Source organism: Callithrix jacchus, chromosome 16, assembly GCF_049354715.1.
Source record: "Callithrix jacchus isolate 240 chromosome 16, calJac240_pri, whole genome shotgun sequence".
Lineage (NCBI taxonomy): Eukaryota > Metazoa > Chordata > Mammalia > Primates > Cebidae > Callithrix > Callithrix jacchus.
In genome coordinates, this window is record NC_133517.1 from 69,889,309 (window position 1) to 69,961,397 (window position 72,089).

Here is a 72,089-nt window from a genome sequence, read left to right on the forward strand (position 1 = left end):
TCTTATGGGCTTTGCTTTCTTATAGAGGAAACAGACTGTGAAGAACAGTATACTTAAATGTTAGGAATAAATATCTTAAGCTTTTTTTAAAGAAAGATTAAATTCAAATTTTTATTTTGGGTTCTGGGTTACCTGTGCAAGTTTGTTCTATTGGTATATTGCGTGATGCTGACGTCACCTAGTTACTGAGCACAGTACCTGGTAGGTAAGTTTTCAGCCATTTCCCCCCTCCCTCCCTCCATCCTAGGAATAAATCTTAAACAGAGAACTGAACTAGATGGTCCTGGAGAGCCTATTTGTGGCCAAGAGCTGAAAGCTTAGCAAGAATGAACTAAAAGAAGACTGTGAGGCTGGGGAGCCATTTTGGTAGACAGAGTTGTCAGTACAAGGGTCCTGAGGTAGGAACAAGCTAGGTATGTTTGCGAACAGCATGGCTGGAACACAGAAAGGGAGGTAAGTAGCTCAAGGGGATGTCAGGGAGGAAGCTCAAGTCGGACAGCCATTTGCAGGCCAATGTGGAGAGTCCGGATTTTGTTCCAAGTGTCATGAAAAGCCACTGAGTTATTTTAAGCAGGGGAGTGACGTGATTATCTCAATTCTGTTTCTGCAAGCTCACTCTGGCTACCAGTGGAGAATGGATGAGAGGGGGCAAGGACAGAGGCCAGCAGTGCAGGAGAGAGGTGAGGGAGGCTAGGCCCTTGAACAGCAGTAGCGAGAATAGAGATAGAGAGGCAGAACTATATTTCAAATCCTTGCTAAAAAGAATTATTGTCCTTAGAAGACTATGGCCATACATTAGGGCAAGGAGCAGAAAGTAAGCATCCAGAGAAACGATGCTCTACGTTCCATACATTGTTACTCCTGTGCTCACTGAGCTCAAAGGATGGCTGTTTTCTGTTGCAAAGTTTCTGGCTACAAAGTGCTGGAGCTAACTTATGTTAATAGACCATAACCCAGAGTGGGCCATGTGGAGCAGGAGGGCCCAGATATTCCCTTCAAAGATGAACATCCCCGGGTGGACTGAGGGGCCCTGCAGCTTTCCATCACTCAGTAAAACCTCTGCAAGCCGTACGAAATGCCTGGTCTGAACTTACCTGTATTTCTCCACTCACCCACACTCAGCCACATCTCTGTCTTCTTTGATCCCATAGAAAATGTGTTGGAGATTTCAAAAACATGCTTATTTATAAGTTGCAACAAATAGAGAAGGCTGGTGATGGAGACATAGACAAAGTGACTGCACAAGGAGCTTCTAGCTCTGTTCATTCCTTCAGATTCCAGCTTCACTTGATGAATAACCATGGCTGTGGGTTTCTGCTGCTGTGCACCTGCAAGTCTTGCCTGTCTTGCAATATGCCTGACAATGCCATTTCTCCCAGCCTGTGTTTCTTGAATAATCTGCACTAAAGAAGCATATGGGACTTTCAGCAAGTCTGCTGTGCAGCTGTAAGGTTGGAGAAGGGAAGTTCAAGTATATGAGATGGCTGTGGCATGACTCAGGGCTAAACGTCTGCTCTAATGCTGTGCAGTGGGGTGGCTCACAGCTGAGATCCCCACACCCAAGCTACTCAGACTCTGAGTGACCTCCTTATGTCAGGAGTTGGGTTTGTAATCTGAACTCTGTGAGTAGTTTAATTTTTCATTTTTTTGTGATTAATTTTTGATCACTGTGAAAATTTAAATAATTCAGAAAAAAAAACAGAGAGAAAAATGATTTACTTATTACTCTGTTATCCGGTGGCAAACCACCCTGTGTTTTGTGTATTTCCCTCTGGGCTTAAATTCTTTTTCTCTTCTATGTATTTCTTGTTTCTTTACAGAGCTAAGTTTATGCCATATGTGCAAATTTTTATCCTACATTTTCCCACCTACCTTTTTTTCTCAAAATTCCCTTTGTATTGTATTAAACATTCTTGGTGAGGCATTCCTTTATTCTCCAAATGTATGCAATCAGCAGTAACTACTTGGCATTACAGATACAGTGGTGGCCAATCCGAACATCACCCTTATTCTAAGGAAGTTTTCAGTCTGGCAACAATATGAACATTTATTCTTTCTTTCTTGTTTTTATTTTCAATTAAGCCTTTTATTAGCCATCAGATAAGTACTGTATAAATGTCCTTTGTAGTAAAGTACCTCAGTGGGTTTATGTAACCTTTTATATTGGTGTCTTAAAGTTAAACAGAAACAACTATGCCCTTGTTACAGATGAAGAAATGACCACAGAAAAGGAATGAGTTTTGATGGTGAAGTGTGAATCTGGATCTTCTCATTTGGAGCCAAGCTGTCATTTTTCTTCAAATAATATTACTTGAGCAACAATTATGTACAAAATGTTCTGTTGAGTATTTGGGCCTAGCCATCAGAATGGCAAAGAACATGGACAACTCTTTCTTGCCAAGTGTTGGCTTATAACAATGTAAGCCTTAAGGAGCTTCCAATTTCAAAAACTTCCCCACCTGCAACATCAAAACATTGGGGAGGAGCTCCTCAAGCTTCCTTTAATCTGGAGTATCTCTGATTCATACACCATCCAATTTTCTTCTTACCCCAGCCCAGAGTATTGGCTGAGAGCCTGGCCTTTGAATTTAGACCACTTGGATTCAAAGCCAGGCTCCACTACTTAACTAGCTACAGGGATTGAGCTGTATCACCTTATCTCTGAACCCGTGTTCTAGCTTCTAAAATGGGGATGATAATAATACCTCTTTCCTAGGTGTGTTGTGCAAATTAGATGCAATTAGACATGTAAAATGCTTAGCACACTTTCTAGCACATGGATAAGCATGCACAAACATTTAAACTCACAGGTTTGTGCTTATTATTCCACCATTGGAGAGCCTAACCGTCTTCACTTATTGGTTGACCCTACTGAGACTTTACATACTCAAAAGAAGCTGATCCTTCTTCTTTTTAACTTTGAAAGGAGATGAGTATTCTTATTTTAATATATGAGGGAAGTGAAATGCAGGGAGAGGATCCAACTGGCTCCAATAGAAGCCAGACCTGTTTTAGGCATTACACCATTTTGAGGGGTGGAGCCGACTGGAGAGTAGAAACATTTATGTTTTTTTTCCCTAATGCATGCACGTCTGGGTAATGCAGAGGACAGAAAGATCCTGTGGTTTACCAGATGTTCCCACCAGAAATCCTTGGCTCCAGTGGGCTGAGGAACCAGCGCTGGAAAGGTTGCTGCAGACCAATGCCATCCCAACAAAGCCAGGTGTCAGCGACAGGGATGGACTAGTGATACCCTGCATTGGATGCTGTGATCCTACCGTCACCCAGAGACGTCTGCAATCCACGCAGGGACATATTTTAGAAGAGTAACTCAAGGATGTGTTAGCAGGTTAATATCTGCTGTGATTGTGTGCTTTTATGGTTAATGAGGACCATCAGGTACCATTATGGGGAGAAAGTAAGAGTAAAATTGGCCCCTTTTCCCCATGACCAAAGTTACCTTCAGGACAGAGCAGCCTGAGGGCAAAATGGGGAGAGCCCCAAGTTGTCTGATTGGTGACGGTGGCAGGTTGGCGATGTCTCTTACCACATTTCTATCTCAAGCAGCAAGTGGTCCTGCCTGAGTTTTGCCTCTGCCACCCGTGCCAGGAAACCAGATGGTGGGAAGAGCCCATGAGTCACCTTCCTGGAATAAGCGGAACAGTATTTGTGTATTCTTGCCTTTGTGGTGCTTATTCTTTCACAGTTCCAATGATCAGGTCAGTGTCAACTGCCTACTGGAGAATGCACTTGATTCTTCTGGGTACAGTGTCAGAATATGATTTTTAGTTTTAATGGTAAGAAATAAGAATAGTCCTATATTCTCTCTTTTCCTCATTCCCACAGCTGTGACTGGACTTTCGGCCTCTGATCATCAACATCATCCCACCTCCACCCAACTGATGCTTTTTAACTTTAAGAAGCTCTTCAGCGTCACAGGAGTTTTCAGGAGTAGACTGAAAACTGATTGAGGGCCAGTTTCAGTGAATTACCCAAGAGTTTAGAGTTTTCCTTCATTTAGGTCTGTTGAGTTTAATCACTATTTACTGTCTAAGCACATCTTTGTGGACATCCCTCTGCTAAACTCAGGAAATTAGAGATGAAACACTCTTGGCCTGTGCCTTAGAGGAAGTCTCAGCTGAGCATTGGAGACAGTAGAAAATGGAGAAGGATAATGTGCTTTGCTGGACCTAGAGGAGAGGCTGGGAGAGTACGCAGCAGAGGCTCTTGACCCCTTTTAGAAACAGGGAAAACTTCCTGGAAAAGGAGACATTTTCATCTAATCATCCATCGTGTCCTATTCATTCAATAAACATTTATTGAGCCCTTGCTTTGTGCCAAGCTCTGCACTACATGCAAGGGACTCAGGAGCCAATGAATCAGACAGTGTCCTGCCTTCATGGAGCTTCTGTGTACTCTTGAGGATAATCCAAAAGGAAATCCAAGGAAAAAAAAAGTGATGGGATAGGGAGGAGGGAATGATGTTTAGATAGAGCAACAAGGACAAAATAATAAAATGCTCTGCTTCACATGTGCCTAGAACTAGAGTGACTTTCAGTCAATACTTACAGATTGAAATATCAGTAGTCTCTGACTATAGAAGGTAGGCAAAGGCAGAAGGACATTCAACCACTCTAGATGAGGTTAGAGAATTTACTGTTTAACAACAGATGTCCCTGGGTTAAAACCTACCACTTCATTAGTAAGTGATCAATAAATTCTACCACTCAGCATCTAGAAGGTGGTCAATAAATTTTTGTTGAAATATTAACTGAATTAATGTTGGGCCAAACTAAACCACTGGTCTTTGGATACATGATACTTGTTTCAACTCCCATAGAGAGCAAAGGAAATAAAATCTTTAATAATTGATGAATTTCAGAGATAAGCACTGAATTAGAGCTGATCATAGCCACATGGCTGACACTCTCTATTTCTATCTTAAGTGCTAAATGCCAGCATAGATTTGGAGAATTCTGAGTTGATTTTCGTGGCTGATGCAGCTGAATGGGGCTGTGAGTAACGTTCAGTTCAGCTGTCCCCCATTTATTTAGTGGTTTAACAAGAATTTATTGACCATGTACTAGGTGCTAAGTACTGTTCTGAGTGGTCTCTCTAGTGCAGAATATTCATAAAATGGGGAAAAAACCCTGGGTATTGATATCATTTATTCATTTATTTAGCAAACATTTTCTTTTCTTTCTTTCTTTTTCTTTTTCTTTCTTTCTCTTCTTTCTCTCTTTCTTTCTCTCTCTCTCTTTCTTTCTTTCTTTCTTTCTCTTTCTTTTCTTTCTTTTCTTTCTTTCTTTTTTTCTTTTTTTTGAAGGAGTCTTACTCTGTCACCAGGCTGGAATGTAGTGGCTGCAATCTAGGCTCACTGCAACCTCTGCCTCCCGGGTTCAGGTGATTCTCCTACCTCAGCCTCCCGAGTAGCTGGGACTACAGGTGTGCACCACCACACCCAGCTAACTTTTGTATTTTTAGTAGAGATGGGGTCTTACCGTGTTGGCCAGGATGGCCTATTTAGCAAACATCTTCAGAGCCCAGTTGTAACAGGTGCTGTAATACATGCTGGCACATGGAGATTAATAAGGTGAGGTCCTGACCCTTGAGGTGCCATCTCTTTGGGAAGCTTCCCTGGACCTCTTCTTAGTCCCGACAGAGCAAACCCCACTGTTTCATGCTACATTTGTGCTTCATGTTCATATGGAATCTCTTTTGTTACATTTTTTCTTCTGTGTCCACCCCTGAACTGAGGGCTGCTCCAGTGCAGATGCTCCATGTCATTCAACTTTGATTCTCCTGTGGTTTTGTAAAGACTCTGAAACAACAAAGTGAATTCAACTGAGAACTCACAACTTGCTGGGGAGACAGACATGGGACGCAACAATGCCTCAGCATCTTTCAGGGTCTGTGGACTGGGCATTATGGGGTCAAGAGCATGAATAACTGGGATTACCTGGGCAATGAGTGTTGCAAAAGCATCACAAAAGAGACAGCATTTGAGCTAAGCTTGAGAGATGGTAAGGATTTTGCTGGGAAGAAAAAATCCTGTGAAACAGAAGGAGGCTTTTGAAGGAGCACTGGGGTATTCATTGCCCTCCTGTGGAGTTCATGCCTCCTTTTATCCTATAGGTCTAGGGTATGTGCTCTCAGGATTGTGCTGGAAGCCACTGACCTGATGTTGACAATGTTTCTTACTCTTCGTTATTTCTGGCTTCCCATTTTACAGATGGAAACTCTGGTTCCCAGAGTTGGAAAGACTTAGTTGAAGCAGAGCTGGCTGCAGATTTTTTATTTTTGTGCTTCTACCTTTAAACCTAGCTGCCTCTGATTCCCTGTGTTCTTTTGCCAGCGCTAGTCTTGGAGTTTCCTGTAGGCTTGGAGAGGATTTCCTTTTGGATGGTGTTCAGATGGAGCAGACATGTTGCTTCCTTATCTGCTGCTGTTGTTGAAGAGTGGCCAGCTGCGTCTTTGGGTTTCCAAGATACAGATACATCTGAACAGCCAGAGAAGAACTACTCACCTCTAATAATAAAGATTAATCTCTCTTTCAGATTTATGTTAAAATGGGACAATCCTAGACTGAGTGAAACCAGAGCCTTGGTATATGGTCAAAGAGACTGGGAACTAGGAGGTTAAGAATGGCTGTCACTGGAGGAACTGTGTCTTCCAGCCAGTTGTTTACAAGGGTCATGGTTGCTCTCTTCCCAAAGTCATATCTTATGTCCCATACACACATATAATACTGCAACTGGATTTGGTCCAGGGTTGATCTTGGAAAGTGAATTAATATGCAAATAAAATGCAAATTGAATTATGTAAACAGATATGAAAATGAGACAGTAAGAAATAATAATTTGGCCTCCTTTCCCTTTATTGTATCACACACAGTAGCATGAGCAAATTTCTTGGAGTCTTATTAGACTCCAAACAAGAATCTTATTTTCCAATCATTTTTTATATTGTCATTGCCCAGTCCTCCCTGGTAGGGGCAGGGCAGTGAGGGAAAGCCCTCATTTACTGACTATTTGCCAGGCCTTATTGTAAGCAACTTGACAATTGTTAATCCAGTTCAACACTTACCAAAGCACTGTAAGGAGTATGCTATTGATCCCTATTCTATAGATGAGGAGACAAAGGCTCAGAGAAGTTAATGACCATGCCCAAGCTCACTGAGTCTTAAAAGAGCAGAGTAGACCAGGCGCGGTGGCTCAAGCCTTTAATCCCAGCACTTTGGGAAGCCGAGGCGGTGGATCACGAGGTCAAGAGATCGAGACCATCCTAGTCAACATGGTGAAACCCCGTCTCTACTAAAAATACAAAAAATTAGCTGGGCCTGGTGGCGCGTGCCTGTAATCCAAGCTACTCAGGAAGCTGAGGCAGGAGGATTGCCTGAACCCAGGAGGCGGAGGTTGTGGTGAGCTGAGATTGCACCATTGCACTCCAGCCTGGGTAACAAGAGCAACACTCCGTCTCAAAAAAAAAAAAAAAAAAAAAAAGAGCAGAGCTGAAATTTGTATGTGACTTGATTTAAGGCTAAATTGATATTAAAAAAATCATTTTTTTTTCTATTTTTAATTCTGCTTTTATAATGTGAGGATTCGTCTTCTCTCCCTCACTCAAAACTCTTAAGTCTGCTGTTGATAGCTTTAGTGGCTTTAACTATTATTGTTCAAATCCGGTGGGGAAGATTAATTTGCCCATGGAAGACAATGAGAATGTGTGTTTCACAGAAGTTCTCACAAATGTCTCGCTGACATGACTGGTTCATGTGCTCATTGGCTAAAGCCCATGTTTGAGAATGAGGATGGGAACAGTATATTTCCACTTGGAAATCAGGATCTCATTAAGAGACATGGAAGCACGCCTGCTGTGCAGGCAGCCACAGGTGTCTGCTGTACGGTGTCTGAAAGATACTGGTTGTGAAAGTAAATTTTGAGAAATAAACAAAAAAAATTAGAGGCTAACAGAGACATTAAGCTTGTACAGGAACACCATATAAATCTTCAATGATATAATTGACCTAACATAAATAAATTAAGCCTCACTTTGCTAATATATTGGGTTTCCTAGGTTACAATTAGGTTACAAAATGTGTTCTAAATGCTGTGAGTCTCACGGTATTACTTTGATGTAGGTTTTATTATTTTCATTTCTTATGATAAGGAAAAAGAGACTTTAAGATGTATAGTCAGGAAACAATGTGGTAACAACTTGAATGGAGGGTTTCATATGGATTTTTTAGTGGTCTTTTCACTATCACACTCCCAAGTTTGAATACTAGAACCTTTTTCCAATCAATCCAGAACCGTGACAACTGGCAGGCAGATTATAAAATAAGCTGGCATGAAGCAGTTTACCCTCCTGGCCCCCACCTTCCTGAGAATGTTCAGGGCATTTGGGGAGTCAGTGTTAGGCGACACCATTCTGGATTCAGAACGCCCTGGGTCCTGGTTCCAACACACATTGGCTGTGTGACTGGGGCAAGTTATTGGATCACTCAGAACTGAGTTTCTTCCCCTGATAAAGAGGAACTACCTTGTCTGTGTTTCACAATGAGTAAGTAGAATGTTGTAAATAAAGAGCTCAGAAGAGCACCTGGCCTATTGTAGACATTCAGAGAAATATGGACATGGGGGATGGCTGACTGTGACTGTTTCAGTTTATTTGGAACTGAGGATGTTCCTGGTATAAGGAACGTTCAGTGTCCAAAAGAGAAGCCCTCAGATAAATTAGAACTGGTTGGTCACTTTGGGTGACATCAATAATTGTAATTCCGAGAATGAGATGGCTCAGAAAAAGGAATAAATTATTATCTTATCATCTCTTATTTTAAACCAAATAATTTATTTGGTTTAAAATAAGAGATGATAAGCTCAAATGCATGAAAATTTCCCATCGAAATGTTAACTGCTGGACTACTGGGCAGAGTGGCTGTCCACAGGACTGAGTTTCACACCTCACGTAAACATTGCCCTGCTGAAGGGAGCATCAATAACTGGGAGGTCATGTGCAGAAGTGAAAGGGCCCTGAACTGGGAGCTGGGACTCTAGATAGTCATCAGTCTGCTGTTCTGGGTAAATTCTGCACCTATGTTTCCATTTTGGGAAAAGGGGCAGGCTAAATAGCAAATAACAACATACATTCTTCTAGTTACTGTTCACAGGTGCCTTTTCTTGTCACTATCTCATGTGACCCTCACTACAATCCAGTGAAGATGATGACACAACCCTCAGCATTTTCTGTCCCCCATTTACAGTTGTGGAATATGAGGCTCAAGTGAGACAGAGCAACTTTCTCAAGGCCACACAGCTAGGAGGTGCCCCTGACAGAGCTCAAGCCTAGAACATGTAGTTCTAGAGTGCGTCTCTTTTCATGCCACCTGTCTGCCTAGCTGAACACAGAGGTCCCTTCTTTCATGATCTCATGACACTGAAACTCAAGTCCCCTTTTAGTCTAAGGTATGAAGTCAAAGCCTTGAGCTAAAGTTCCTTTGACTAAACATCTTTTTGGAGCATTATTCATCATCTATCTAATCTTGGCAGGCACAGGAGAAAATAGGCAAGAGTTTCTTTCCCCATTAGAAGAAAAGAACTTCTGTGACCTCTGTGGAATAAGAAAACATGATGGTTTCACAGTCAGTGATTGCTGTGAGCAGAAGTTAGCAGAATAGAAACAGATCGTCTAAGTGCAGACCGTGACTTGGGAAAATTTTTAATTTAGCAGAAACATAATTACTCATGTATACATGGCACACATTCTCTCTTTTCTCCAGAACATGTGTGTGTGCACACACACCGCAAAGCTAATTATGATCCAAAGAATCCTCTGGAAGAGTACTTAATTGGTTCTAAGAATACCTCCATCAACAAAAACAGTGTCACACTTGTCCAGGCTTCTGAGGAGTCAGCAGGAAGACTTGCCTATGAATTCTCAGTTGCAAAGTAAACCTTTATTTCAGTACAACATGTTTTATGGTGCCATAAAAGAGGAGGAAAGTCAATAGCTCTATCTAATATCAACGAAACCAAGAAAATACTTTACTGATTCTCCACTGTTTAAAGGGCAAAAGAATGTGAATACTTACCCTTAACAAAGTATCTGAAAATCTTAGAGGTTTGACTTCAACTTTTGCTCAAGCAGTTGAGGCTGCCATATTGAGGTAGATAATGCATGATCACTTCCTTCATGAATGCATAAAACCGGGGAACCAAGACAAAATTTCTTTGCCGGAGAATTTCAAGGTGGCTTTAATGTCTAATTGTATTCAACTATCAAACTATTAAGACTCATTAATTGAACAAATATTTATTTGTTCAGGCTGTATTCTGAGCTCTAATGGTTTGGTCTGCAAAGGGAAAGGAATTTCCCCGAAACAAAGGAATTTCCGTTAATGGGACTCCACGCTCGACCTGTGGGAACTGCCTGGATATATCTTCGATACATTTATTTCTTACCCTTGCCACTACCATAGCCTCAAATCAAGATACCATCATTGCTTCCTGGAGCAGCTTCCTGTCTTCAGATCTGCCTTTCATTCTCCCTAAGCAGTCAGAGACACTGTTCCAAAATGAACACATGACCTTGACCCTTCTTCTGGCTTGAATCCTTTCCTGGTTCCTTATTGCCCTTAGCATAATGCACAAGCTTCTATGCAGCCCATGCAACATCATCCCCTGCTTACCTTCCCTGCCTGAAGTCTTCCCTCCCACCCTCACTTTCCTCTCCACTTGATCTCCCTTTCCTTTTGGAAACATACCCTCCCCTCTATTGCTTCCAAGTCTCTGCACGTGCTTCTTCTAAGGAAGTGTTCCAGCTATGTCAGTGCAGGCTATGTATGTATGAAGTTTAGGTGACCAAACAGAAAGATTTGGTGATTGCAACCATGAACTTGTGGCGGGGAACAGGGCAAGCGACATTCTTTGCTTCTCAATCGACTTTAAGCCAGTCTTCTCCCCCTTCCTTTATGGTATTTATTGGTTCATATAACTATGGAGGCAGCTAAAGTCATGCATAGATAAGCTTAGGACCTTCACTGGAGGGACTGTATCGTTTCCGGCTTTTGAGAGTGAAAGGAAAATTCATTAATGATCCTATCAGGACAACAGGTGAAAACTGAGATAGTCCCAGCCTGCCCCCACAAGGTGGCAACAATCTACTCCAGCCATTCCTTGATTACTGGGGGTACTCTGATGAGTCAGGCCCAAGCTCCATGTTCACCCCTGGAGTCACCCCGCCTGAATGCCAAAACCTGTGAGTCAAATTGGAAATTAGGTGCTTGTATCCCATTTGAAGGAAGGGTTGCTGGGTGGTCAACACAGTAAAAGTGTACATGCCTTTGGTAGCTATAGTTATGGATTGGCAGCGAGGAACAGAAAAGGCAGAAGAACATCACAGAAGAAAAGTGTATATTTTGATGATTTCTATAAAATGGGAGCTTATTTTGTTGCAGATTAAATGCTTCACAGTTCCATCAAAAAGCCAGCAACTGTTAATGATAAGGAAAACCTGATGTGAGGTGTATGAGAACTCTGTACTATCGTTGAGATTTTTCTGCAAATATGAAGCTGTTTTAAAAGAAGAAAAGTTAGGGTTAGGGTTTCAGGAAAACAAAATAAAGTTACGTGTTTTTCAGGAGAGAGAGACACACACACAACAGGAGAGAGCTCATCTTTGATGGTGGCAATTAGCACATAGCAAACATTTTTGCAGAGGGTAGTGAAAATGGAAAGAACTTTTAAAATTCAATTCATTTCACTTTGGGTTAAGAAATATTCTCTTCTTTTTCTGAATGTCTGGTTTGTCAGAAAAGACAAAGTGGAAACCCAGGACTTAGTCTGTATTTACTTTTATTTATCTATACATTTATTTGCCTCAGCTGTACTATATCTTGTAGTTATATCACTTAATTATTAGACAAACTGATGAAATATGAGTAAAAGGAGAGTTGATGAAATACAAGCTAAATGCTCTGCAGAGACTTGATAAAGGCAACTTGCTAACAAAATTAATGTTGAATTAGGTGTGAGGGAGATAACTGTAAAAGTTCAGGGAAAACGTCATAGGAATCTACTGGGGTCTTACTCAGATTTCACAAGTGTTTTAACTTATCACTCCCCTCCAGTGAAAAACTTGGAGTTATGGCTTATACAAGAAACATGATTTGAACTTCGATGACCAAACCCATTGTCAAAAAGAAGTTCTGAGCCTTAAAATAAAAGATTTGATAGACATTTACATATTTTCAGCTAAATAGATGTTAACCCATTTCAACACAGTTTTCAATTAAACAACCAACTTTGAATCTATTCATATTGAATAGCAGGATTTTATTGTATTGATAAATTGTAGTAAATGAGAAAAATCTAGTTGTTGACTTTTTTTTCTAACTTGCAAAAGCTGTTCTACGTGTGACATGTTTTTCCTGAACACCATTAACCTAAGAACCAGAGTTATTTCTGATAGTACAAAGCAGAGCTTTGGAGAGATGTATAATTTTGGTTTGGAGGCAATAAATCTCCACAGTTGTTTACCCTTCCTCTGTCCTTATACTGGAGAGTGTATTGTTCTTGTCAAATGAGTCAGTTGAAATGAGAAAAATAAATTATTTGAGTTCATTTATGTGTCACAAAGGTATGCAACTTCACAAAAATTCCACGCTTTTACATTTTTAGAAACTTCCTGCCATAGATGTGTTTCTAGATTTGAGCCTTGGTGACCAAAATCTGTGGATTATTCACACTGCAGATCACTCATTATGGATTCCTCTTGGGACGTTTTCTTGCCCTTATGACTAATAATTGTGCTGACTCTCTTACCACCTCTCTCTTACTATCAATGAGAGGGTCTTAGGTAATATGTAATGCTTTGAAGATAGGCCTGAATTTACTACTGTTTAAGCAGTAGGACCAGAATAAGAATACTTCTTGTGTGTGTAGCACTTGATTGGTTTTCAAGTGTTTTTACATGCATTATCTCATTTAGCCACATAATAAACCTCTTTACATACTTGTTATAATTAAGAAATCTGAAATTCAGATACTTCAAGTAATTTATTTGATATTCCTTAATTAGTGATGGGTAGACCTGGTATTCAGATCAGGATTTTCTGACTTCAGCCAAAGCAACTTTCTGAAACACCAACACGAACATAAAGTAGTTGAGGTTTATTTGTTCCTTTTGGTTTACTCATGTAAACGAAAAATCTTCTGTTACCTTCTGTGAATGCATTAACAAATAGTTTATTGAGCATTAATTATCCACAAGACAATTGGTTAAAATAGATGTACATTGCTAAAAAGGAGAAGCCTTATTCTGGGAATGTTTGGGGACTGAGATTTGCCCACAAGCAACAATTACACGCTGAAGTTCATACTTAAAACTCCCTGTGTATGGTTTTCACATGCATCCCATGTAGCAGGCTAAACTCAGGGAAGCACAAATATCCATTTTAGCGCACTTGCCATTGGTTAACTGCACAGTTATCAATAAGCAATATGACAGTGTGAATATGTACTCTTTATAATTGCCACCATTTCCCATGGAGTGGGCATGTATTTATTTACTACACTATTACTGCAAAAAAAAAAAAAAAGTGTGTGATTTTCTGGTAACTATGTAATTAACTTGTACCTCACTATGTTATTGTAGCTTAAACTGCATCTGGTGACTTCTAAGGAGCTGCTAGGAACAATGCAGACCATGCTTTGTGGTTCTGTCCGAGAGAATGCTTATGTGTTGAGCATATTTGTAGCTAATTTTGAGCCAACTGTCGGTGTCAATTTCAATTTATTGTGGGCTTGTGCCAGAGAATATGTTCTTCAGTAGAAAACATCTCTTCTTTCTCTGCGTATTTCTTGCACATTTTTTCTATGGACTATGTTACTTTCCTCATTCAAGTGTCTGCTAGATTTGTTCAACAAAGCAACAGCAATGCCTGTTCTTTGTATACTTCATAAACTGTGAAGTTTATGATGTAGTTTTATAAATGTGCAGCATAGCCATCCTGTTGATCTCTTTGCAGGTCCCATTTTTAAAAAAAAATTAAAAGCATACTTTATTTATTATTTTTATTGCATTTTAGGTTTTGGGGTACATGTGAAGAACATGCAAGATAATTGCATAGGTACACATGTGGCAGTATGATTTGCTGCCTTCCTCCCCTTCACCCATATCTGGCATTTCTCCCCATGCTATCTCTCCCCAATTCCCCACCCCCCACTGTCCCTCCCCTATTCCCCCCAACAGACCTCAGTGGGTAGTGCTCCCCTCCCTGTGTCCATGTGTTCTCATTGTTCAACACCCACCTGTGAGTGAGAACATGCGGTATTTGATTTTCTGTTCTTGTGTCAGTTTGCTGAGAATGATTGTCTCCAGGTTCATCCATGTCCCTACAAAGGACACGAACTCATCATTTTTGATTGCTGCATAATATTCCATGGTGTATATGTGCCACATTTTTCCTGTCCAGTCTATCGTCGATGGGCATTTGGGTTGATTCCAGGTCTTTGCTATTGTAAACAGCATGCAGCTCCCATTTTTAAGAGCTTTACTTGACTGAGTGACTGAATACTTTTTGTTAATCTAATTTATATGCTTAATGTAATATTGCTATCATACAGAACACTGTGAAATAGAGGAGAATTGCTTTATCTCTTTCTGCTTCACTAAGTGCACATTAACAATTGGCATATTTTCTTTCATATCTGTGATTTAAAAAATACATGCATAGTAGTAATCACAGTATGCAGATTTTTTTTTTTGAGACAGTGTCTCTGTCACCCAGGCTGGGGTGCAGTCAGTTATCTCAGCTCGCTGCAACACCCACCTCCCAGGTTCAAGTGAGTCTCATCTCACAGCCTTCTGAGTAGCTGGGATTACAGATGTGCACCACGACACCCAGCTAATTATTTGTATTTTTAGTAGGGATGGGGTTTTGCTATGTAGTATGTAGAACATTTTATATTATTTTTTTTCCCTTAATATTATGACTTTATTTTTCTGTGTTCCAACATACTCTTATAAACATCTTTAGAAATAAAATGGATGGATATTTTTCCCAAACTTTTGGAGAAAGCTAAAAATTTTGGATATTATGTATGATATAAGCATGAGATGACACCGAAAGGTGGAGAAAAGAAGGCAACTTGTTGGAGGCCTCAGGCCACACAGAATGAACTGGCAGCAGGATTCCTGGGTTTTCTTTCAGTCTCCTCTATTCCAGGCTGTCCTCTCGAGAAGCTGGCAACCTGGAAGTGTCCATGAGTGAAAATGAAAGCAGTCCCAAGACGATTGCTCACTCCAGCCAGAGGACCAGGAAAGGCAAGCCTAGCAAGAAAAATAAAATAAAAAACTTTTAGACATAAACTACCAAATGCCACCATAAAAATAGCAGCCATTCCACCTTATCAATCAGGGTTGTGCAGGAAGCTTTGACTTTCACCCTCACCAAGATGTGAGGAGGTGCCCAACCCCCTTGCCTGGTGGCATCAGGAAAAGCAAAGTAGGAACTTGAGAAGTTAATTCTTGCTGGTCAGTGGAGTCCACCTCCCCCAACCCTTCACCTCCCTCCCACCACCCACCCCACTCTCAGCCAGAGTGGTACCAGCAGAGGCCTGGCAGGGGTGCGAAAGGGGCCTGAATTTCCACTCCCAGTTATGAGGAATCCTCCCCATTTCCGAGTCTCAACGGAGGCTAAGTGGAGTATGCGGACTTCCACCTTCACCTGACAGTGGCATGCAGTGCCTTTTTTCTCTGACTTGGTATCAGAGGAAAACCTCTAAAACAGAGAATTCAAAGAAAGTCTAGAGTTTCATAATCTAAATGTCCAGGATTCCATTTAAAAAATAACTTATCACATAAGAAACCAGGAAATTTTGAATAAGAAATTATTATCAAAGAACACCATACCTTGATGACAGAGATGTTAGAATTGTCTGGCAAAGACTTTCAAGCAGCCATTACAAAAATGCTTCAGTGAGAAATTATGAACATGTTTGGAAAAAACGAAAAAAATAGTAGAAAATATTGGCAAAGAATATATAAAGAATTGAATAAAATTTTAAAGCTGAAAAAATACAATAAAGTGAAATAAACTATTAGATGGTCTCAATAACAGAATGGAAGGACACAGTAAAAAATATTAGTGAAACAGAAGTTAAGACAATGAACATTTTTCCAAGCTGAAAAACAGAAAGAAGATATACTGGAAAAGAAAAGAACTGAGCCTCAAAGACCTGTGGGACTAACACAAAAGACTGAATATTGATATTGTTGAAGTCCCAGAAGGAGAAGAGAAGGAAGGCATAGTTGAAATGTGTTTAAAGAAATAATTGCTACGTTTCTTAATTTTGACAAGACACATAAACCTACAGATTCAAGATACTGAGTGAACCTCAAACACAATACACCCAAAAAATCTCAAATGCAATAAGCCCAAAGAAATCCATAGTACAATAGTACAAGATACACCAGATAGCCAAGACACACCATAGAAAACATTTAAAAACTAAGGACAAAAGATTCTAGAAATCAGTGAATTAGAAATAACATTTTATTTATAGAGAAAAAAGCAATACAAATCACAACACATTTCTCATCAGAAACCATGGAGGCCAAAATACAGTGGCATATTTTTTAAGTGCTGGAAGGCAAGAACTATGTCTTTCCAAAATCAGTCTATATCCATAGAAAACATCCTTCTAGGATGAAGGTGAAATAAACATTCTCAGGTGAACTAAAACTAAGAGACTATGTTGCTAGTAAAGGGGGCTCTCAGAATGAATTCCTCTAAAAAGAAAGTCAATGACGGAAGAAGTCTTGGGTCTGTTCATGTCCTTCACCCACGTTTTGATGGGGTTGTTTGTTTTATTCTTGTAAATTTGTTTAAGTTCTTTGTAGATTCTGGATATTAGCCATTTGTCAAATGAGTAGATTGCAAAATTTTTTCCCATTCTGTTGGTTGCCTGTTTGCTCTAATGATTGTGTCTTTTGCTGTGCAGCTCTTTAGTTTAACTCAATCCCATTTGTCAATTTTGGCTTTTGTTGCCAATGCTTTTGGTGTTTTAGTCATGAAGTCCTTGCCTATGCCTATGTCCTGAATGGCATTGCCTAGGTTTTCTTCTAGGGTTTCTATGGTGTTAGGTCTTATGTTTAAATCTTTAATCCATCTGGAGTTAATTTTTGTATAAGGTGTAAGGAAGGGATCCAGTTTCAGCTTTCTGCATATGGCTAGCCAGTTTTCCCAACACCATTTATTAAGTAGGGAATCCTTTCCCTATTGCTTGTTTTTGTCAGGTTTGTCAAAGATTAGATACCATCTCACGTCAGTTAGAATGGTGATCATTAAAAAGTCAGGAGACAACATGCTGGAGAGGATGTGGAGAAATAGGAACTTTTTACGCTGTTGGTAGGAGTGCAAATTAGTTCAACCATTGTGGAAGACAGTGTGGGGATTCCTCAAGGACCTAGAACTAGAAATACCATTTGACACAGCAATCCCATTACTGGGTTTATACCCAAAGGCTTATAAATAATTCTATTATAAAGACACATGCACATGTATGTTTATTGCAGTACTATTCACAATAGCAAAGACTTGGAACCAACCCAAATGCCCATCAATGATAGACCGAAGAAAGAAAATGTAGCACATATACACCATGGAATACTATGCAGCCATAAAAAAGGATGAGTTAATGTCCTTTGCAGGGACATGGATGAAGCTGGAAACCACCATTCTCAGCGAACTGGCACAAGAACAGAAAACCAAACACCGCATGTTCTCACTCATAAGTGGGTATTGGACAATGAGAACACATGGACACAGGGAGGGGAACATCATACAGTGGGGTCTGTCAGGGGTTGGGGGACTTGGGGAGGGATAGCAGGAGGGTAGGGCACTAGGGGAAGGAAAACATTAGGGGAAATACCTAATGTAGATGATGGGCTGATGGATGCAGCAAACCACCATGGCACGTGTATACCTATGTAACAAACCTGCACATTCTGCACATGTACCCCAGAACTTAAAGCACACACACAAAAAAACAATAAAGTCCACAAGAAGAAAGAGTATTTCTGGAAAAAGTAAAACAAGAAGTCTTGGGTCATCAGGAAAAAAGGAGGAAAAATAGAAAGAGTAAAAATATCAGCAAATACTGTAGACTTTCTTCTCTAGAGATTTCTAAATCATTTTTTGATGATGGAAGAAAAAATATAACAGTGTCTGATAGGGTTATGAAAGCGTATGGAAGCAGGAAATGTCTAAGACAATTACATTATTGTTGGGAGAAAGAGAAAGGAAATAAACATGGGTGTGTGTGACTGTGAAGGAATAGTGTAATCTTTGTGGGAGGTAATAGCTCTGTATTTTGCCGAATCACTTACAGAAATCTACACAAGTGATAAAATGACATGGAACTACACGTGTACACACACACACACATTTGCAAACTAGTGCATGTACATGCCTGTCCCTCTAATACGCTGTACTGTATCTCTGTCAATTCCTGATTTTGATATTGTATAATACTTATATAAGGTGGAACCATGGAAGAAACTGTGGTGAAGGGTATACAAGACCTCTCAGTACAATATTTCAAATCTATAATTTAGATAATACTTATGGACTGTCAATCAATAATTATATTAAAATAAAATGAATTGTTAATAGATAAACAAATTTTGGTGCAGCCATACAGTAGACTACTACCCAGTAACAACGTGGATGAATCTTACATGCATCGTGCTAAGCGGAAAAAGGCATACACAAAAGTTTTTGTACTGTAGGATTTCATTTCTACAATGAAAATAGAAAATGCAAAACCATAGGGAAATAAATATATCAGAGGATTCCCGGGGGGTAGGAAGCAGATATTCACTAGCAGTGGGAAATTTCGAGGTGATGAAGGTTTCGTATATCTTTTCTTAAATTAAAAACTAATTTAGAGATAAAGTCTCATTATGTTGTCCAGGCTGGAGTGCAGTGGCTATTCACAGGCGTGATTACAGTGCACTGCAGCCTGGAACTCCTGGGCTCAAGTGTTCCTTCTGCCTCACTCTCCCTAGTAGCTGGGACTCCAGGCATGCCATGCTCAGCCAAAGTGTTACAAATCTTGACGACAATGGTTACATGACCGTATGCATTTAAAAAAATTTACATTTACGTTTTTAAAACGTATAAAACTGTGCAAATTTTACCTCTACACACTCAGTTTAATAAAAATGAAAAGAAAGTATCATGAAATTCTCAACTACACCCACAATAATTACGTATGTTGTTTTTCATGTTTTACCATAAAAAATCATGTGGTCATAAACACCCATGAGCAAAATAACATTGTTTCTCCAGGATCTTTGTATTACTTCTGTAGACTGCACTCCCAGAAGCTGTATTAGAGATGGATGGAGGAGAGTAGAGGAATAAATGTTAGGCACAATTTTACAGGCATATTTGCATATGCAGATATGCAAAATTACTTTCCAGAAGTATATTTTCTTTTAGCTAGTTTATAATGCCACTATGATTTTGGAAGTCCTTCTTTCCACACCCTTGTGGGCAGTAGAACTTTGATTGCTACTGTTGGTTGCTTCCACTTGGCTCAGATACCTCTTCCTGATAATTGAAGGGTTTGCATTTATTTGAGACTTTGTAATTATGGCATATAGGGTTAGCAGAGCAGAAATGAACCCACGCTATTTACAGTTTACTAAACATCACCTTGAACATTCACACACATGTATGACAAGCTACAAACACTCTTCATTAATAACTAGAGTGTGGGTCTGGTAATTATTATCAATTTTATTTTCCAGAATATTGGTGATGTCTACAGACAGGAGAATTAGTGGGGTATCTTATTTTGGTTTTGGAGTGGGTCCCCTTCTTTTAATTTTTATTCTTTGTCCTCTATCTCTCTGTTATTTTCACATTGTCTCCTTGTCCCATCCAATTTTGTCTAGCATTCCACTTTACATTTAAATGATCTCTTGATTTTGGTTTGGGTTAATTCTCACTCTGTCATAAATGTGATTTGATCTGTCACAAACTGCTCAAAATACACATTTTAAAATCTTGTGTCTTCATCTAATACTTTTCTACATTTGCAATGATATCTTTTTCTATTTTCTATTGTTGAGTACCTGTGGCACTTTACTCCAAGGAGATGTAGCGTTCTCTAACGTTTTTACTGCAAAATATGCCCGTTGTAGTAGATGCATTTTTGAGGTGCTTTGTCTTTGCTCTGCGATGATGGGCTGTGTTTTATAGCTCCTCCTGGCTTTTGCTTGAATATTAATAATTCTGGGGTAAGCATCTCCCAAAAAGAATTATTCCCTACTCAAGAGAATCCTTCTACTCCCTTTTTGTTTCCTCCCTTGCCCTAAAACATGAGTATTTTTTTCACTTGCTTTACCTCATTTAACTTTTAGATTATTCTCAGAAGGAGATTCTAACACTTCCATTTTGCATGTAAGACAGCCAGATGGGAAGGGTCCCCAGAGAAACTCCAACCAGCTTGCACACCGAGAAGAATGCACACTGGGGTGGAGCCATAGAAGCTCTCACCATTTGCAGTGGGAAGAGCCTGGCCCTTCCTCTTCCTGGGTGGTAGCTGGGATTCAATCCGTAGTAGAAAGTATATTGAGTAAGCTGCTTGTTTCCAGCAAGGCTTGGGATGATTTAGAAACTGTTAAATCAATGCAGTAAATATGAATTAAACATTTACAGTTGTATTAAATATTCGAAAGATACAAACCGAAATAGTCTATCAAGTAATTGTACATATTTGTGCATTTACAAAATGCATATTCATGAGAGCTATGTAAATATGTATTTAGTAATTTCCTCTTTGATGTGAAGCATCATGGCTGAACTACAGATGGTAAGTTTCTTGAATCTAATTATGAAAATACCACAGTAAACCATTCTGACATTGTCCTTAGAAAAAGATCATTGTATGGCCATTATAAGTTTAGCGTTCTTGGAACTGAGGAGAAAAAGTTCTAGAGCATGTCTGTTTTTGTGGCAGGCATACAGGGAAAAAGGCAGTTATTTCTAAGATAAGTGGCTCTCATACTTTTCCCACCAAGGGTCACACAGGGAGGAAGTTCATACATAGGACATTCTAGAGTCCTGTGGCCTCTGTATTCCAGCTACAGTGTTACCCTTTCTCTCCCAATCAGGAAAGGATATTGGGAGGCTAGGGAGAATAATATTTGGGTTAATATTTAATTCATTCTAATTTATTCAAAAACATGTCTAATGTCTATTAATACTACCATGACTGGCAACCCCTCACAACTGCCTATGACAATTCTTGTGGGTCCTTCTGCCACATCTAAGTACTCTCTGGATGAGGAGATGGTGAGAGAATACACATTCTGATTTTTGACTTTGCGTGAAGATCTTATGTGAAAATCTTTCTGGGAATTAGATTTTTCTAAAGGGATCTCTATTTCCTAAGGTCCTGATACTCTTACTAGCGTTTGCTAATTAATTCTGTGAGACCCAAATGTATGCAGGGCCTGGACACTTTATCTCAGACTAGGTCTCTTCCTGAACCCTCTGCTATTTCCCAAATATTGTCACAGGTGGACTGGGTAGCTAGACTCGTATTTGTGTCTGCCTTGAAAACTCAGGATGACTTTTGATGCAGACTGCACATGAACTGCCATTGCTTGGATCGCCTCTTTGGAAGACTAAGAGAACTTGACTGTGTGCAAGTCAGCAGTAAAGACTGACTACTGGATTAGGTGGGCCATGTGGTTATCAGCTTGTGGCGGCCTTTTGGCATCTTCTGGTCTCACTTAGAGTAAAAGCCAAAGCCCTCATTGTGACCTTCAAGGCTCTTTGTGATTCGTGCCCCCAGGTCTCTGACTTCACACCTCTAACTAGTCCCCCTCACTTGCTTAGCCTCCTTCCTCAATGGCCTCTCTGCTGGCTCCTTAAACCACCCCAGGCCCTTTGCACCTGCTATTCCCTCTGTCCAGCATGCTCTGCCCCAGACAGTTGCAGTGCTAACATCTTACTTCCTTCAGGTTTTACTCAGAAATTACTTTCTCAGTGGGGTCTTCCATGATCATCCTATTTAAGGTTTCAACTACTTTGCCAGCATTTCACTTTCCCTCCCTTGATCTTTTCTTCCAAGCACTCACTGACCTCTAACACACTGTATCTTTTACTTATTTATCTTGTTCAGTTTCTGGCTGCCTCACCACAGTGTACATTCCACAAGGATAGAGATTTTGTCTGTTTTGTTGATTACTGTAGCCCTGGCATCTTGAGCAGTGCCTGCCACGTGGTGGAATTAAATAAATATTTACTGAATGGATGAGTGGCTTCATGCTTAAAAGCGAGAAGAGAGACCTTCATAGAGAAGTAGGAAAATCAAACGTTGCACAGATAAAGGGCCATGGAGAGAGAGAGAGAGAGAGGTGAGATGCTGACAGATTTTTTGAAGATGTTCCAGTTCCCACTTCTCATCTTTTCTAGACCAGAATTTTACTTCCTATCCATGGTCTAACCCTAAAAATTTTATTTTCTTAAGTTACTTTAGTTGGGTTTGTCTTTATTGCTACCAAAAATCTCTAAGCAAAAAAAAAAAAAAAAAAAAAAGTCAAACTAGAAGATGATAACTCTTTTCTCAACACCCAGGGTGTCTTTGGAGAATGAAGTTCTCATGCAGCATACAGATTTGTGGGTTCTCTTCCCTGTTTCCTTTCTTGGATAACTAGGTCACAGACAGCTGGTGTTTCCCATGTGGCAAATGGAGCACACACAGAAATCCCCGCCTCCTCTCTCTTTGCTTTTCAAGCCCTGCTGAATGCCTCGTAATGATTTCATCTGGTTGGAGGTCTGCTGGCTTTTCCACTCTAGTAGAAGAAGGTGGTGGCGCCGGGGGCTGATGCATGCTCTGACTACTGACTTGAAACATGCTTTGATGAATTAGTGCAACTTGGCCAGCCATTTACTTTAAATTTTACCCTTGATTCTTCCTCTAGCAAACAATTAAGGAGCAGCAGTGGCTTCCTGCAGGGGAGACGAATGCCTTCTGTCCTCTGTGGAAACAGCCTGGCATTCTTCCAACTGATGAATGGCATGGACCAGGAGCACCAGTTATTTTCAGCTTCTGAGCATCCAAATAAATAAACATACAAATGCGTAACATAAAATAAATTCAAATTACAAATGAGAAAAGCAATCCAGGTAACTGACAGTTTCTGACTTGATGTGGAGGCTGGGAAATGCATCCTTGAACCTTGCAATGCAGTGAGCCAAGGAGCGATGAGAGGCCACATGAATAACTGGGCCAGTGACAAGACACATGTCTTCCTCCTTGCTGGGTGAGTAGCCCAGTCCAACCCCAAAAGCTCCTGAGTAAGAGGAAAATGTCTCTTTAACAGTATTAAGGGACAATTTATTATGTGTATCCTTCCAGGGAAGCACAATGTCAGTGCAGGCCTATTGCATTTGCATTATTTCCAGACAACAGCAGCAGCAGAAAGGGACACTGATTTATTTTAGAGCAAGCACAGGTGAATTTAATGTCTGTTGGGACTGAGCCAGGGAGAACTTAACCCATTCTGAGTCTTTCCAGGGCTTTAGGGGGAACCATCAGTTTTTGGAATGGTTCTATCGGCTTCTTTGGTCAAATTCAGTTTTCCTGAGCCTGTGCTTCTCAATTGCTTGGTAATAAAAGCTCTTACAGGGTGGAAGGGAGAGAAAAAATTATTTTTTATGTCCTGGCCCTGCTAATTCCTTTCTGTACAACCTGGGCAAATAATTTAATCCTTTTGAGACTCAGTTTTCTCTTTTGAAAAATGGATGTAATCCACATGTTCTCACTCATAGGCAGGGGTTGAACAATGAGAACACATGAACACAGAGAGGGGCGCATCACACACTGGGGTCTGTTGTGGGGGAGGGGACAGTGGAAAGTGGGGAGGGTAGGGAGTGATAACATGGGGAGACATGCCAGATATAGGTGACAGGGGGATGGAGGCAGTAAACCACCTTGCCATGTATGTACCTATGCAATAAACCTGCATGATCTGCACATGTACCTCAGAACCTAAAGTACAATAAAAAAAAGAAAAGAAAAATGGGTGTAATAATGATATCCTGCAGGATTTTAATGAGAATCAACCAAACAAATGTGTTATTGAGTGACTGGTGAATTGCATAAATAACATTGTTTTGGGGTGACATCAATTTGGGATTCCTGGGGCACAAACAGAAGTTTTGGTATTATCTTCAGGTATGTTGGCTTGGCTAGCTTAGCTAGCAGAGAGCTTTTTTTTTCAGAAGAATCATTCAGTGGGAGATAATAACAGTTACTCTTTGAATTCTGGAATGAGAGAGTTATGAAACTCAAAAGGTCATGGTAGACAGTGTCTTGGAGACATCTCTTCCAAACTTTGTTTTGGCAGATGGAAAAACGGAGGCTCAGGGAAGCAAAGTAGGCTGTAAACATCTTGGAGGATGAGGTCAATCTTAATTATCTTTGCTTGTTGTTTCTTATCAGTATACACAAAATGCCCTGCGCCCGGTGAATGCTCAATAGTGGAAGTGACAGAATTCCATCACTATTAAACACAACCAGTGTTGCGGTTGACAGTTGTAGGTTGGAATATTTTCTCTTCTGATTCAGATTAGATGAGAATTTGATATTATTTTAATACTAAACCTCGCAAGGAATGTGTTTACTGGTCAACTGAGGCATCTCAAAAAGGGTCATGACCTCGATAAAGCCAGAAACATCCTGGCTTTATCCTCTAGCTTCAACTTCTGACAGAAACTCCTTGAAGGCTTAAAGAACAATTTCTTTTGTTAAACCACCATACGGTTTTAGTTTACACAGTGGGACACATTTACAAAATGTTGCCCAATACATTACCTTATTTAATTCTCCTAATGATCTAGTGAAGTACGCATTATTATTTCCATTTCTCAGAATAGGAAATGGAGGCTCTGAGACTCTGAATGGTGACCCAATGATGTAGAAGCACTGTCAGCACTGGAACTTGAACCCAGAACTCTTTTTTTTTTTCAGCGTATTTCATTAATACGACATTGTAAAGTACCAAGTAGATATCCCTTTCATCTGTTTCTTCCTTCCTCCTTTTGCTCTCCCCTTCCCTCCCTTGTTCGTCACTAGGCACTGAAGCAGGTGAAAAATGAATATAGCAGTTCCTGTCTTTGAAGAGTTTGCAGCCTCCTGCAGAGGATTTACAGGTAAGAAGGTAATTCTAAAAGCAGAGGATCTTTATTACGCACTAACCCTGATTGAGCACAGCCCAAAGGGGTTAACAGACCTGCTTGGAAGATGGGAAAGAGAGATAAACCACTGTCTAAGATATAGTTGCTGCTAGAAAAAGAAATTGCTGAAATCCCTAAACACCCCTTTCAAAATATCTAGACTTTCAAAGCCATGCCTTTCCTTCTTCCCTCTCTTAGATGTGATGAATGAGAGATGTGTGTGTGACACATCCACCTGGAATCTGCAAATCACTGATCCTTTAAAACCTACTTTTGTAAATACCAATAAAACAAGTCTTGACACTTGTTCCTGAGTTCAGGGAATTCATTCAACCTGGAGCCCTGGAGGAGGGAAGCTACTCCCTAGGAACTTTTCCCCTTTCAAATATCTCACCTGGAACTGAAACTTGTCTCTCACTCTTCCCTTTTTCTGCCTTTCTTTGATTCACACTCTGTAATCCTCCCTGGTTATTCTCCTTTGTCTGCCTTCACTTTGTCTAAGCAACGGAATGGTTTAGGTGTGCCAAATGAATGATACCACAAAGTGCTGAAGTCTGGGAATAACGCCTCATGGACACTGCATAACTATTTGTTTAATGAATACATGAGTGGGTGAATAAATGAATGAATAACGGCCCAGTTCAAATACTGCCTCTGACATTTACCAGTTGCCCAACTTTAAGACAGATATTTAACATGCTCGTGCCTCAATTTCTCGTCCTTCCCTATTGTGTATAAGAGATTATAAAAATGTATATACAAGCATCCCTTGAGATATTGTGGGTTTGGCTACAGACCACTGCAATGAAGCAAATCTTGCCGTAAAGCAAGTCACATGAAGTTTTTGGTTTTCCAGTGCATATAAAAGTTATGTTTACATTACTGTAGTCTACTGTGTGTGAAATAGCATTATGTCTAAAACATGTACACATCTTATTTTATTTTTTAAATTTTTTGAGACTGAGTCTCACTCTATCACCCAGGCTGGAGTTCAGGGGCACAATCTTGGCTCATTGCAACCTCCACCTCCCAGGTTCAAGTGATTCTCTTGCTTCAGCCTCCCAAGTAGCTGAGATTACAGAGGTGCTTGCCACCATGCCCAGCTAATTTTGTGTATTTATTTATCTATTTTTATAGAGATGGGGTTTCACCATGTTGGTCAGGCTGGTCTTGAACTCCTGACCTCAGGTGATCCACCCACCTCGGCCTCCCAAAGTGCTGGGATTACAGGCTTGAGCCACTATGCCCGGCCTCCAGCTAATTTTTTAAAACATTTTTTTTTTTTTTAGTTGAGACAGGGTTTCACCATGTTGGTTGGGCTGATCTTGAACTCTTGACCTCAAGTGATCCACCTGTCTTGGCCTTCCAATGTGCTGGGATTACAGTGTGAGCCACTGCACCCATTCTTTTATATATATATATATATAATAAATGTAATATATAATATATTTTTAATTGCATTTTAGGTTCTGGGGTACATGTAAAGAACATGCAGGATTGTTGCACAGGTACATATATGGCGATGTTGTTTGCTGCCTCCATCCCCATCACATATATCTGGCATTTCTCCTCATGTTATTCCTTCCCAACTCCCTACCCCCCAATGTCCCTCCCCTAGGCCCCCCTCACAGACCTCAGTGTATGATGCTCCCCTCCCTGTGTCCATGTGTTCTCACTGTTCAACACCCGCCTATAAGTGAGAACATGTGGTGTTTGATTTTCTGTTCTTGTGTCAGTTTGCTGAGAATGATGGTTTCCAGGTTCATCCATGTCCCTACAAAGGACACGAACTCATCATTTTTTGTGGCTGCATAGTATTCCATGGTGTATATGTGCCACATTTTCCCTGTCAAGTCTATCATCAATGGGCATTTGGGTTGGTTCCAAGTCTTCGCTATTGTAAAGAGTGCTGCAATGAACATACTTGTGCATGTGTCCTTATAATAGAAAGATTTATCATCCTTTGGATATATATCCAGTAATGGGATATATACCCGATAATGGATCAAATGGAATTTCTATTTCTAGGTCCTTGAGGAATCGCCACACTGTCTTCCACAATGGTTGAACTAATTTTCTTTCCCACCAACAGTGTAAAAGTGTTCCCATTTCCCCACATCCTCTCCAGTATCTGTTGTCTTCAGATTTTTTAATGATCGCCATTCTAACTGGTGTGACATGGTATCTCAATGTGGTTTTGATTTGCATTTCTCTAATGACCAGTGATGATGAGCATTTTTTTGTATGTTTGTTGGCCTCATATATGTCTTCTTTTGAAAAGTGTCTGTTCATATCCTTTAGCCACTTTTGAATGGGTTTGTTTGTTTTTTTCTTGTAAATCTGTTTTAGTTCTTTGTAGATTTTAGATATAAGTCCTTTCATTCTGTTGGTTGCTGGTTCACTCTAATGACTGTTTCTTTTGCTGTGCAGAAGCTCTGGAGTTTAATTAGATCCCATTTGTCTATTTTGACTTTTGTTCTAATGCTTTTTGTGTTTTAGTCATGAAGTCCTTGCCTATGCCTATGTCCTGAATGGTTTTGCCTAGGTTTTCTTCTAAGGTTTTTATGGTGTTAGGTCTTATGTTTAAGTCTTTAATTCATCTGGAGTTAATTTTAGTGTAAAGTGTCAGGAAGGGGTCCAGTTTCTGCTTTCTGCACATGACTAGCCAGTTTTCCCAACACCACTTATTAAACAGGAAATCCTATCCCCATTGCTTGCTTTTTTCTGGTTTGTCAAAGATCAGATGGTTGTAGATATGTGGCGTTGCCTCTGAGACCTCTCTTCTGTTCCATTGCTCTATATGTCTGTTTTGGTACCAGTACCATGCTGTTTTGATTACTATAGCTTTATAGTATAGTTTGAAGAAAAATATGGAATGCTTCATGAATTTGTGTGTCATCCTTGCACAGGGGCCATGCTAATCTTCTTTGTATCATTCCAATTTTTAGTATATGTGCTGCAAAAGCGAGCATGGGAGGAATGTTCTTGAAGGCTGAGGAGGCTTGAGAGGATGGTCTTTTGTTAGCTGTGAGGAGTTTAGGATTTAAATACACATAGGAAAGGATTCAGGAGAGGGCATTTCAGGCAGTAATACTAGGGTAAAGGAGTGAGATCTGGAATTTTCAGAAGGTAAGAGAGACAGAATGAAAAGCGAGGAGTCAGAAAATGTAGTAGAAAGAGGTGAGGAGATGTGGGGAATGTGGATGGTCAAATGGGTTTGTCAAACTAAATTGTTGATTATGCACTGCATGGCCATTATGTGCTGCTGATACCAAATATGACACAGACTATGTACCCCAGAAGGGAGCCTGGTATTCTACATTGTAGGGGTGACAGCAGAAGGGCATTTCACATGCCATTAGCACAGAGGAAGTAGTATGCCTGAGTATCCACTTAGACGTCCAGAGACCTCACAGTGAAGGCCTGGGCTCTCCAAGGATTTATTCATTCTCTTTCACTTATTTGCGAACTAGCTTATTCACTCAGTTAACATATATTCTTGAGCACTTGTTTATTTGCTAAGTGTTGATGTGGGTGCTAGAGACAAGGAAAACACAATCCTTGGGCATAAGGTCAACAGGAGATCTCCCTGTGTTGATAGAGAGAAGCCCTGTTCCAGGCAGAGAGAATGACGTGACAGAAAACCAAACCAAACCAAACCATGGAGCACTTAAAAGCAAGAATGGGCTTTCCACTGTAGCTCAACAGGAAAGGGATGAATGGTTTGTGGTCCAAGAGTCACCTGGGGGTTGACGCCATCATCATGTGGCTGACATGTGAAGGAGATGGAAGATACTAAACAGGAGAGGAGCATGACCAGATTTATAGTTTAGTATGAGACCACTGGTAGCAGGTGGAATGGAGTGGGCTGAGTGAGCCCTCTTAGAGAAATACTGAAGGAGAGAGTGAAGAGCTCCTCATGGAGGCAAAGGAACAGTTGGAGCCAGATAATGAGATGAAAATATGTTTCTTGAGGCAGGTTACTCCCTGCAGTGAGTCAGGGGTCAAGGAGGAAGCACCAGCTACTTGTCAGAGGGTGGAGAGGGGCAATGAGACCCTAAATGCAGGAAGAGAGGGCCTGAGGGTGAGGAGGCAAACGTTTCCTTCACAATGGCAGGGACCATAATTGTGGAGGAAAGACAGATGATCAATTTCTGGCAGGTGCCAACCGCAGCAATTCCCCTCTGCAGGGACTCACTCTAGCCCTCTGGGAATAAGGAGTGGGTTTATTGGCATCAGTTCCATGCTTTTGCAGTGGGAAAACTATGATATCTGAGGATGAGTCAACCAGTCCAACCAAGACTGATTGAAAACAACTTTGATGGAAAAGGCTGGGAAAAAACAAAAATCAAATCCCTAAGAAATGCATGTGTAAAACAAAACCAATGAACCTCTTGATTCATTGCAGTTCTTGTGAAGTCTCTTCTATCCAGCTAGTGTCTTCCCATGCCAGGGGAAGCAGCATGAGGAAAAGTCAACATAACAAATTTTGCAAAGTCTCTGCTCTTATTTAAATTTCTTTTCCTCTCAGATTTTCCCATACCCCATTCTGAAGAACGTAGGCAGAAATCCCCACCCCCTCCAGCAAATTCTTTTCTATCAAGGCATTTCTGTTGCTTCTTTTTCGTAGCACCTTTTACCTACCTCCCCATGACACTTCTTCAATTGAAGTCCCATCATCATGATCATCATCATTATTATTTTTACATGGAGGCAGAACTATTATTTCCCTTTAGTCATTTCATCATCTAGTATAGTGTCTGGCTTGCAATTCAGCAAATGAATGTTTGCTGAACCAACTAAATTGTCAGGGGCAGGTAATATGTGTTCTAGAATCTTGTGCTACCTGACTTTGCAAAGGAGACTCATGAAGACCAGGAGACAAGAGGGTTTTAAGCAAAAACACTCCTGTGCACTCCTTTTATCTGCACTGCCCACTCTGCATGCTTAAAAATAATTTGTTTTAGATGAAGCTGCATGTGGTCTCTTGTGATGGCTCATAAATTCCAGTTGGCAGAAACAGCTGGGCTAGTTGCCTGAGAATCTAGAGACTGTAATTCAGTAGTTTTGGGGTGGGCTGCCAGAATGAAATATATATATATATCTTTCTCTTTTCTCTATCCTTCTCTGTCTCTTATCCATCCATCCATCCATCTGTCCATCCATCCATCTGTCCATCTGTCTATCCATCCATCCATCCATCCATCCATCCATCCATCCATCCATCCAACATTTAGGCAACACTGGTGAGAGGGAAAAGTAGTAGAACTGGAGTTTGGAGACTTGGCTTAGTAACTTATTTTGTTAAGCTTCAGAGAACCCATCTTGAAAGTGGCAACACTTATCTAACTCCCAGGGCTAATTAGGAAATAGAATTAAGTGATATTTCTAAATATGAGAGACACATGGTGGTTTCTCGGTAAATGCTAGTTGATTCTGACTATCCTGACAATAGAAAGTGCAGGAAGACTGTGGTTTCTGGGCTAGTTCATAACTAGGAGGGAAAAATAAAGGATTTGGATGTAGAAAGAATATAATGATTTATTTTTAAATTTGTCAGTGTAGCCAAGGCACAAGCCAGGGAGTCCATTTCCCAGAAGCCTGAGGAAATCCTTTGGCAGTTGTCAGTCCAACCCAGAAGGTAACAGAATTAGCTTCCAGAGAAGACAAGAGCACAGACATCCATAGATCACAGTATGAGAACCTTTCTTTGCTTGGGGAATAAGGGGGAGACCACTCCTGTAGACACTGCCAAAGGGCACATCCATGGTAGGGGTAGGGTAGGAGGCTGGAGGCCCAACTGGGGTGACTTGGTGAAAAACAGTTAATTAGACTTTTGGGTCCAGAAAGCAGACCTACCCTGGTGTGCCCCCACATGGAGTTGCAAGGCTGGGTGTGATTATACGCTTTGCAAGGAACACATATCTTGTAAGATTAAGACAAAATTCATATAAGTCTATCAGCCAAAAACATTTATTGTGTACTCTTAATGTGCAAATATGAAAGGAAACTAAAGCTTATTAATCTGGGTTGGGTGTCCCCTCTTGGCCCCTGGAGCTATTTTGGCCATAGCTCTAACTTCATTGGATAGAAATAATTTCAGATTTTCTTCTGTTATCCGATTTTTCCCCCTAGCACTTACCACTGTGCATAATAGCACATAGTAGACACTAAAGATATTGAATCAAAGTGGTGTCGACAGAATCGAACTGTGCCTATTGGCCAGCACTTTTAAATCAGCCTTGTGCCTCCTGATGGTATAGTTTTTGTTTGTTAGGAGTTATTTTATGCTACAGATTCAACATGAACAGTATCCTGAAGTCTTTAACTGTTTTGGAAAGCGTGGTTAAAAAAAAGCAAACAATTTAACTGTTGATTATAAGGAAATTATAGTAATATTAAAATGAACTTCCATATATTATAGAAGTAGGGTGTTAAATTTGCCTGAATTTTAAGATAAAGTACAGAAAGTCAAAGTCCTTCCTTTTCTTCTGTGCCTGCCTCGAATCACTGGATATGCAGCATCTCCTGGAATACATTGACAACCATGCATGGTGAGAGACATGAAGGAAAGAGCTGTGTCTTGTTCCATGTTGAATCTCTAGCATGAAGAGCACAGTGCCTGGCACATAGAAAATGCCCAATAAGAGAGTGGGTTCGGAATTATTCTCTATATTCTTCTCTTTTTTGTTCAAATAGAGTGTCAACTCCTGAAGGGCATGTCCCAGTTATCTTTAGGTCTCTGATGCCTGGTGCAGAATAAGTTCTTGCTACATCATTGTCTTGTGCTGTAGTTTCATTGGGCCTAGCACAGTATTCTGCAAATACCAGGCACTTTCTGCAGTTTTATCAATGATGCTGATTTTGATGTTATGAGTATCTGTGGGAAAATCCTTTCTCTGTTATTTGGCACTTTGAATGCCTTCTTACTGAATCTTCCTTAGCCTCAGTTTTCTGCTTTTTAAAATGAGGATGACAATTTCTGCTTCACAGAATGGATGCCCAGAACCCATGATATCTTTTATGTGAGATATTTGACACAATACATCTTGAATAAACACCAGTCCTTCTTTCCCCTTTGTTTCAGTCTCATTTCTAGACAGTTACTTCGATGGCTTAGTATGAGATTTGAAAAGCCTAAGTTTTGATGCTAGTTTTCAGCTTTGACTCTGGTTCTGCAGAATAAGGTTCTTGATATTTCTGATTCTGAGAAAATCTTTTACTGCCTTTGAGGCTTAATATTTCTAGCAGCAAAATGGGTATAATACTTGCAACTACTCTCTGCTGGTGTTCTGGGAAGAAGAATGAGATAATGTCTGCAAGGAGCCTTGAGCTTCAGAGATGAAAGTTGCCATATAAATTCAAAGACCAGAATGTCTATGCTATTATTCTTCAATGGCTTGTTGGATTCTTTTAGAGTAGGAGGCTCTTTGACCAACAAAGTCATCAGTTCTGTCTGCTTCCTAAAAACCCTTTGAAATAGTTTGTAAATGCCTCTGAGTGGTAATGCTTTGCTTTTGCCACTCCCGGTCCTCCTCTGCCTCATTTGTTTGCTCTGAGGTTAAAGGTAATTGCTTTTGAGGTGGGAGGAAAGTTGAAACAATCCCAGGGATAATTGCCCCAAGGTCAGCTAATCTGTGTTCAAGTCCTGACTCAGACTTTCAGTAACATTGGGCAAATCACTGACCCTTGCTGGGTCTGAGCTGGAAGCATCAAGATTGGACCAAATAATCTCCAAGCTTCTTCAGCCAGCCTTGAGGATGTAGACCAGGTGTCTGACAGAAGAGCACATTCCATGTAGAAGCAGAACCAAAAATTGTGGCTGAGTAAAACGAGGGGGAAATCATCTCTTCACTGAAAAGGAGGTTGTTGGTGAGCATGGCTGAATGGAGGTGGAAAATACCATGAGCAATAAGAGTAAGCAGGGCCCTGAAATCCAGGCAGAGAAGGTGAGTCTTGGGGCCACGTATCAACTTTCCTTCTACTGGGAGGCAACATGGGGCATAAAAAAGAGTTGTATTGAGATTTTGGAGCCATGCAAACCTGAACGACTTTAAAAACCTTTAAATCCTTGCTTTATCACTAATTAGTGATATTCTGGACACATTATTTCACCATCAGAATCTTATTTTTCTTTACAATGGTGATACAAATACTCACCTTTTGGGATTGCTATGTGGATTAAATGATGTGGCAAATATAAGTAGAGTGGATCTTTTTAATTCATGGATTCTATATTTGTGTCCTCACTTACTTGCTAAAACAAATGTAATTTCTAAATCAATACTCACGGTGCTTTTGTGATGATTCTCGAACACGCTTAGAGTGAGTGGCAAAACACCAAGATCAGCTGAAACACATGTTCTAAGCTGAGGGTGAACGAGGTAAGCCTCTGCCGTCTTGTTTCAGCTCTCACATTGCAACAAGTGTCCCTTTCAGTCTGCTTAGCACCACATTTTCCCGATTTTTATGCTTTTTGGTGGAGATTTTTTTTTTTTTTCTTCAGATAGGGTCTCACTCTATTGCCCAGGCTGGAGCGCAGTGGTGCAATCTTGGCTTACTGCAACCTCTGCTTCCCAGGTTCAAGCAATTCTCCGGCCTTGGTCTCCCTAGTAGCTGGGACTACAGGCATGCACCGCTACTCCCAGCTAATTTTTGTTGGTGATTTTCCTGTTTAAAACGGCCTCACTTCCGCATAGTACTGAAGTGCTGTGTAGCATTCTTGAGTGCAAGAGGACTGTGAAATGTCTCATGGAAAATATATACATGTTAGAAAAGCCTCAATTAGGCATGAGCTATAATTCTGCTAGCCATGAGTTTAATTTTAATCAATCAACAGTATATATTATATATATTGAATAGGGCGTCTTTACATAGAAACACATATAAAGGAAGATTATGTGTTGCTTGATGATGAAAATGTTTTGACCAGAGCTCACGGGAACCTAACCCTGTATTAGCTAGGAACATTAGTTCAGCGTTTGCTAATTCAGTATCCATGGAAACTTCATAAAACATAACTATTGTGAACAGTGAGAATTGACTGTATCTATAATATAATTTATAAGTCAGCCTTTGATCTGTGTATGTCAACTCTAGATCAGCTCTAGTTTTGCCTCAGGTGCCTTCTCAATACCAGGTCAAATGTAAAAGATCAACCTTGATCTTGCACATATCAATTTAACATCATAGAAAAAAAGCAGGAGATCAGTCAGAACCAGGCAATTGTTGTGTGACTTCTGTTCAGACATGCACACATCCTTATGCCCACTCTCATTCTGTTGGCCACAGCAAGGCATGTGATCGATCCATTGTGAAGATACTCCTCCCATCAAGGCACTGTAGGTTCATGCCCGTGGGTGGGGACGGATAATCCACTTACAGATACACAAGAAGGGGAGAATAAATACCTGGAAAAATGCAAATGCAATTTAGCACAGTTACCTTTTCTTGGCACTCTTGACTTCTTATTGTTGGCTTATGATTAGTCAAAGGACACGATGAGCAGTTGTCTAAAGAAAGAACATGTGACCAATTCCTCTGAGGGAGGAAGTCTTTATATAGAGTGACAGCTAACACCATTAGATAGAGCTTGTGTGCCTTTACCTGTACATGTTTCTTTGGGTGTGTATGTATGTATATATACATACACATGTATATATATACATACATACAGTTTAGTTAAAAAGAAGCATCAGACAAACTTTCAAAACATGACTTGAAAGGAACCTTCAAGACTTTTGGTCCAATACCCTTGTCTTACAGATAAGGAAATTAGTGCCTAGGAAAATGAAGTGAATATACAAAAAATCCAGATTTACTTGATTACCTGTTGCATGTCAGGGCCAGAATAAGAAACTGCGTCTCATTTGACAAGCCCTTACTAATCCTCCACAATTTTCTAAGCATTGCAGTTGCTGCTAGGATGATAGGGAGATGGTGAATGTCTAGATCCTTTTTCTGAAAGGGTGGTGCTGTCATTCATTTATATAGTGGGTGGGGAAGGTGGTTTTTAGGATGATGGGGTTAAACAGAAGTAGAGCTGAATCATGATGGAACAAAAAGACAATCTGGCTTTGATTCTAGACAGATTCTATTAAGATATTGCTATGAGACCTTGGACAAATCATGCATCCTCCTAGAGCTCCAGTTTCCTCACCTATAGATATTATCTACCTTAAATAATTTCTAGGGAGATTAGAAGTAATGTAAAAAAAGTTCTGGCACATATGAGGCATGAGGTAAGTGTCTGCTGTTACCTTGAATAATATTGTGATTTTAGACCCCATTGCTTGGCAACTGGATTCTTGCTGTGACACTAACTCTCTACAGACCCAAAAATGTTGAGAATCGTCCTAGCTCTGCCTGGACAATGTGAAGAATTCTGCACTCAGAATTCTCTCTCCCAGCAAAAGACGAACTGGTGAGCAGAAAAGGTTGACAGGTCAGTCTTCCCCCACAGTGGCAAACACAAGTTGAAAGTGGTGCATGCTCCAGGCACTGTAGCGCCTTTCCCATGGTAGAGCATGCCATCGCAAGCTGGCATCACAATCCATTTAAAACAACTGCAGGGTGGCTCAAGAGTAGTCTGACTTTAAAATCTTTATGGAGGTTTTGTTTTCCCACTTACCCTTTTATTCCTTTTCTCTCCTTTTTAATTTGATATGAAAGGAGCACAAGTGGCTTGTGTTTCCTATTTTCCGTACTTGCGAAATAGAGACATATGCACATAGGTTGTATTTACAGCTAAGAAAAAACTCCTGGCTGGATGAAGGTATCGGCTACTTTGTAAGACAGAGGACAAGGTTTCTTTTTTTTCTGTTGATGAAGTAACTATCTTTGGAATATTTTTTTTCATGAAGTGCACCTTAGGGTGTTTTATTATGTTAGTATCCAAGGTGGTTTTTACCCCAAAATAAGATGAGTAGTATAATAAGCCAGTGAATGAGTTGTAGGTGAATTGTGAATCCATCCTTTTCAGATTTCCCATCGACTGTGAACAGTTTGCTTATTGCTTATTATTATGAGATATTAGAAACAGAACCCATTAAGTGGGTTTAGCGGGAAAAAGATTTTTTTGAAGAATATTAGAGATAGCATTTCAGGTCTCCAAGATGGCTGGAGAGTCACACTGGTAGGTTGTATGGAGAAGGATCACATCCAAACTATACAATGTGAAATGCACCTGTATAGAATCCATTGATACTATTGAGGACTGAGACCACAGCTCATTCTGGGCTCAGGATGTCAGAAATCCCACTTCTGCTACTCCTGAAAGCTGGTCATCGCTGCCATCTCTAGCCAAAAAATAGTTTCTATCTAGCATTGGCTCTCTCATCTTGCTCACTTCTCATTGTGGTTGATGGGGCAGAGGTCGAGCATTGCAAAGGAAAATGGGAAAGTGAGTCTCTTGCTTCTACCTTGGGGAGGCAGAACATTTCTTAGATGAGAGAAGAGTGTTTAAAAAGTTCTGAGCAGTAGGAAAACTCCAAATGTCTACAATAGCTTTTTAATGCTGGATATTTTAATATTAAACGACATCAGGAAAAGGAAACTGCTGCTTGGATCTGTCTATTAGATCTTGACTGTAGACCAGAGCATCTCAAACTCAGTACTCATGAAATCTGGGACCAGATACTTCTTTGCTGTGAGTTGTCTTGTGCACTGTAGAATGGTTGGCAGCATTCCCCACTGGTGCTGTTAGCACAACTCCCTTCCTGTGACACCAAAAATGTCTTCAGGCATTAATAAATGTCTCCTAGGGAGAAGACAAATGGTCCCTTGTTGAGAACAACTGCTGTAGACCATGACACATAGGATGCACTGTCTATATATGAGTGGTCATGTGGGTCTGCTGCCTTATGCAAAAAGTATTTTTGGTAAATTTGATCAAATAGGATATTGATGGGTAGTAGAGAATAGGACTGGGGAAGAAGGAGAAGCTCTCATTAGTCCTCAACTTGGATATAAACATCCCAAGTATAAGGATTTATTTGTTTTGTTCACAGCTCAGTTCCTAGTGCCTAGTCCATAGCAGTGTTCCTTAAATATGTGTTGAACAAATGAACAAATAAAATAAAGCCACAATTATTTTTATGACTGTCTTAATTCAAATATTTGGTCTTATTATTATGCTAGAATTTCAGGTCTATAAGAAGTTCTATACTCTTAAACTCCACAGCTTCTGCACAGCAAAAGAGTCATTAGAGTGAATCGGCAACCAACAGAATGGGAAAAAATTTTTGCAGTTTACTCATCTGACAAAGGGCTGATATCCAGAATTTACAAAGAACTAAAACAGATTTACAAGAACGAAACAAGCCCATTCAAAAGTGGGCAAAGGATATGAACAGACACTTTACAAAAGAAGACATACATGAGGCCAACAAACATATGAAAAAATGCTCATCATCACTGATCATTAGAGAAATGCAAATCAAAACTACATTGAGATACCATCTCATGCCAGTTAGAATGGCGATCATTAAAAATCTGGAGACAACAGATGCTGGAGAGGATGTGGAGGAATAGGAACACTTTTACACTGTTGGTGGGAGTGTAAATTAGTTCAACCAATGTGGAAGACTGTGGCGATTCCTCAAGGACCTAGAAATAGAAATTCCATTTGACCCAGCAATCCCATTACTGGGTATATATCCAAAGGACTGTAAATCATTCTACTATAAGGATACATGCACATGAATGTTCATTGCAGCACTGTTTACAATAGCAAAGACCTGGAACCAACCCAAATGCCCATCGATGATAGACTGGACAGGGAAAATGTGGCACATATACACCATGGAATATTGTGCAGCCATCAAAAATGATGAGTTCGTGTCCTTTGTAGGGACATGGATGAACCTGGAGAACATCATTCTCAGCAAACTGACACAAGAACGTAAAATGAAATACCACATGTTCTCACTCATAGGCGGGTGTTGAACAATGATAATACATGGACACAGGGAGGGGAGCACTACACACTGGGGTCTTTTGGGGGGGATTAGGGGAGGGACAGCAGGGGGTGGGGAGTTGGGGAGAGATAGCATGGGGAGAAATGCCAGATACAGATGAAGGGGAGGAAGGCAGCAAATCACACTGCCATGTGTGTACCTATACAACTATCTTGCATGTTCTTCACATGTACCCCCAAACCTAAAATGCAATAAAAAAAGAAATTCTATACTCTTCCCCTCAGTTTTGCACTGGCCTGAGGTGGCTGCAGTCAGATGTAAGAACCCCAAATGTCAAAACATCCTGGATGTTACACACTTGTTACTTACAAGTTGCTTAATGATAGGCAAATACTCATTCTGTTTCCACACAAAACACATATGGCCTCCATCCCGATGCATCTCTTTGCTGAATGTGGACAAACTTGGTTAAGCAGGATATTTGGCATTCTTAGTACAGTCAAGATTCTCAAGTTGCCTTTCATTGTTCATGTGCAAGCTGAACTGAAATTTTCTGGGGATTTTTGAGGTCTCTTTTACTTGTTGATCAGATTATCTATTGAGCCAAATGCTAAGAATTCAGTCGTGAGCAAGACAGACCAAATTCCTATCTTCATGGAGCTATATTCAAATAGTAGATGGCGATGATGCTCAACTAAGCACATAAATAGCAGCAGTTTCTAAAAGCTATAAAAAAAGAACATTAAGATCAGTTTACAGAGACAGGGAATGATGATGAGAGGGCACTGAGGGAGAAAGTCTGGCTACAGAAGACCCAAGAGCAGCTACTGCAAGGAGGCAGCTCTCAACCTTTGCCTCTGTTTTCTTCCTGGAATGCTGGAGAGTAGGATAAAGGTGTGTGTGTGTGTGTGTGTGTGTGTGTGTGTGTGTGTAAAGGACGAGGAGGAAGAGGAGGAAGAATAGGAGGAAGAGGAGGAGGGTAGATCAGTACTAACTGACAGGTTTCTGTGGTGCATCAGAGGGGATATGTCTGGGGTTGCACACATGTTTCTCCCTAAAGCCTTCATGAATCTCCCATATCGTTTTGAGTTGTGGCACTTAATATTTTTGAGTTCCGGATCCCTCAAAAAATCTGAAGTAAGTTACAGAAGCTCTCGCCAGGAAAATGCATCTTAAATGTAAAATGTTAGTACAATTTCAGGATGACCATGATCCTGCCAAAGTCTTTCTATAGAAGGACTTTGTTTTACTGTTAAGAAATTCTGGGACAATACCAGTAAAACTAGCCATTTATTGAGAGTTTATGTCTGAACTACTTAAAGTGCTGACAGTAATACTTGACATATATTATCCCAGTCAAATCCTATAATGGCTCCATGAGGTAGATGTCATCACCAACCCCATTGTATAGAAGAGGAAATTGAGGCACAGAGCAAGTGACAAATTTCCCCCAAAACATAGAAATTGATGTCTGCCTGATTTATCTCTCTCACTGGGTGGCTTGATAATCTGCTACTAGAGAATGTTTTGGCTGAAGGTTTAGTTCACATAAAGACTTGGATAGCTCTTAATGCACTATTTCAGGATATTTTCATGGTAAATCTTCAGGATGAAGGTAGTGTCTTCTACCACTGTATTTGCCTCAGCACCTATCCTAGTGACTGATAGCCCCTGAGAGCCCAGAGTGTTTGTGGTCACTGATTAGCAGGACATGAGTGCGTACAATGCCACATGTGTTACCCTAAACCAGCTGTACAGTGGAAGAGGATGATGATGATGGTGGCTTCCTGCTTGATAACAAATAATTTTATTGCTGGATTGCAGATTGTGCTTGAAACTACATGTAATGAGAGGGAATATTTATAGCAATTAAGGTACTCTAGATAAGGGAGCAGCAAGCTTCTTTTGTACAGAAATGGGTTGAACATATTTTAGGTTTTGAGGGCCAAGAGGAAACATTGAAAATTTTTTGTAAAGACTTATGTAACTTATATTTAGGGGTTATGTCCTGATATGATGGGGCTATGTCCTGACTTAACTTGTGATGGGACTGTGTCCTGATAAACTAATTTAAATTCAAAATATTATTTTAAGTCAAAGATACATTGAATACACCTAACCTAGTGAACATCACAGCTTAGCCTAGTCTACCTTAAGAGCACACAAAATACTTCTATTGGCTTATAGTTAGGCAAAGTCATTTAACACAAAGCCTGTTTTATAATAAACATGACTATCTCAATTTGTTCGATGCTGTACTGAAAGTGGAAAATAGAATAGTTGTATGAGTATTTGAAGCACTGTTTCTACTAAATACATATCACTTTTGTACCATTGTAAAATCAAAGAATTGTTAGTCAACCGTTGTCAGTAAGGGATTGTCTGTATTTAATACATATTCATTTAAAAAGGTAAACACTTACATCAATGTAGTGTAGGAAAAGAGAAAAAGGGTAAAAACTATTTTGAACTCAAGTCACACAATACATGATGTATGTGTGTGTACACAATGATACACAAGTCAGTGCGTAAATAGGATCACGTTCTGATAGCTATAAAAAAAGAACACTAGGATCAGATTACAGAGAAAGGGAATGATGATGAGGGAGATTGAGGAGGGAAGACTGACTACAGAAGATGGTTCTGTACGATGTCTTATGGGCTATCTTTGGCCCACCAGCTGCACTTTCCTGACTTCTGCTCTGAGCTTCAATCCCCTGATGCTGGCCTGATGAATAATCTTGGTCAGGTTATTCAGCCTCTCTGTACCTCGATTTCCTCATGCATAAAATGAAGACAAACATGGCACCTACTTTGTAGAGTCGCTGGGAGCATAAAAAGAGATAATACAGGTAAAAAGTTTAGGTAAGTTCCTGGTATTTCATAGAGATTATATCAGAGTTGCTTATTATCATTCCTTGATTGTTTGATAAAAGGTACAACCCAAGACACACGAGTGATTTGGAATTCTTACTTGTATGTGGAGTTTGAAAACTAATGTAATATGATGCTGGATGACTTTTTAAGAAACGCCTCTAAATTTGTACAGTAATACACTAACACATTCCTTTACCTTTGCTCAAAAGGAAAAATAAATCCAGGGTTAAGTGAGGAATTTGGTGGGAAAATTATTCTATGATAAAAAAATCTCTCTAGTCAGTTTCCCTCCCTGACTCCTTCTCTGCCCCTTACCCTTGCCACCCCCACTCAGCCCTCCATACTTTGAGAACTCTGGGGCAGGGCAGGAGAGATGTGGCAGGGGGTGGGAAGTATAAGTGGGAATGGCAGTAAGGATAAAGCTTATTGGGCACCTCTTTCTTTTCAGATCCACTAGGTGGTTTAACGTATGTTATATAAACCCATCCCTCAATTATTGTGCATAGCACCCAGGTGATATGGGCTTAATTAAATCCATGTTACAGATGGAGAAGCAGAGGCACAAAAATGATTAATAAGTTGACTAAAGTCACATAGCCAGTAAGTGGCAGAACCGAGATTCAAGTCTAGGCTTGTCTAACTTCAAAGAACCCAAGTCCATGCTTTTACCAGACCATACGGCTTCTCCCCTGACAGAGGCTGCAGGAGTATATTCCGGGCAAGCAGTTATCTCTGGGGGCACTTAAATTACTGGCTCTCTGTAGATACACCTTCTAAAGTAATTTTCACATCAAATTCTGTATACAGATCTTTTGATTATATGTAAAACAGACTGTCATAACTATTTCTGTTGGGAGTTGCTGTTTTCTTGATGCAATTTGCTTAATGCCTTCTACAAAACTGCTTAGGGCAAACTGCTCTCCTGTCAACAAGGCCAAGGACATGCTAGAAGGGGTCCCATGGCTGTCCTTCTCCCACCCCCACCCCATATACTCAGAGAGCCCTTTCTCTGTGCTTTCTTTTTCTGCTTCACTATCACATATTCTTCCAGCAGAATTGAAGGGACAGACAATAGTAGGTTTATTGGAACTTTTTTTCTGAATAATATATATCAATATAAATGTATTTTTCTGGCTATATAAGTAATGCACTTTCTTATATAAGAAAGCTTGGGAAAAATTGAGAAAAATATAAAGAATAAAATATAAATTAATTCTTGTTCAGCTGTAGAGAAATAACCACTGCTAAGATTTTTCATGACTAGCTTTTTTGATGACCTCAGTGTCTCACTTTATGCTCTTAGCACAATCTAGGACTTCATGTGTTCATGGATTAGCATGAGAATCATGCTAATCAAACTCAAAGAATTGCTACTCAGTAAGCCATAGCTAATTGTTAGAAAAATAAGGGCTTTACGTCTGGTCTTCCAATACTGTTAAGTGGAATGTAACTTATTACCCTTGGCCAAACTTCCTAAATCTTTGTTTCTTTGACTCTCCTACCTTTCCACACCCCAAATGTATGCAATAGCTTTTGGATTCTCCAACCCACCCCAAACTCCCATAACCCTTTCTTACCCTCTTTTAAATATAGTTGGAAAGAGTTTCTCTGGTCTTCTTTTGTTTCCCTAATTTTATTTTAGATTCAGGGGGTACATGTGAAGTTTCATTACCTGGGTATATTGCATAATGCTGAGGTTTGGAGGTGGATAATTCCAACTTCCAGGTACTGAGCATAGTGCTCAGTCATTTTTTAACTCTGCCCTCCCTCTCTCCTTCCCTCCTGCCTCTAGTAGTCCCCAGTTTCTATTGCTGCCATCTTTACGTCTGTGAGTATCTGGCCTCCTTTTAAATTTGCTATCTTATTTGTTCATTACCTAGAGTTTCCATAATAGAGGAGAACCTGAAACCATAGCCAGCAAGAAAGAATTTTATCTGAAGTTTTACTACCTTTGCATTCCAGTCTTTCTCTACTCCTTCTCCTAATCTTGTCTTATGAAATCATGGCTGCTTAGAATGAAATTTCCTTTGGAGGGCAATGAAAAGGAAGGGAGGAAAGAAGCTACAAAGAAAGGAGAAAGGAAAAGAGAGCAAGTGGAGACAAAAATTCCTTTAGAAGGTTTAAGCACAGGGCTCCGTTTCTATGCTTCACTTTGAATGAATCTCATTTACCAAGATATCAGAAGCATTTTACTTAAGTCTTTGAAAACATGAGTTTTGTTGGCTATGTCATATTCTGTTGTAGAAATACACTGCAATGTACTTTCACAATCCTCTTTTACTGGACATTTAGATCTAAATGAATTTTGTGCTAATACAAATACTGTGTGATGAATATCTTTGATATATTTTGTGCATTTTGTTATGGGCATGTATCTTGAAAATGGCAGAGGGAAGATTTTGCTTTGTGACCCAGTTTGATAGTCCTTGCCTTTGCTAGACATGTTATTGATGTTTTGGTATTGAACTGATATATGCCTTCATTTCTTTGTTTTTCTTTATTTATATTTTGAATTTTTTATTCACTTGAACCATAGCAAAGACACAGAAAACTGAGCAAATCTTAAGTGAACAAGTCACTAAGTTATCACAAACTGACCACAACCCAGGTCAGAGACAGGACACTGCTAGCACCCCAGGAGTTCCTATATCACCCCACATCCAGCCCCTTGCCTTTCCCCAAAGGTAACCAAGTTTGCTTTTTTTTTTTATCTATGTTGTTGTATATAATAGTAGTTTATTTTCATTACTATGTAGCATTCCATTGTACAAAATATACCAAAATTGGTTTACGCATCTACTATTGTTGAACTAGAAGTACTATTGTTACTGGATTGGGGTTATCATAAGTAATTCTGTTATAAACTTTTTTGTACATGCCTTTTGGTCCCCTTGTGCACACATTTCTGAGGATATAGCCTTAGAGATGCTGGGTTATAGTATTGTACTAAACTTCAGTAGATAATACCAAATAGCTTTCTAAAATACGCATACCTGGTTTATACTTTGACCAGAAGTATGACAGTTTTTATTGTTCCACATTCTTGCCCATACTTTGGATTTTCAATCTTTCACATCTAAGTCAATTTTCATAGTGTGTAATAGTGTTTTTGTTTTTTATCCCCTGATTACCAATGAATTAGTAATGAAACACCTTTTCAAATATTAGTTGGACATTTGGATGTATGTTTTCATTTATAATCTGCATTCAATAATAAAGAAAACACAAATTCCTCATGTATTTTTCTGTGGAAAGGTGCTTAAAAATGGAATGATCTTTTATTCTCTACTTTCAGTGACAATATGGGGATATAGTTCACTCTGTTGCTTCAAGCTATGAACAAAATGGCAGTAGAAAGGAAGAAACAGAGCCTTGCAAAAGATGCATGACAAGTTTTTACGACTTGGCAATCTACTCTGAGCCTAGAACTTTCTCCTTCATTGTAAAACCACATGAATTTCAGGAGAGATTAATGTATTTTTGAATCATTGGCTCTTAACAAATAAAGATGTGGTGTTGTAAGAGTTCAATAAGCTTTACAATCTTAAATGCTCTTCACTTAGAAGGAGAGGTATGTTGAGACTAGTCGGTGGGTTGGAGAAGGGGAGAAGAGAAAGGTGGAGCCAGAGGAAGAGGATGTGGGTTTTTGCCACCCTGAAATTCAGCTGAAATCTGCAAAAAACCCAAGCAGGAAAATTGAAGTTATGGGGTGATCTCTGAAAGAAACAAACAACCCTGAGGTCCTTCAAAATTTAAATGTACCCAAGCAGACGAATGGATAAATTAGGAGAGCAAATGTGGGCCCACTGTCCTAGAGCTTTAAAGACATCATGTGGTAGAACATCTTCATCCCACCCCCACAACTCCTTTTCATTCATCATTTCTTTATTTATTCGACACGTAATTATTGAAGGGTGTTTTCTGTCAGGCTCTATTTTAGGAGCTGGGATTCTGCTATGAACATATCTGAGAAGGTTCCTCTTCTCATGGAGCTTTTATTATGACAGAGGAGACAGGCAAATCTTTTTAGCTAGTTAAAAGTGGATAAACAGGTAGGGTTTAGCTAGGGAATAAGTTCTGAGAAGGGAACGTCTGGGCCAAGAGGCTGCATGATACAGCCAAACACTGGAAAACCTGAGTGGAAATAGAATTTCTAGCTGAGAGAAAAAGAGAAAGTGTTCTCAGAGGGTGTTGCCGTTGTCTATTGTTGTGTAATTTGTTACTCCAAAATTGCATGGCTTCAAGCAATAATTATTATCTCACAGTTTCTAAGGGTCAGGAATCTGGGCCTGGCTTAACTGGGTCTTCTGTTTCAGGGTCTCTCGCAAGCTGTAATTAAGGTTTTGGCCAGGGATGTAGTCCTGTTATTGTTGGACTGGGGATAGAATAGCTTCCAAGCTCACTCACGTGATTGATGGCACAATTCAGTTTCTCCCAAGCTGTTGGACTGAGGGCTTCAGCTCCTTGTTGGCTGTTGGCTGGAGGCCACTCTTAGTTCCCAGCAAGTGAACTTTCTCATAGGGCAGCTCACAACATGGAAACTTGCTTCACGTGAGTGAGAAAGTGAGAGGGAGAGGGAGAGGGAGAGGGTGAGAGAGAGAGAGAGAGAGAGAGAGAGAGAGAGAGAGAGAGAGAGAGAGAGAGAGAGAGAGAGAGAAAGAAGGAGAGCCAACCAGATGGAACTTACAGTCTTTTGCAATGTAATAGTGGATGTGACATCCCATCACCTTTGCCATATTCTGTTCTTTAGAGGCAAATCACAAGGTCCAGCCTACACAAAGGGTGTGAATATGGAGAGGTGGGAATCACTGGGTGGGGGGCCTCTTAGAAGGCTTACTGCCAAAGAGAGGGGAAGCCTGGAATATGAAAGGCATAGGCAGAAGGTCAAAGAGGTTTGTGGATAAGAGGGTAGTGGTGCAAGAGCTGGTCAAAGAGAAAAATGAGGGCCAGATCATGTAGGGCCTGATTGGCCAAGGTAAGACATGACAGAAAGTTACTGGGAAGTTTTGGTAAAAACTTAATTATATTTGGCTCAAATTCTGAACAGATTGTTCAGGCTGCCACATGCATATAGGAAGTACAAGGGCCAGGGTAAGGAGGGGGAAGAAGCCAGTTAGAGGCTGCTCTGGATGTTCATTTCAAGATAGTGGTGGCTTGCCTCAAGGTGGTGGCCAGTCTCAAGGTGGTGGCCATTAAAAGAGGGTGACAGAGTGGGATCTATTTTGGAGGAAGACTCAGCAGAATTTGCTGGTGGCTTAGATGAGGGTAATGAAGGAAGAGAAATCAAAGATAACTCCTGAGTTTTTGGTCATTATGATTGCTTTTTATTGCATCCTGTCTTTATTGAAAATCTGAAAGCATGTAAGAGCCAGAAGAATCCTTGAGAATTATTCAATTCAGTTTCTTCATCATGCTGATGGAGAAGCTGCAAGCCACTTCACCTTTCTAGTCCTCAGCTTCCTGTTTTGTCATAGAGGAGGCTGGGTTAGATTTTTTCTGAATATTAAGGGATACTCTCTGAACAAAACCAAAGCTCTAATCTGCACTGATTTCCGGTTTGCATCTTTGTCCATTTCCTATATGGAAAAAATAAGAGGAAGGAAAGGTGGGTGGAGAGGAAGATCAGCCTGTGCAAAGGTGTTAAGTCCAGAGCACACTTGATGGGTCAAAGGGGCTTTGGGCAGCCAATGAGCTTTTAAAACCGCTTATGGTACCAAGATGGTCCAAAAGCCTCCAATGGTCCACTTGCTGGTAGAAAACAGCCTAACTCTGTGCTTTCTCAGAGTGCTTAGATGTAGGGCAAAACTCTACAGAAATATTTAGCCAGATGAGCAGATACATTATTAATAGTAATATCCACCTGTTAAGGAACACGCACTCTGTGCTGGACACTGTATAGCTGGAGAAAAGATACATTCATTGTTCAATTCTTCCTCACTCTTGCAGTGATGCTTCTTTTATACTCTCATACTTGTGAAAAGCAGTCACTCAGACCAAAAAACTTGTAATCCCATTCCTTCTCTCCCATCCACATATAACCCATTAGCAAATCCTGTTGGCTCGATTTAAAAATAAAACCCTAATTCCCACCATTTTTTCATCATTGCAGCCGAAATCACCATCCTTTTTTCCTGGAGAACAGCAGCATCTTCCTAACGGGCTTCCACACCCAATCCCTCTGGTCTAACACAGCATAGCAGCATGAGTGATTCTCGTAACACTGAAGTTAAATCATGGTACACCTTCCTCAAAAGCCTCCAATGGCTCCCAATTACTCGTAGAGAAAACAATCTAAATCCTTGTAATGGTACCATAAAACATTGCATAATTAGTGCCCCATCCTCTGCACTATCAGTTACATGTCTAACCTTCCCTCCTACTTCTTTGTCCCTCACTCCAGTGCAGCCATGTGGCCTCCCTGTTCCTAGAACACAGAGGCACTTCCCTCCCAGTCTCTTGCCTCTGGGCCTTTAAATTTGCTCTTTTCGTTTGTCTAGAAAGCTCTTCTTCCAGATACCCACAAAGCTTGTTCCCTTACCGCCCACTCCTCCCTTTATTTTTTGAGACAGGGTCTTACTCTGTTGCCCAAGCTGGAGTGCAGTGGCACAATCTTGGCTCACAGCAACCTTGACCTCCTGGACTCAAGTGTTTCTCCCACCCTCACCTTCTGAGTAGCTGGAACTACAAGAACACATCATCACGCCTAGCTATTTTTTTTTGTATTTGTAGAGATGGGGTTTCGCCATGTTGCCCAGGCTGGTCTCCTACACCTGAACTCAAGTGATCCACCTGCCTTGGCCTCTCAAAGTGCGAGAATTACAGGCATGTATCACTGCACCTGGCCCCTCGCTCCTTTTTGAAGTCTCCACTGAATGTTGTTTCCTCAGTTGAGGTCTTCCCTGGCCATTTTGTCTTGAACTGAACCCCTCTTGCCCTGTTTTATATTTCTTAGTATTTATCACCTTCAAATGCAATATATTTCCTTTTCTGTCTCTCCCCCGTAGAACATAACTCCGCAAGGACTAGATTTTTATTTTGTTCATTACTGTATCTTCAGAGCTTAGAGCATAGCAAATGCTGAATAAATATCTGTAGAATGAATGAAGAATCTGCCTTATGAGGCAAGTACTCTTTCCCTCTAGTTATTGCATGTGAAAACTGAGATGCAGAGAAAATTTGCATCTTGCCTGAGGTCACAAAGTTGGAGAGTGACAGAGTTAGGACTTAAATCAGAGTTTGTTAGCTCCCAGAACAGCCACCAGATTTTGTGTGTTCTTGGAGACATAATTGCTGCCCAGGATGTGAGCCTCAATTTCTTTATTCATAAACATGGAAAGAAATATTTACCCATGTAGTTGTTGTAAGGGTGAAGTGGGAAGCTAAATGTGAAAGTGGATTGTAAGATATTACGTTTTCCTTATATGGAGAATGTCATTATTCCTATTATGAATAGTATATGGGGGGACTCTATGGGGACCTTGAACTCTGTATGTCCCCAATCAGAAAGCAGCACTGAGTCATAAAAAGCATTAGCTGTAGAGGCCTGTTTTAGAAGACTTGGATAGAATAAAATAAGAAAATCTGGCTTGCAATCAGTATTGAGCTTACTAACTTGAGTTGCTCAAACTAGGGCTACTGAGCCCCAGTTTCCTCAACCTTAGAATGAGGCTAACTCTATTCTGCCACGTGATTGCAAAGCTCATTTGGGATCATGTCGGGGAGGGCTGCACCACGTCTGTTTCTCTGTCATAACAATTTGCACTGTCATGTCTGGAGGCACATTCAGAAATCATTTCACGTTTCTCAGCTTTCACCGGGGACCTCAAGCATTTTAAGGAGCAGGCAAGCTGGTGACTTGTGGCAATCTTCTTTACATCCATGTCATAATTCTCAGGGCTTTCCCAGCCTGAAAGTCCAGGGTGGTAACATTTCCCACATCCAAGCGAGTTTTCTCATTTGTAATCATTTCCCCAACAAATCTTCCGGGAATACACTGTATTTTTTTTTTTCTGGAATTTAAGCCCATATTGGAATAGACCCTTTCCGCCTTAGAGAATCTTTGAAATTCTGAATCTTCTGCAATTTTCTACTAACTTTTAAGCCAGAAAATATACCTGATTCAAAGTGCATAAATAAAGGCTTTTTAAAAGCCTAAATAAAATGCAGTACAAGGAGAGAATTTGCAGCAATAATAAAAATGAACTAATCAAGGTTAATTTTCGAGTATAAGGCAGAGTTGCTTCTGTTGAAAATAGAAATATTTTCCTGAACACCAGAAGATATGAAAAACCCTTGGTAATGAGTGAAGCAGAAAGCTAGTAATGGGATCTGAGTAATTGGCATTCAGTCTAGGTCCTGGGAATGAGGACCTCGTTATGAAGCAGGCTACTCCAAGCCATCTGCCTGACTGCTCCTTTAGATGCACAAGACCACGCTGCAGGCCAAGGACACACTTGAGATCCCTGCCTAGTGCATCTCAAGACAGGACAGGCAGAAACAGAGATAAATCTGTTCCATGGCCCAAGGTGCCAGATTATGCTCAGATTAGGCAAGAAAGGAAAAAACAGCTGGCTCCTGACTCCACACTGCTAGGGAGCATCTTTTCTAGGAGTTTCAGAAATGCTAATGGAAAAGGGATCAAGAAGTGAGGGAGGTAGAAGATGCTTCTCTTAGCCAAGGACTCACCTGTGGGTTTACATGCCAGGATTTTTTCATTTTCCCAATTTCTAAAGCCTCACATGGAAGTATTTATTGTGGCAATTAATTTTTAACTTGGCCTTATAAATAAGTTCCTTCCCTTCCTCCCTTTCTTCCTTCCCCCTCTCTTTTCCCCCTTCCCCTGCTTTTCCTCCTCCTTCTTTTCTCCTCCCCCCTTCTTTTCCCACACTCCTTTTCTCTTTCTTTCTCCTTTCTCTTATTACATTTTTATTCTTCAAAACCTAGGCTATAATGATAAAATATTAAATTGTGAGGGCCACCAGAGATTATCTTGGGCAGCATCTCACTTTGCAAGGGAAGAAACACATCCAGAGAGGGGAATTGATTTGTATCTCCTAAATTTTGTCTGATCCTTGAGTGCACAATGTGTCCAGCTAGGAGAAAATTATATTCCAGTGGAAAAGCCTAGGGAACCCCAGAAGCTGAGTACAAGGTATTCCTTAGAAAGAACCAACAGGATATTAGTTGTTAAGGTACAGAGGGTATCTGAGAATGGGTGGGGCATGTAAAGACAAGGATCTGATCTTGGCAGAGCTAGAATAAATCAAGGAGTGGGAGCCAGGACAAAGGAAAAAGGACTCTTAAGAAGCTCCTGGTCTCAAATCTGATAAGACTTCTGTGTCTCTACTGCCACCCTTCTGGACCTTGTCACCAGGATCTTTTTCCTGGACCTGCAGTTATCTGCCTGCTTCTCCTCTATTACCACACTCTATTCTTCTTTACTGCAGCCATTTATTTATGTAGTGTATGATTTCTGTCTCTCTCTCCTATTAGAATGTGAGCTTCAGTATGACAGAAACTTTGTCTTTTTCGCTGACAGAACCCCAATGCCTCATCTCATGCTTGACACTTTTTAGAAATTCAATAACATTTGTTAAAGAGATGAATGAATTTAATGAATTCCCCTGGTTTAAAGGCCTGGGCTTAGGATGTGCATCTTGAGGAGAAGGCTTTTGTATTAGTCTGTTTTCACACTATTAATAAAGACAAAGCTGAGACTGGGTAGTTTATAACAAAAAAGAGGTTTAATGGACTCACAGTTCCACATGGGGGCTGGGGAGGCCTCATGGTTATGGTGGAAGGTGAAAGGCATATCTTACATGGTGGCAGGCAAGAGAGAATGAGAGTCAAATGAAAGAGGAAACCCCTTATAAAATCATCAGATCTCATGAGACTTACTCACTACCACAAGAATAGTATAGGGAAAACTACCCCCACGATTCAATTGTCTCCCACTGGGTCCCTCCCACAACATGTGGGAGTTATGGGAACTAAAATTCAAGATGAGAGTTGGGTGGGGACACAGCCAAACCATGTCAGCTTCTCAGTACACCAAAGTCACATAGCACACCCTGGCAATTGCAATGGCCTTAACTGCAGCTCTGTATTGTCTACCAGCTCCTTCTCTCTCATCCACAAGTGTGTAGGTGGTAGGCTAAGAGGACCAAGCCAGAGAGTTAGTGAAATAGGACATTTGAGCTAGAAAGTCAAGGCAGCAGAGGGGTAAGAAGCCAGTGAGCCTGACATTGATGGTCACAGATGTCACAGGGCTGGGCAAATTTCTAGTCATTTAAGAGCAGTGACCAAGACTTCCATAGCAAATTGAGAAGTGGATTAACAGTCAAAAATATTAACAATAACTAATAATGATAGCAAACAATTTTATGTTGTCTTACACTCCTAAAAACTACAAAGCCTTTTAACATCAGGTACACATTTGGGCCACAGATTACCTCATCCAATTCAAAAGTCATCACGGGCAATGCTTCTGCTCACTGCTTAGGCACAGGAATAGACCTTGCCTTCCAAAACCTCAACCAAAGGTGGGAGATACACACAGTAAAAGATCATTATTCTAAGAGAGGAAATCACAATTTTAGAGGAATGTTCAGTTGCTATAGGGTCATAGAAGAGATGAGCCTAACCGACTCTGGAGGAAAGAAAGGATCTGGAGAGGGTTTCTGGAGGAGGCAACAAATGAAATGAAGGAAAATAAGCTTGTAGGGCTGTGTGGACCAGTATGGTAGCCACTGGTCTGTGTGGCTGTCTGTGTGGAAAGGAATTAATATTAACGAAAATTAAAAGTCCATTTCTCAGTCATGTTAGCCACATTTCAAATGTTCAATAGCCCATGCAGGTAGTGGCTACTGTACTGGACAACACAGATATAGAACAGTTCCATCATTGCAGAAAGTTCTGTGGGGCATTGGAGCTGCAGAGCTCGGCTTTTCCAAAATCTTTGTCCAGTTAGGAACCTCTTTTCTGAAAGTAACAGAATATTCTAATTCAAACTGGATTAAATATTAATCTGAATTTATTGTTGCATGTAACAGGATAGTACAGAGGTAGGTCCTTTAGATGAGAGTTGATGAAAAATCTGGCTTCCCTTTATGAGTCTCTCACCTTTTCCCTGCTACATATGATTGCTTTGATTCTCATTCTAGCTTTTCTCATGGTAATAAAATAATTGCAGCAGTTCTATGCTTTCTATTTGTATTCCACACCCTCCAAAAGAAAGAGAAATTATTTTCTCTCTCCATGAATCAAAAGTCATGAGCTTCTCTCTGCCCCATGTATATATCCTGGAGGTAACTACTGTGGCCAGGGAATGGCCACAGTAAAAATCTATTTACTGGCTTACGCCTGAGTTAAGTGCTCAATCACTGAGATCAGGGATACAAAATCATACTGACTTACTTAACCCATTCGAGACAGGGTCTGGTCCCAGGGCTGGAAGGCAGTGCAAACCTCAAGCCCCCGGCTGAAAACCAGTGGGTACGTGTTGGCAGATGCAGATGATGCTGCAGTAGCAACCACTAGGTCCACTAGTTACTAAGCGAATTGAATCTTGGCTGGTCCACATCTTTTTGGGCCTCAGATTCCCATAAACCATGTAAAGAGGCCAGATTAGCTTTGGCGTCTGTTGATAGCTTCATGTGAGTTTTCTTAGTAGGGTCAATACTAGAGTGTGGCAAGTGATTCTCCCAGAGTGCAAGCCTTTTTTTTTTGAGATGGAGTCTCACTCTTGTTGCCCAGGCTGGAGTGCAGTGGCGCAATCTTGGCTCACTGCAACCTCCTCCTCCCAGGTTCAAGCGATTCTCCTGCCTCAGCCTCTTGAATCGCTGAAATAACAAGCGCCTTTAGGACCATGACTGGCTAATTTTTGTACTTTTAGTAGAGATGGGGTTTCGCCATATTGGTCAGGCTAGTCTCTTGAACTCCTGACCTTGTGATCTGCCCGCCTCAGCTTCCCAAAGTGCTAGCATTACAGGCGAGAGCCACCATGCCTGGCCAGGGTACAAGATTTAAGGCAGCACTCATTTTCACATTCTCCAAGTGCAGGGTCGCACCTAAAATAAACAGCCTCCTTACATTGGGTACCCTGTGCACATTTACCTTGCCCTAGTTCCTGCCCAGCTTCTCAGGAAACCAATTTGTCAGAAAAGGTGGATTGTACCTTTCTCTTTGAATTCAAAGAAGAGTTTCCTCTTATCTGAAACAGCAGTGATTTCCAGCTTTAAAAATGTGCAAAGCTTGTTACTAGGCACTGCTATTTGCACTAAGCCAATCCATCTCCCCAATGGTTGTTCCGATGGGTTGGATGATGTTATAACACAATAGAAAAACATATTACACATTACAAATGGCATTGCATTATAAACTATAAATAATTGATAGGCAATGATATAGAATAATAACTTTCCCTCAGAGCTATTTATCTGAGACCTTAACAATTTCACTCTGTTGAGTCATAGACTAACCCCAGAATAGCAGGTATAATGATACCACTGTAATGGAGAAGACAGGAAAAAGGGCTTTGGGGATGCAGGGGCTGAGTGGGAGTGGGGAGCTGGTTAAGGCTACCAGCTGTAGCAAATGAAAATACAGGACACACAAATATTGCATGGAGCATACTTATACTAGAAAATTATTTGATGTTTATCTGAAATTCAAGTTGGACTATGTGTTCTATACTTTATGTAGCAGTCCTCATATATTAGTTTCCTATGGCTTCCATAAGAAATCACTGCACACTTGGAGGTTGAAAACAACACAAATTTGTGATCATTATAGTCCTGGAGGTCTGAAGCTGGAAATCAGCTTCACTGGGCCAAGATAAAGGTGTTCACAGGACTGCACTCCTTATGAGACTCTGGGAGATAATCCATTTTGCTTCTCCAGCTTCTACAGGACATCTGCATTCTTTGGCTTCTCGCCCATACCCTACAAATTCTGCATCCATCCTCACGTCACCTCTGACTCAGACTCTCCTGCCTCCCTCTTATAAGGACTCTTATGATTCTATTTGGCCCTCCTGATTAATCCAGGAAAATCTCCCCAGCTCAGGGCACTTAATTCAATCACATCTGCAAAGTCTCTTTTGCTGTGTAAGGTAACAGTCACAGGTTTCAGGGGTTAAGAAGTGGACATCTGGCCGGGCACAGTGGCTCACGCCTGTAATCCCAGCACTTTGGGAAGCCGAGGTGGGTGGATCACGAGGTCAAGAGATCGAGACCATCCTGGTCAACATGGTGAAACCCCATCTCTACTAAAAATACAAAAAATTAGCTGGGCATGGTGGCGCGTGCCTGTAATCCCAGCTACTCAGGAGGCTGAGGCAGGAGAATTGCCTGAACCCAGGAGGTGGAGGTTGCGGTGAGTCGAGATTGCGCCATTGCACTCCAGCCTGGGTAACAAGAGCGAAACTCCATTTCAACAACAACAACAACAACAACAACAACAACAAAAAAAAAAAAAAAAAAAGAAGTGGACATCTTTGGGGGAGCCATTATTGCACCTATCATACCCAGCCTAGGAAGAAATGCCTCGCCCTGCGATTTGCCTCGGAATACCTGCTCTCCACAAACCGCATTGGATGACACCTGTGCTGTTGCTCCACCCCTGGATATTTCTTAAAATAGTCAGTGTTGCATAATCTGTACTTCTGTCTGAAGTGTAACAGTGTGGAGAGCTTAGTTTTTGGAGCTAGAATCAATCTGGATTAGAATTCTGACCCTTTCTCTTTCTCCCTGTGAAAATCTGGTAAATTGCCTCCTTCTTTGTTTTCTCATATGTGGGGTATGAGTAATAATACGCTCTCCTTTCCCTGAATTATTGTGAAGTTGAGAGGTACATAGTGAATGTGTGCAGCAGGCACTGTGCAAACACACAGGGGCCAGGATGCTAAGGGTGCCAGCTGATGGGAGGCTGAGGCTGGTCGTAAGCATGGTTTGGTTGTACCCTTCCTTTTTTGGAAAAAAGGCAATGGTACAATGTTATGGAGATGGCAGATTGCTCTCAAGGTGCTCACCTGATGATTCATGCTAGGAATTTATGCAACTTTCTGTAACCCAGAGCAGGATATCTCAACCTCTACACTACGGACATTTGGGGCTGGGTAATTCTTTGTCGTGGGAACAGCTTTTCTTTTCAGACTCCATGTCTTCTCTCTGGCTCTGATTACCCCAATGTGATAGGTCAATAATCACAATGTCATCACGTCTCCAAATGTCCCTGAATGTGGCCATTTTGCTGTCAGTCATTTACACCTTAGTGTAAATGAAGAATCTGGGACTAGGATTTAATAGAATAGAAGAGAGCAAGGAGGGGTTTTGTAGGTAAAGATTGGGAAAACAGCAACGTCACATTCCATCTTTACAATTTTCCTAACTCCTGACCCTGTTTTTGCTCTTGTTCATAGAAAACTGGGCTGTTCAATTTTCAAATTATAGAGGTTTATGAACACTTTAGATCCAATAAAGCGCTTTCTCTGAATCAAGCAGTAGAATTTGTCTCCACTTTCCCTTTTATAAGCATTTATTTCACCTCTAATGAATTTATTATCAGATTGCCCAGGTACCGATCCCTTTTGAAGGGCAGCATTGGGTCGTCACCATGAAGTTGATCGTGAAGCTCTCAGACAGTGTGGACCTGCAGAGCCCACTGGCATGATGGTTGGGACACACGAGTATTGTCTCTTGTTCTCCATTAACTAGTTGTGTGGTCTTGGGCAAGTCCTGTTCCTTTCTTGGGCCTCCTTTCCCACATGTCTACAGTGAAGGAGTTCAGTTAGATTGTGTCTGATGTCCAATGTAGGCCTAAAGTTTGATGAATCTGGAACTCATCCATGATGATGTTGAGGTTCCATTCTGCATTGGAAATAAAATAGTTATTAAAGGCCAGGTGCGGTGGCTCATGCTTGTGATTCCAGCACTTTGGGAGGCCAAGGTGGGTGGATCACTTGAGACCAGGAGTTCGAGACCAGCCTGGCCAACATGGCAAAACCTCATATCTTCTAAAAATACAACAATTAGCTGGGCGTGGTGGTGTATGCCTATAATCCCAGCTATTATGGAGGTTGAGACAGGAGGATCGCCTGAACCCAGGAAATGGAGGTTGCAGTAAGGCGAGATCACCACTGCACCCCAGCCTGGGTGACAGAGTGTGACTCTGTCTCTAAATAAATAAATAAATAAATAAGGAAAAGAGCACTGTAAAATAGTTCTTAAGTTCTCCTCGACAGTGTGGGTGAGTTAGAGACAACTGCTATTAGCTAAAGTGAGAATCAGCATTTTCCTTTCCTCTATGGGAAAACCTCACAGATTCAAACATTTATCAGCCATTCATGATATATGACAATTACATAAGGTGCAAAGCTGAACAGTGGCTTCCTAATTGTTTCAGGTAAGACAATGATCATAAAACAGTCAACTTCCCTTTTCCCCCATTTGGCTTTAATTTTATGTTCAGTTATGTAGATGATGTGCAAACTCTAAGATAGGTATATCTTGCCTTAGGTACCCTAATCTAGCAGCAGGAGAATAAAATCTAGCAGCAAGTGTGTGTGTGTGAACACTAATGAGCACTAAGTTAGAAGTTTTAGCACAGTAACTTGATAGAAGCGGTTAGAGAGTGAATCCAACAGATAGTTATGGTTACATTTATGGACATATAGATATCTGTATCTTGCCAAATTTCATAGACTCTGCTGGAAGAGAATTCCCCCATATCTGATTTAGATGATACTTAGAAGAGACTCTCGATTAAAGCTGATGCTAGATGAATTAAGACTTTGGAGCTATTGGGATAGAATGAATACGTCTTGTTATGTGCTTCAAATGCAATTGCAGGACAGGCATAGTATAGACATTTCCATTCCCAAAGGGAAAAATTAGGAAAGAGAGAGGAGTAATAGGACCCATGCCCATTCAAAACCCAACAAGGCAAATAACACTCAGATCTTGAGGACTGAAAATGATTTTATTTGACTCCATTCCGGACTTCTTGACACACTGGGATATGGGTTGGTCCCTGCAAGACTCTGGGCAGCCTCATCCCGATGACTTTGTTAGGCACGGCTTAATGCTGCCGCCTTCACAGATTGGAGTCACAGACCTGTCATTCTTCCAGGCTGGTATTACATGCCGGCTCTATAGGTTGGGGGTCTCAGGAGTGGCCCTGCCCCCATGGCTCCACTAAACATTACCCTAGTAGGGGCTCTCTGTGGTAGCCCTGCCCCTGTGACAGTTCTCTGCCTATGCCCCGAGGCTCTTCTAAGCATCATTTTAAGCAGAGGTGGAGATAGCCATGCATGCTTAGTTCATGTGGTCTGAGCATTTGCTGAGTTAGCACCACATGGATGCTGCCACGGTGTGCCTCATGCTCTCTGGACTAGCGGTTTGAACCACGCCTGGGTGCACTTGGGAAGCTACAGCTGGGACAGATAGAGATTGTTGGGCCAGAATGAGTGGAGCAGAAGCTGGAGGCAGTCCTGAGTAGTGAAGCCTGATGGTGCCACCTATGAAGTTGTTCTGCCTTCAGGGCTCTGGCACTCTGGGCCTGTGGTGAGAGTGGCTGCCTCCAAGGTCTTTGAAATGACTTTGGGATCATTCTTCCATTGTCTTGCTGGAACAGCACTTGGCTTCCTTCTATGTATACTCATTTATTTGTCAAAGAGTCACTTGGCCACACCCTTAGGATTCTCTCCAGAACAGTGGCTTTCCATGTTTTACATGGTCAGGCTGAGAATTTTCCAACTCTTTAAGATCTGCTTCCCTTTTGATTATAAATTCTGTCTTTAAGTTGTTCCTCTCTTTTCACCTTTTCCTATAAGCAGTCATGCAGCACTCTCAGCACTTTGTTCAGAGATGTCTTCTGCCAAATACCCTAGTATATCACTTATAAGTTTTCCTTTCACAAAACATTAGAAGATGGGCACTATTCAGCCAAGTTCTTTGCCAACTTATAACGAGGATGACCTTTTCTACAGTTTCCAATGCCTTTTCTACATTTCCACCTAAGGCCTCATCAGGATTGCCTTCACTGTCTGTATGTATCTTTATGAACATTCTGTTTACAACCTCTTAGTCTCTAAGAAGATTTAAGTTCTCTCTGCAGCTCTTTTCATTTGAGGTCTTACCAGAGTTACTTATTCTCTATTAATGAAAATACAGGCTAATTTTCTAGACTGATTCTCCAAACTCTTCCAGTCTCTACACATTACCCAATTTCAAGTCACTTTCACATTTTTCAGGTATTTGTTATAGGAACACCACACTTCCTGGTACCAATTTCTGTCTTATTCATTTGTGCTGCTATAATAAAGTATCAGAGACTGAATAATTTGTAAACTGTATGCATTTATTATTCACAGTTATATGGTCTGGAAATTCCAAGATTAAGGTACCATTAGATTCTGTGTCTGGTGAAAGCTACTCTCTCCTTCCAAGACAGAGCTTTCTTATTATGCCCTCACTGCAGTGGAAGGGGACAAAAAAGGATGAACTCTGTGTCCTTTAGAGAAGAGGTAGAAGGACAGAAGGGACTTGCTAGTTCCCTCTGGTCTTTTTATAAGGTTGCTAATCTCATCTATGAGGGCAGAGTCCTCATGGCCTAATCAAACCCAAAAGGCCTCACCTTTTACTAGTGTTGTATTGGAGATTAAGTTTCAAAATGAGTTTTGGAGGGGCACATACATTCAAACCATAGCATCTTATATCAGGTACTACATTACATACTAAAGATAAGATTGTATATGAGGCTTAGACTCTTTTGTCAAGGAGCTCACAACCTTCCATAGGCTATAAATAAATAAACTAACAATCTTAATCTTAATAACATGATAAGCATTATATTGAGGAAGCATCAGAAACTGTTGAAATGAACTCGTTGGCATCTTATGAAGCTCTTTGTTTCATGGTTACTTCACAAAAGAAGATTTTACTGTTCAAAAGGTGAGCAGTAAAGTCTTCTCTTGTGAAGTAACCATGAAGAAGAGAGCTGAAGGATGATTAGAGTTACGTAAACGGTAAATAGATGAGGGGTTATCAGTTAATCTAGGTCATGGTATGCTGTGTAACAAACAGCTCTCAGAACTTGAGATAATAATATTTATTTCTTCCATATTCCATGTCTGTTATGGGTAATTTGGGAGTGTTACTTTATGTTTCTTTACTCCAGGACCCAGGCTGGTAGGGCCTCTACCATCTGGAAAGTGACAAGAGGAAGAGAGAGAATGAAACAAAAGTAGGCATTGGCTCTCACCTTTTGCCAGAAGAGACAAACATTGTTTTCAGTTATTTTCATTGGCTCAATCAAGCCATGGCAACAATTGAGTTCAAAAGCATAGCGAGGTGTCTGGAAGGAAGACAATCAGAAAATTTCTGATGAGCTGCACTGACTACCTTCTGGACAAAAAGGAAGAGAGGCATTCCAGATGAGAGATCTGCATTAGAAACCCCTTGAAGACCGGAAAGGTATGCTATATTTTTGAAACTGTGAGGAGCTCAGGAAGACTAAAGCCCAAAAAAACTTCACTTATTCAATATTAATTAAGTTGTTAATTATTAATAAATTTAACTTAATTTTTCCAAGCATTCAGTTATATAGTCTGTCATCTCCATCTCACCAATACCTAGCACTATGCTTGCCATGTAATTGTTGCAACCAAATTACTGAAACTAAACATGGTTGATTACATCTGAGCCCCAAAATTGAGGTCTTGCCTTTTTACAGTAAGGCCAAAATTTTTACACAGGCCCTTTTACCATCCCAGTGCTCACCCAAGTCAGGAAAAAGGCATTTACTTTCTTGGCCAGTCAGGGTGGTGGAACATTATTATTTATTTAAAACCCATTACCTGCAAACCTTTTGCATGGAACCAATTAACAAATCTCTTAAAGAAAAAGATAATATTATACTTGGTGTAACACAGTTTTTGAGGGCCTTTTTAATGTGTTAGAAAGCCCCATAGGTCTTGACAATTTTTTTTTCACGTCTCCCTTTAGAAAGCAAGGCTGCTGCCAGGGAATTTGGACTCCGGTGGTAAGTGCTGGTTGTGGTTTTCCGCAGAATAAAATTATGGGAATGTTGAAGGTGGGGTGAGGCAGGGAGTGGGAACTTGGAGGGAATGTAGGCACTTATGTCGGTTAAGGTGTCAAATTTTACATGTCTGGGATTTGTTTCCACCAGGCCCTAGTCTCTGAAATCACCATTCTGTTATATATGCTTACTGGAAGGGCTGGCTCTGTTTCAAAGAAATGTCTCTGAAATGGGACATCAGAATGTAAAAGTCTATGAGATGGTGGTAAAGCCAGTTTTTAGATGGAGGCAGCAAAGGCGCTATAATTTGAAAGGGCAGTGTGAAAAACAACCATTCCTGAGATTCAGCAGCCTGGAGTTAGAGCCACAGAAAACAAGGGTGAACATTTGGTGGACCACTGTGTCATCTTGGGGTGTCTCCAGCTTTTGCTTTCCCAGCAGTAGGCTGGATCCTATACCCTTTAAGGCTATAAACTCTCTTTTGCATATAACCTGTCCTGAGTCTAAGATCCCTCTCCTAGGTGTATCAAAGTGTCCCCATTCTTACACTGGAGAATAATTCCTGTGGGTGATGATGATGATGACTATTATTATTATTATTTTGGGACGGAGTCTTGCTGTTGTCATCCAGGCTGGAGTGCAATGGTGTGATCTCTGCTCACTGCAACTTCTGCCTCCCGGGTTCCAGCAATTCTTCTGCCTCAGCCTCCCAAGTAACTGAGATTATAGGTGCCTGCCACCACGCTTGGCTAATTTGTGTATTTTTAGTTCTTGCTTTTAGAGAGAGTAGAATGTATTTCTAGCCTTTCCACAGCAGAGCTCCATGAAAAGATGTTTAAGCTCTGACTGGAGAGGAATAGAGGGTGTGGTCAAGCACATGTGTACACAGGCTGTGACTGGCCAACTGCTTCTTGGGTTTCCAGAATTTTAAGAACATCTGCCAGAATGCAGGTGTCATCCCATTCCTCTCTGTCTTTCTAGCTCTTTTGAGCATGTTTTCTATCATGAGCAGGACTCTGTACCAAAGGCAGGAGATGCAATGCAACTCATTTCCACCCATTCAGAAGCCTACAGCCAGAAGAGATGAGAATATGCAATGACTATCACAACATAGTGAAATTGTGATAGCATTTTTCAGTTCTGCATAATACTATGAAATATTGTATAACACTATGTAATCATACTATTATTTAAGTTCTGCAACTACTAGGCAATATTGCATAGCATTTTTAAGTTCTGGAGCCTGGCTGTGTTCAGAATCCAGCTCTCCTGTTTGCTAGCCATAAGACCTGGGGCAAGACACTGTGACTGATTTTTGTCATCTGTAAAATGAGGAAACTAATATTACCTGACTCAGAGGCACTGGAGGAAATTATCTATCTATCTATCTATCATCTATCTATCTATCTATCTATCTATCTATCTATCTATCTAATCTATCTATTTATATTTGTGTATATATATATATATATATATATATATATATATATAGCCTGACACAGGGCCCCTAATAAATAATAAATAGTTTCCTCATCTGTAAAATGAAGAAACCAATATTACCTGACTCAGAGGCATTGGGGGAAATATATATAGTCTGACACAGGGCCCTTAATAAATATGGGTATACCCTCAATAAATAAAACAGTGTGCTTTCAATAAATATTAGTTAACATTTATTTTTAATTTCAACTTTTATTTTAGATGCAGGGATACACATACAGGTTTGCTACATGGGAATATTGCATGATGCTGATGTTTGGGGTACAGATTCCATCAGCCAACTAGTGATCATGGTATCCAATAGGTAGTTTTTCAACCCATTTTCCCTCCTTTCTACCCCTTCTCATGTCTATATTGTCTATTATTCTGATATTTATGTCTATGTGTGTTCAGTGTTTACCTCCCACTTACGAGTAAGAACATGTGGTGTTTGGTTTTCTGTTCCTGCATTAATTTGCTTAGAATTATGGCCTCCAACTGCATCCATGTTGCTGCAAAGGACATGATTGCATGTTTCTTATGACTGCATAGTATTCCATTGTGTGTGTGTGTATATATATATATATAAACATTTTCTTCACCCAATCTACCATTGATGGCCAATTGGGTGTATTCCATGTCTTTGCTATTGTGAGTAGCACAGTGATAAACATATAGTGCATGAATCTTTTTGGTAGAATAGTTTATTTTCCTTTGGGTGTATACCCAGTAATAAAATTGTGGGGTCAAATGACAGCTGTTTTAAATTCTTTGAGAAATCTCCAGACTGCTTTCCACAGTGGCTGGACTAATTTACATTCCCACCAAAAGTGTATAAGCATTTAATTTTCTCCACAGACTCACCAGCATCCATTATTTTTTCACTTTTTAGTAATAGCCATTCTGCCTGGTGAGAGATGGTATTTCATTGTGGTTTTGATTTGCTTTTCTTCAATTAATGATATTGAGAATTTTTTAATGTTTGTTGGCTGCTTGTATGTCTTCTTTTGAGAACTGCTGTGCATGTCCTTTGCCTATGTTTTAATGGGGTTATTTGTTTTTTGATTGTTGATTTGTTTAAGTTCCCTATAGATTCTGGATATTAGTTCTTGGTTGCTGAATACCTTCTCCTATTCCATAGGTTGTGTATTTACTATTAATAATTTCTTTTGCTGTGCAGAAACTCTTTAGTTAGGTTCCACTTGTCTATTTTTGTTTTTGTGGCAATTGCTTTTGGGAACTTAGGCAAAAATTCTTTGTCAAGGCTGATGTCAAGAAGAGTATTTTCCAAGTTGTCTTCTAGAATTTCTAGAGTTTGAGGTCTTACATTTAAATCGTTGATCAATTTTGAGTTAATTTTTGTATATGGTGAAAGGTGGAGTTCCAGCTTCAATCTTCTCCATCTGGCTGGGCTAGTTATCCCAGCACCATTTATTAGATAGTGAGTGCTTCCCGAATTGCTTGTTTTTGTCAGCTTTGTCAAACATCAGATAGTTGTAGGTGTGCGGCCTTATTTCTGGGCTCTCCATTCTGTTCCGTAGGTCTATGTGTCCATTTTTGTACCAGGAGCACGCTCTTTGGGTTACGATAGCCCTGTAGTATAGTTTAAACATTGGGTAATGTGCCTCTGGCTTTGTTCTTTTTGCTTAGGATCGCCTTGGCTAGGGTCTTTTTTGGTTTCATATAGAAACCAGATTTTAAAATAGGTTTTTCTAATTCTGTAAAAAATGATATTGATAGTTTGATATGAATAGCTCTAAATCTGTAAATTGCTTTGGGAAGTATGGCCATGTTTACAGTATTGATTCTTCTAATTCATGATCATGATCATGGAATGGTTTTCCATTTATTTGTGTCATCTCTGATTTCCTTGAGCAGCGTTTTGCAGTTGTCCTTGTGGAGATTCTTTCACCTCCTTCGTTAGCTGTATTTCCATATATCTCATCCTTTTTGTGGCTATTTTAAGTGGGATTGTGTTCTTGATTTTACCTGCAGTCTGGACATTATTGGTGTATAGAAATGCTACTGATTTTTGTACATTGATTTTGTAACCTGAAACATTATTAAAGTTGTCTATCAGTTTTAGGAGCCTTTTGGCTGAATCTTTAGAAGTTTTTAGGCATAGAATCATATCAGTAAAAAGAGATAGTTTAATTTTTGTTTGTACTTTAAGTTCTGGAGTACACGTGCAGAACATGCAGGTATGTTACGTATGCTGCATCCATCACCCTGTCATCTATTAGATATTTCTCCTAATGCTATCTCTCCCCTCATCCCCCACCCCCTGACAGTCCCTGGTGTGTGATGTCCCCCTCCCTTTGTCCATGTGTTCTTATTGTTCAACTCCCACTTATGAGTAAGAACATGTGGCATTTGGTTTTCTGTTCTTGTATTAGTTTGCTGAGAATGATGGTTTTAGCTTCACTCATGTCCCTGCAAACTATGTAAACGCTTCCCTTTTTTATAGTATTCCATGGTGCATAGTAGTCCATGGTGTATATGTGCCACATTTTCTTTATTCATTCAATCATTGATGGGCATTTGGGTTGGTTCAAAGTCTTTGGTATTGTGAATAGTGCTACAATAAACATATGTGTTCATGTGTCTTTATAGTAGAATGATTCATAATTCTTTGGGTATATACACAGTAATGAGATTGCAGGGTCAAATGGTATTTCTAGTTCTAGATTCTTGAGGAATTGTCACATTGTCATTCACAATGGTTGAACTAATTTACATTCCCACCAACAGTGTAAAAGCATTCCTATTTCTCCACATCCTCTCCAGCATCCGTTTCCTGACTTTTCAATGATCGCCATTCTAACTGGTATGAGATGGTATCTCAACCGTGGTTTTAATTTGCATTTTACTAATGATGCCTTTTATTTTTTTCTCTTGCTTGATTGCTCTGGCTAGGACTTTCAGTACTATGTTGAATAGGAGTGGTGAGACGCTTGTCATTCTTGTCTTGTTTCTGTTCTCAAGGGGAATCCTTCCAGCTTTTGCCCATTTAATATGATGCTGCCTGTAGATTTGTTATAATAGATTTGTTATAGATGGCTCTTATTATTTTGAGATATAGTTTTTGATGCCTAGTCTGTTGAGAGCTTTTATCATGAAGTCTGTTAAATTTTATTGAAAGCTTTTTCTGTGTCAATTGAGGTGACTATATGTTTTTTGCTTTTTAATTCTATTTATGTGGTGAATTACATTTATTGGTTTGTATATGTTGAACCAGCCTTCCATCCCAGGAATGAAGGCTAATTGATTATGATGTATTAACTTTTTGATGTGTTGCTGAATTTGGTTTGCTAATATTTTGTTGAAAATTTTTGCATTTATGTTCATCAGGAATCTTGCACTGAAGTAATTTTGCCAGATTTTTGTATCAGGCTGATGCTGGCTTCACACAATGAATTAGGGAGTAGTCCCTCCTCCTCAATTTTATGGAATACTTTCAGTAGAATCACTATTAGTTCTTCTTTATATGCATGGCAGAATTCAGCTGTGACTATCTGATCCAGAGCTTTTTTTTTTTTTCTTAGTTAGTATGTTCTTTATTACTGATTCAATTTCAGAAGTTGACATTAGTATACCAGGGTTTTAATCTCTTCCTGATTCAATCTTGGGAGATGTGTGCTTCTATGAATTTATTTGTTTCTTCTAGATTTTCTAATGTGTGTGCATTGAGTTGTTCATAAGTTCTTAAGTCTCTAAGGATATTTTGCATATCTGTGGGATCAGCTGTGATATCGTTTGTTATTTCTAATTGTGCTCATTCATTTTTTTTCTTTTGTTGTTGTTAATTTAGCTAGCAGTCCATTTTTTCAAAGAATAAACTCTTGCTTTCATTGATTTTTTTGTATGGATTTTTGCATTTCAATCTCCTTAAGATCTCTAATTTTAGTTATTTATTTTCTCCTATTTCAATTATTTATTTTCTTTGGAATTCTTTTTTTTTCTTCTAATTCTTCTGGGTGCAAAAGTTAGATTTTTAATTTGAGATCTTTCTTTTTGATGAAGACATTCAGGCTTATAAACTTTCTCTTACCACTGCTTTGGATGAACAAAGTAATAGTGGAAGGCTTCAACATACCACTTATAGTATAAAACATGTTATCAGGTCATTCTACTACATTGCTATTATTTACCTGTACAACTTGGGATCTTGTCCATTTAAGAAAGTTTGCCGATTGGAGCCCGCGTTGAATTCGCAAACGGTGAGTCAGTGCTGCATTTCCAGACTGATCTTTGTTGCCCACAGAACGGGGAAACTCCCAAGTATAAAAAGACACGGGACGCCAGGCAGTAGGTCTGCCTGGCGAAGCCGGCAGCCGGGGCGGCGGCGGCCGGCCCTACCCAGCAATCCCCACAGGGCGCGCTTGTCCGGGTGCCTTGTTGAACCGGCAACCTGAGACTTGAGAGGGCTGGACTTGAGACTGAATGAGACTTGCACAGTAGCCCAGCCCAGGGGATTGCAGGGACAGATCGCTTGGGATACCCAGTGGGACGAACAAAACCGCGATTTCAAACTATCCCGGGCAGACGGTCCGTGACGCTCTGTGGGGGAGGGGCGTCCACCACTACGGAGGCAACCTGCCCCAACTGATATACACGCCCACTGCTGAGGCAGCCAGCCGTTGCTGAGGCAACCCGCCCCAACTGAGATACACGCCCACTGCTGACGCAGCCAGCCGTTGCCGAGGCAACCCGTCCCTACTGAGATACACGCCCACTGCTGACGCAGCCTGCCGTTGCTGAGGCAACACGCTACAACGAAGAGACTCCCCCGCAGGGCGTGGCGGAGACCACAGCAGAGCCGGCAGGAACAGCGCGAATCACACAACAGCAGTGCGGAGCCTCGGCAGCCAAACAGTGGCTAGTCTGCCTTTGAGCTGGGCAGGACACCTGATCGGACATCCAAAAATAAAGCCCAAACCCCTCAACACAGAGCATTTGAGAAAAATAAAAGGGTTGTTTAATGAGCTGTGTTGCAGCAGAATCAAACATAGCAGCCTAACAGCCCTGAATGAACAACAGAGTGCACAGCTCAGCAATTAAACCCCTATAAAGTACAAACTGTCTCCTCAAGCAGCTCCCTGACCCCTCTATATCCAAAAGACTGACATTAGGCAGGCATCATCCTGGGACAAAGAGAGCAGAAAAAGAAACTGGTAGCATCCCTCGCTGTGCCACGGCTACTAGAGGTGCACCCCAGACAAGCAGGGTCTGGAGCAGACCTCAACAGTCGTACAGCGAAGGGGCTAGACTGGTAGAAGGAAAACCAAGCAACAGAAATACTTCATCATCAACATTCTGGGTGTCCACTCAGAGACCCAAACGAAAAGTCAGCAACTAGGCAGACGACCAGCGGACAAATCCACAAAGATGGGAAGAAACCAGCGCAAAAAGGAGGAAAACACCCGAAACCAGAACACATCGCCTCCTAGAAAGGACCAAAACTCCTCACCAGCAAGGGAACAAAGCTGGACGGAGAATGACTGTGACGAAATGACGGAATTAGACTTCAGAAGATGGATAATGAGAAACTTTTGTGAGCTAAAAGATCATGTATTAAATCAATGCAAAGAAACTAAGAACCTTGAAAAAAGATTTGAAAAAAGATTTGAGGAAATGATAACAAGAATGGATACCTTAGAGAGGAATATGAATGAATTAAAGGAGCTGAAAAACACAATACGAGAACTTCGCGAAGCAAACGCAAGTTTCAATAGCCGAATTGACCAAGCAGAAGAAAGAATATCTGAAGTCGAAGACCAACTCAATGAAATAAAACGAGAAACCAAGATCAGAGAAAAAAGCGCAAAAAGGAATGAACAAAGTCTCCAAGAAATGTGGGACTATGTGAAAAGACCTAACCTACGTTTGATAGGTGTACCAGAAGGGGACGAAGAGAATGAATCCCAGCTGGAAAATACTCTTCAGGACATCATCCAGGAAAATTTCCCCCACCTAGCAAGACAAGCCAACACTCAATTGCAGGAAATACAGAGAACACCACAAAGATATTCCGCAACAAGAGCAACCCCAAGGCACATAATCGTCAGATTCAACAGGGTTGAAATAAAGGAGAGAATACTAAGGGCAGCCAGAGAGAAAGGTCGGGTCACCCACAAAGGGAAGCCCATCAGACTCACAGCAGATCTCTCGGCAGAAACACTACAAGCCAGAAGAGAGTGGGGGCCAATATTCAACATTCTTAAAGAAAAGAACTTTCAACCCAGAATTTCATATCCAGCCAAACTGAGCTTCAGAAGTGAAGGAAGAATAAAATCCTTTGCGAACAAGCAAGTACTCAGAGATTTTGTCACCACCAGGCCTGCTTTACAAGAGCTCCTAAAAGAGGCACTACACATAGAAAGGATCAATCAGTACCAGCCATTCCAAAATCACACTGAATGCTAAAGAGCTTCAACATAATGAAGAATCTACAACAACTAACAGGCAAAACAGCCACTTAGAATCAAAATGGCAGTATCAAATTCACACATAACAATATTAACCCTAAATGTAAATGGACTAAATGCACCAATCAAAAGACACAGACTGGCAAATTGGATAAAAATCCAAAACTCATCAGTGTGCTGTATCCAGGAAACCCATCTCACATGCAAGGATACACAAAGGCTCAAAATAAAGGGATGGAGGAAGATTTACCAAGCTAATGGAAAGCAAAAAAAAGCAGGAGTTGCAATTCTCATCTCTGATAAAATAGACTTTAAAGCAACAAAGATCAAAAGAGACAAAGAAGGCCATTACATAATGGTAAAAGGATCGATACAACAAGAAGAGCTAACGATCCTAAACATATATGGACCCAACACAGGAGCACCCAGATACATAAGGCAAGTTCTTAATGACTTACAGAAGGACTTAGACTCCCACACAATAATAGTGGGAGACTTTAACACTCCACTGTCAATACTAGACAGATCAACCAGACAGAAAATCAACAAGGATACCCAGGGCTTGAACTCAGACCTGGAGCAAGCAAACCTGGTGGACATTTACAGAACTCTCCACCCCAAATCCACAGAATACACATTCTTCTCAGCACCACATCACACCTACTCTAAAATTGACCACATAATTGGAAGTAAAGCACTGCTCAACAAATGCAAAACAACTGAAATCATAACAAACAGCCTCTCAGACCATAGTGCAATCAAGTTAGAACTCAGAATTCAGAAACCGACCCAGAACCGCACAGCTTCATGGAAACTGAACAACTGGCTCTTGAATGTTGACTGGGTAAACAACGAAATGAAGGCAGAAATAAAGAAGTTCTTCGAAACCAATGAGAATGAAGACACAATGTGCCAGAACCTCTGGGACACATTTAAAGCAGTCTCTAGAGGAAAGTATATAGCAATAAGTGCCCATATGAGGAGAAGGGAGAGATCCAAAATTGACACCCTATCGTCAAAATTGAAAGAGCTAGAGGAGCAAGATCAAAAAAACTCAAAACCCAGCAGAAGACAAGAAATTACTAAGATCAGAGCTGAGCTGAAGGAGATTGAGACACGAAAAACCCTTCAAAAAATCAATAAATCCAAGAGCTGGTTTTTTGAAAAGATCAACAAAATAGACAGACCACTAGCCAGATTGATTAAAAATAAAAGAGAGAAGAACCAAATAGATGCAATAAAAAATGATAAAGGGGAAATCACCACAGATTCCACAGAAATTCAAACCATCATCAGAGAATATTACAAACAACTCTATGCACATAAACTAGTAAACCTGGAAGAAATGGATAAATTCCTGGACTCCTGTGTCCTCCCAAGCCTAAACCAGGAGGAAGCTGAAACTATGAATAGACCAATAACAAGGTCTGAAGTTGAGGCAGCAATTAAGAGCCTACCTCACAAAAAAAGCCCAGGTCCAGACGGGTTCACAGCCAAATTCTACCAGACACACAAGGAGGAGCTGGTACCATTCCTTCTAAAACTATTTCAAACAATCCAAAAAGAGGGAATCCTTCCCAAATCATTTTATGAGACCAACATCATCCTGATACCAAAACCCGGCAGAGACCCAACGAGAAAAGAAAACTTCAGGCCAATATCCATGATGAACATAGATGCAAAAATCTTCAATAAAATATTGGCAAGCCGATTGCAACAGCAAATCAAAAAACTTATTCATCATGATCAAGTAGGATTCATCCCAGGGATGCAAGGCTGGTTCAACATACGCAAGTCTATCAACATAATTCACCACATAAACAGAACCAAAAACAAAAACCACATGATTATCTCAATTGACGCAGAGAAGGCATTTGACAAAATTCAACAGCCCTTTATGCTAAAAACCCTCAATAAACTCGGTATCGATGGAACGTATCTCAAAGTAATAAAAGCTATTTATGACAAACCAACAGCCAATATCATACTGAATGGGCAAAAACTGGAACCATTCCCTTTGAAATCTGGTACTAGACAAGGATGCCCTCTCTCACCACTCCTATTCAATATAGTACTGGAAGTTCTAGCCAGAGCAATCAAGCAAGAAAAAGAAATAAAGGGTATTCAAATAGGAAAGGTGGAAGCCAAATTGTCTCTATTTGCAGACGACATGATAGTATACCTAGAAGACCCCATCGCCTCAGCCCAAAAACTCCTGAAACTGATAAACAACTTCAGCAAAGTCTCAGGATATAAAATCAATGTGCAAAAATCACAAGCATTCGTCTACACCAATAACAGACTTAAAGAAAGCCAAATCAAGAGCGAACTGCCATTCGCAATTGCTACAAAAAGAATAAAATACCTTGGAATACAACTCACAAGGAACGTAAGGGACCTCTTCAAGGAGAACTACAAACCACTGCTCAACGAAATCAGAGAGGACACAAACAGATGGAGAAACATTCCATGTTCATGGTTAGGAAGAATTAATATCGTGAAAATGGCTATTCTGCCCAAAGTAATTTACAGAATCAACGCTATCCCCATCAAGCTACCATTGACTTTTTTCACAGAACTGGAAAAAACCACCATGAACTTCATATGGAACCAAAAGAGAGCCCGCATAGCCAAGTCAATTCTAAGCAAAAAGAACACAGCGGGGGGCATCACACTACCGGATTTCAAACTATACTACAAGGCTACAGTAATCAAAACAGCATGGTACTGGTACCAAAACAGAGATATAGACCAATGGAACAAAACAGAGGCACCGGAGGCAACACAACATACATACAACTATACAATCTTTGATAAACCTGACAAAAACAAGCAATGGGGCAAGGATTCCATGTTTAACAAATGGTGTTGGGAAAACTGGCTAGCCATGTGCAGAAAGCAGAAACTGGACCCCTTCCTGACACCTTACACTAAAATTAACTCCAGATGGATTAAAGACTTAAACATAAGACCTGGCACCATAAAAACCCTAGAAGGAAATCTAGGCAAAACTATCCAGGACATAGGAGTAGGCAAGGACTTCATGAACAAAACACCAAGAGCATTGGCAACAAAAGCCAAAATAGACAAATGGGACCTAATGAAACTCCACAGCTTCTGCACGGCAAAAGAAACAGTCACTGGAGTGGATCGGCAACCAACAGAATGGGAAAAAATTTTCGCAGTCTACCCATCTGACAAAGGGCTGATATCCAGAATTTACAAACAATTCAAGCAGATTTACAGGAAAAAAACAAACAAGCCCATTCAAAAGTGGTCAAAGGATATGAACAGATACTTTACGAAAGAAGACATATATGAGGCCAACAATCATATGAAAAAATGCTCATCGTCACTGGTCATCAGAGAGATGCAAATCAAAACCACATTGAGATACCATCTCACGCCAGTTAGAATGGCGATCATTAAAAAATCTGGAGACAACAGATGCTGGAGAGGATGTGGAGAAAAAGGAACACTTTTACACTGTTGGTGGGAGTGTAAATTAGTTCAACCATTGTGGAAGACAGTGTGGCGATTCCTCAAGGCCTTAGAAATAGAAATTCCATTTGACCCAGCAATCCCATTACTGGGTATATATCCAAAAGACTATAAATCGTTCTACTATAAGGACACATGTACACGAATGTTCATTGCAGCACTGTTTACAATAGCAAAGACCTGGAATCAACCCAAATGCCCATTGATAATAGACTGGATTGGAAAAATGTGGCACATATACACCATGGAATATTATGCAGCAATCAGAAATGATGAGTTCGTGTCGTTTGTAGGGACATGGATGAATCTGGAGAACATCATCCTCAGCAAACTGACACAAGAACAGAAAATGAAACACCGCATATTCTCACTCATAGGTGGGTGATGAAAAATGAGAACACATGGACACAGGGAGGGGAGTACTAAACACTGGGGTCTATTGGAGGGAAAAGGGGAGGGTCAGTGGGAGGGGGAGGTGGGGAGGGATAGCCTGGGGAGAAATGCCAAATGTGGGTGAAGGGGAGAAGAAAAGCAAAGCACACTGCCATGTGTGTACCTACGCAACTGTCTTGCATGCTCTGCTCATGT

General features: G+C 40.5%; 1 long non-coding RNA gene and 1 other non-coding gene across 2 annotated transcripts; one reads left to right on the forward strand and one right to left on the reverse strand.

Annotated features, from left to right (window-relative positions):
- Positions 1–21,951: 21,951 nt before the first annotated feature.
- On the forward strand, positions 21,952–59,601 carry LOC103788628 (uncharacterized). The gene is made up of 5 exons (XR_614600.4): positions 21,952–22,437; positions 23,005–23,346; positions 24,528–24,622; positions 25,161–25,245; positions 59,233–59,601. It is a non-coding gene; the product is annotated as an uncharacterized LOC103788628 (long non-coding RNA).
- On the reverse strand, positions 28,126–28,233 carry LOC118148646 (U6 spliceosomal RNA). Its single transcript, XR_004735567.1, has one exon. It is a non-coding gene; the product is annotated as a U6 spliceosomal RNA (small nuclear RNA).
- Positions 59,602–72,089: the final 12,488 nt, after the last annotated feature.